Raw genomic sequence first — 72,089 nt, forward strand, 5'->3', positions numbered from 1 at the left:
TGCTTCTTCTTCGCCCTACTTTAATTTCTTCTTCCCCACTTCAAGATCCTGAGCTTGTAGTTAAACAAGTTGAAATGTATGTTATCTTCTTCATTTCTCCATCTCTGTCTGTCTCTGTATATATATATATATATTGCAAAAGAAAAAATAGAAAGTATAATATCTAGTCTGCATTTAGTACATGGAAAAGGGATTTAATTAGTTCAAAGAAAAGGGTGAGTATTTTATAGTTGTATTTAGTAAATGACAAAATGGGTTTTTGTCTTAGGGGATAAAAAAAAAAGCTTCCGATATCTTTTTTTTTTAAAAAAAAAAGCTTCCTATATTTATGGGTGAAAGATTACACATTTTTTGTTTTTTTTTTCTCTTGATACAAGAAAGATTTCACATTTTCATTTTGTAAGGAATATGAGCCTGTTTTCCTTTCCTTTTTTTCCTTTTTTACCTTTTTTAAATTTTTTTTTGCTTATATTAATTTCCTTCTACATAGTGAGGGTTAAGGACTATATTTATACAATTTTTTTTGTGTTTTTAATGATTTGATATATATTATGATATGTAATAGGGTTAGTAAGTATTCTGGACTACCAAATATTATGCAAAAAGTATCATTGATCCTAAACTCCTGAAATGTGTAAAATAGATCCTAAACTTTTAAATCCATAGTAGATTATACCATATCGTTAACTTATAGATAAGTGTCATTATTTTTCAATTGATGAGTTCCAGTTAAATAGTGACGTGGCAGTTGTCCATCTTGATGTGTCTCTTAGTGATTCCCTGATATTAATGTTGCCCTCATATTGTGGTAATGGGAGTTAAGATCCTTTATTGTTTGAATCATCTCTTTGTCAGTAATCATCATCAACCACCCACTAAATAAGTTTGCAAAGTCGATAGGACCTATTGAGGAAGGCTATGAATGAATCATCATCGTTATCATCATCATGTAAAAGTAGTAGGAGGAAGGTGAGACTATTGAGGCAAGAAGGAGTAGAGATGCACTATGAAGGTGAGGTAAGAGTGTGTTATTGTGGCCTCCTGGCACCTCGCTGGACTTCATGGACTGATAAAAATCCTGGAAGAAGGTTTTATGGGTGTCAAAACTATAACAAGGTACCCTTTTTTTGTATTGATTTGTATTTTTTTGCATTTAATGCTTTAATGAATAAGATTTGAACAACCATTTTTAGAAAGACGGATGTGGGTATTTCGTATGGCATGATGGTAATTTGGGGCATAGATCAAAGATGATAATTAACGAGCTTCTGGACCATATAGATAGGTTGTACGATGAAAGTAATGTGCTGAGAGGAAGAAAAGAGACAGAAGCTTTCATGGCAGAGCTTGATTCACTAGGTGCTATTGTGAAGAAGTTGAAGAGCAAACGTAAGACGGAAGAACTGGTTGGTAAAAATGAGAGAAGAAACTTCAAAATTGTTGTAACACTATTGATCTTATCATGGTTGTTATTTTTCCATTGTAAAATTGTGTAATAACAATTTGACTAATCAAATACTAATCAATTTGCTGCATGTTTAAAACAAACCTTTATGACCCCATAATGTCTCAGAAAAGAAGAGCCTTTAATTAGTAGTATTATAGTGCATATCACACAAGTTCACTCTTGTTTTAAAGAATTCTTTAAGCATTTCACTTATAGGAGTAGAAAAAGTAAAGAATGTGGTCAATTAATAATTCAGATTATTACCAAACTAACAAAGCTTGTCTTTCCTAATATGATATATACAAGTAACAAAGAGAAAAAAAAGCTTGTCCTAGTCGCCTACATCCTACATCCTAAAAAGATCTCAACAAAAAGTTAACTACTAATATGATACAAGTAACAAAGCCTATCCTGGCCACCCACATCTCAAATGATAAAGCTAATGTTTTTACATTCCATGGTCTCTACATCCCTATACAATAGTAAATATATGCATCAACTACAATTGTAATTATTAAGTAATGAACAGTAAGCATAGAACAACAAGAAGCAAAGAAAAGAAAGCTAGGCTACACATTAAAAAAACAAAAAATTGTTAAAGGCATGGAAATGGTCTAAAAGTTGACTTTATAAGATAGACAAGGAATGCTCACATTATAAACAATCCTCCCTATTATCTCATCTACTCTGATACTATAGCCAACCATATTCCTAGAATTAGAGCAAGTCCTGCTATGAGATTGTTGAGTGACTTAACTATGTTGTGTCTGAATCATTGTTTATTCTTGTTGAGTGGTCTCACCATGTATTTCAGTGCTTGATCCTTCTTGCTAAGTTGCTACATGTTTTTCTCTCTTTCTCCCTTTTATCTTACTTGTCGTTGGAGTTGCTTATAGAATAAGCAACTTAAGTAAACCAAATTGAACAATTGAAACAATATTTAACTACTAGAACAAATAGAGGAGATAACTTGTTTACATGAACTCTAATTGTGACCTTGTTGTTTGCACACACTACATATTATTAGAGTTCATCTTTTTTATAATTTATTAGTCACAGTTGGAGGGACAAGGTAGCTTCGACTGTCTTTCAATTCCTTTCACTAGTCTCCTTATGCTTTTTTCTACTCCTTGTCTTGTTTTGTTTGGCCTTTCTGGTAATTTTTCTATTAGGGGTGGCTCAATAGTTGATATCTATCAAACTTCCAAAACTTCTTTCCCTTTACAAGCTTATATTTGGTCTTATATGAAGCCCCATATGCTTCTTTATGGTAATTATGAGATATGTGAGTGCTAGGGTTGACATTTGCATGGAACATTACACAAATACCACACTAGCATGAGATTTTAGTCAGCTCCTATGCTTTACATGTACATTGCCTTTGCTTTAATAACACAGTGTGTTTATCAGGGCTATCACTAACCTCATACCTTATGCTCTAATAACCTATTATTTTCAAACAGTTGCAAATACTTGGGGCTATAGTTTCCCATCTATCTCTTAACAATTTTATCACTTTCAGCCTACTTATTTATCATCTTCAACCTAATGCCTTCACACATTCTAATGACAGGTAAATAATGATATTCATCTATCCAAACATTAAAGCTCTTACTAACATTGTTGTCTACCACCTAAGATTGACACCCAACTGCCAAATAGTCTTAACTAAACTCTTGATAGGATACCTTACCATTGCCTCTATAGCATGCTTACTAATGCATCTAACCTCCTTTAAGTTGTCATAGAAGCCCTCTTTCTATGTACTTCATGTTGTGCCTTGCACATAACCTTTGCTCGGCTTTGGGAGAACATTTCTTACTATGATGTTTAGTCCTTATGATGAAAAGAAGAATTAGCTATTAACATTTCACATAACATCTTATATATATATATATATATATCACCAACTTTTTCAAAATAAAAAATTAAAAATAAACCTTTTGTTTATCAAATATGATAGTTACCCTTAATTTATCACCAAGTACTAGGGAATTCCTAAGCCAACTGTAATAGGGAAAAGGGAATCATTTGTGTCAATTCCAATAATAGTAAGAAGGATCCCTTTTGCATTCCCCTTCAAAAAAGTGCCATCAAAACTAATAAATGACCTACAACCAACTCCCCACCTAACCTAATTCAAGAAAAAACATTATTCAAATATCTTTCTAGCATATGCTAGTCATAAATAGAAACATGTTAAAAGAAAGTTTACTGTAGGTGGATTCCAGCATATACACCCCCTTCTTCTTACGAAGCTTCTTTACTCAATTGTATACTTACATCACTCTCAGGTTCTAAATGTTTAAGTTCATAGCAATAAGCTTTCAATTTCCCAAACTCATCCTTGTAACTACCTTCTAACTCTTCCATGATGATCTTTTTAGCCCTTATACACTTGTACACACTAATACTCACTTTAGATCATGTTCAAGCATCTTCTTCATGTATGCCACTGTGAATGTGGGGTACTCCTGTACTTTATCTTTGAAAAAGTTAGCTATCTATCTAGTAGAAGCCCTATAGTTTGTAAACATCCTAACACACCTATAGTCCATATTGAAGAAAAGGGTATCCCACTTGACATTTGGCCCTTACTCTTCCATGCTCAAATTTTATGTAGTTCAAACTCACCCCAGCTTTGATGGAATATGTGTCTAATACCTTCCAAACTACTATTAGATTAGGAAAAGCCATTCCTACTAAAAAATGAGGCACACTTTGATTTGTTAGACCTATACTTTCCATCCAAAGGCCTATCATCCTCATGTGAGTCTAGCTATGGTCCACTACCTTCATCTTCCTCTTCGTAATCCTCATCACCATCGTTGACACCTTTATCTTCCTCTACAAGGTCATAGTAGTCACTATATTCACTCTCACCTTCACTACCATCTTTACTATTATATTCACTCTCACCTTCACTAACTTCATTAGCATATTCAATGCTCTTATAGGAAATAGAGTTATCATTGCCCTTTTCCTCCTCATCTACAAGCTTATTCTCTTTCCCATTATCATTTCTTATCCCAGCATAACAATTGTGAAGATATTGTTCTGTATTAATACCCCCATCATCATTCTTACTTATACCACTATCAAGTCCTTCAAACACATTCTGCACAAACTTTTCTAAATCTATCACCTCCTCATCCTACATTTTCTTACTCTCGCCACCCACTACTTGTTCTTTATTTTTCTCATTATTTATAATATATGCTCCTGTATCCCTAAACAATTTACGTGAATTTTGTATCTATATTTCCTTAGCATTTTCCATAACAGAGCATACCAGGGTCAAGATTTTATCCACTCCTATCACGCCCTCATCTCTTCACTTTCACTATATTCTTCTACCATGTCCTTCTCACCATTGTCACCATGCTCGACAGCGTCTATTACATTGTCATCATGATTTTCCTTATTAACAGAGTTAACAGTGTCGTCATGATCATTGTTGTTATCTGAAAAACCTAAAGTAATACAATATACATAAGGGTAATGAGGCAATCTCACTATGACTTAAACCACTTGAGTTCATAATACCAAAATCCACCGTCAAACTCACCTCTGGTTCACTTAAGAATGAAATTGCAAGGTCGAGTTAGTCATGCATTCCTCTCTAATTTACAAGATAGGGTTTACTTATTTCCTTTTTAGAAGAAACTATATCATTTTATTATGAAATTTAAGTCATAATGACCAATATACCCTTCAGGCCATCTTTGTAATTCACACATGGCACGCCACTTGGTAACTTTTGATTAAATAATCTTCTCCATAATGGTCAATGTTTCACAAGTTAACAATCAAGTGTAATTTGCTTTGGATTTAGAATACCATTCTGTACATTTCAGAAGTTTAGAGTCCAGGATGCTTTTGACATAATGCTTTAGGGTCCAGAATGATCATTAACCCTATATAATATGTGAATAAAATTTTATAAAAAGCATATACTATATAATAGTTTTTAAAAAAATGTGACATTTTATTAAAGGATTTCATACCTAACCGTCTTGAATATTTCTCTTTCCATTTTTTAATTAAATCTAATTGCAAACATTTATTGATCACTCTAAATATTTTCATATGTTTTTAGGAAATTTTAAGTTCAATTTGGATTCATCTAAATAATTTGAGAGAAATTGAGACTATTATTTGAAAAAATAAAAAAAAAAGTTCTTTTGAATATGAGAAGGGAGAATTGATAATATTTTGTTGAAGTGAATGTATTACTTGAGCTAAACTTTTATTAATAATATTATATTGTGTGTACGGTAATCTAAATTAAGACTCAAAGGGCTATGTGTAAATAAAGATTGAAGATGATGAAAAGGCAAGATTTATGCTACAGCATATCAGAATTACGCTACAGCATAATTCAATGATAGTGGCAGTGACAGTGGGATTTATGCTGTAGCATAACCTGATTATGCCACAGTATAATCATTAGTTATTGAAATGCATAGCTACATGAAAAATTGATATTTGTTTTTGCTCATCTCCAATAAGCCTAAATTGACTAGGGAAGAGTGAAAAATACTTATTTGTGAGGTTTTAAATGTTTTTGCTCATCTCCAATAACCCTAAATTGACTAGGAAAGAGTGAAAAATACTATAGATAAGGTGGAGGTGGAGAAGCTTGGGCTTCATAGGAGATTAGTGGCTTTGGTCTAAAATCACTCCGATTAAGCTTTTCTTCACCTTATTTTCTTCGTTTTGATGTATTCTCTATTTAATTTTGCAATTTCCAAACTTATGTGTGGTTGAATCTTTTAGACCTAGAGGAACTATGAACATATTGATGAATTAGACTTGTTTTTACTCATTAGTTATGCTTAATGTCGATTTTGGTTACTCCATCTTGTGCTTTAATGTCTATTTGGTGCTTGGCCAACAATAAATGTGATTTTGAGTGTTTGGATTTTTTCTTGACAAAGGAAAATCTCTTTTAGACAATTAGATTGAGTAATATGCGATTAAATTTTATCTAATTTGTAATTAGGATAGACATGTACTTAATTATCCCATATAATCATTGTAGAGTGTTCTTGGATTAGGTTGCCTCTTGAGTAATTGTGTTAGAAATAACATAATTAATTTAAGAGAAGGTTGTTAGTAGATTGAAAGACCCTAATAGCTATTAAAACTCTTGATTAACAAAATCGGCTTTGAAATTAATTAATTAGGTTAAAATGGAGTCTAAGACATTAATAGGGGATTAGTAACTCTAGGTTGTTTTTTACTTGCGTGGTTGTTAGATTTAAGCATTTTTTTAATCTTTATTAAATTCATTTTTAATTTTAGTTAATTAACTAGTTTTGATCAATTTTGCTTAAAGAAAACAAAAGTGGGAATTTTATTTCCTAGTCGTTATTTTTGTTGATTCCTCATGGGATCAGCCTTGATGCATTTGTATGTTACATATTGACTGGTAAACTTATGGTCATACATTTTTTTATGTGCATCATTTGTCTACATCAATCCAACAACAATGACAAACTTCGCTTTGTTTGATGCCTTAAGATAAAACTAAAGAATGAGATTAAAAAATATTATTTAATATTTGTTATATTTAACAATTATTATTCAATTACATTTATATTTTTCATTATTTATTTTAAATTAAAAATACGAGTATCATTTTCAAAATTCACATTACATAAAATTGATCTTGTAGAAGCGCTAATACTTTAAGGAGAAATCTAAGGTTTATTTCTTATGGAATAGGCAACCCCCATTAATAATTATTGGAGATATGATCCCAATTGGCATCATAATCATTGATGTCTCATTGATTGCACAATCAGCTTTGGCAAGAAAACTATCATAGGTAGAGACAACCAAACTTACATCATCACTAACTTAAGCAACCACCTTATAAACCCAAACTTGAAAATTTAAGATATGACATCATCCAAGAAGGAACTTTATAGATCATCTTCAAAACTTACATGAACATCAAGCTCAAGATAAACCTCCTTGTTAGTTCCCACAAAAGAATTAATGGTTGAGGAGCCATCATTCACATCGCTAGAAAACCTTGTATCAAAATTCAACATAAGACTGACATCATCATTCATGGCTTGCACATTCATAACTATGTCCAAGGAAATTCTAGGTTTGTGAGAGGGTATCTTCCCGATTTCTATTCAGTTTAAGGTTAGATGGCAATGAGGTTTTGATCTCTAGCAGGACCCATATATAGGTGGACCATTGCTACTTGTCTAGGTGCTTTGATGGCCTAATTGACATGGTTCATAGATCAACAGCAATCACCATTTCAAACAATTACATAACCCACCATGAAAAAGTTATACTTCTAGGACATTGCATTTTGTATGAGAAAGATCAAATAAGGGCATCGGGGAAGAATGCATAGGTAATCTCTCTCTCTTTCTATATATATATATATATATATTAATGTTGTTGGGATATTTGATCTATGTTAAGAAAATCAGAAGACAAGGCTATTAATTTATTGTATTGCTTAGTTCTAAAAGTAGAATGGGAAATGAATTGCAAATGCAAGTTAGAATACTTTTATTTAGTGAACAATGATTACAATTATTAGAAACATTATGCAATTAGAGGGAGCTTTAGTCCCACAATTTTCAATCAAGGTAATATATTTATTGCTCTAGATGATGGAGAACACAAAGAGGTGGGACATATATGTAACATCCATAAAATTTTGCTTTTGGAACTCTAGGAACTTATAGGGGTAATTTGGTAAAATTGATGAATTAAGTTGCTTAGGTTATCAAATTACTAATGGGCTTGTTGGACCTTGAGACAATATTAGGAAAGGGCTAGAATGATTTTAGGCTAACTAGGGGCTTAAGTGGTGAGCCAAGTGACATTGTGGCTTATTGTGCCACACATCATGATACATGCATATTGTGCTATGGTGCGTGACACTTTTTAGAAATGAATCATATGCAAACTGCATTTGATTTTTAAAGGTTGAAAGAGAAGGAAATGAGAGCAATAGCGAAAGTGAACTCTCAAGCTATTAGGGTTTCATATTTTGGCAACTGTAGAGGCTTTCTAAGCTAGTAAATCACTTGGGTAAGTTTCCTAACTCTCCTTCCTCTTCTCATTTTAAATTTTCAAAGGTTTTAGTATAGTTGAGTGATGATTTCATCTCCTCTTGGGTTTTAACTAAACCCATTAAGTTCTTTGAGACTTTAGGGAGTTAATTTAAGTTTCTATACTTAAGTTAAGTGATTTTATAGTGATTAAGATTTTTGGGTTAAGGTTTGGATGAACCTTAAGCCTAAAATGAGAGCTTGGGTGTAATGTGGGTTGTAAACTAGTATTATTAAAGTTTAGAAAGGTTAATGGAAGATGATTTGTGGTTGTTAGGGATTTGATTAATCCAACGATAGAAATGTAAGAGTGGAGTAGTGAAATACAGCCTAAAAGTGTATTTAATAAAGTTATAAATTGATTAATAGCACTTAATCTTGTAGATTAATTATTGATTGGACCCTTTTGAGCTAGTATAAGCTAGAAGAGTAATTAATTACAATGGGTAACCCTTTTATGATAAAAGGGTTCAAGTAATAGATGATTTAATCCATTTACTTGCTTGTTTGGATGATTATGGAATTTGCAAAATACTATTTTATTATTTTGATATATAAAGTATAATTATAAAAGCATGTTTTTTATTTTGAAAATTTATGTGAAGTAGAAATTTTATATAGAATCTTCTTATGAAAATATATGCATGTGCATTAGCAAAAGATGTTTTACATTTAGAAATGTTAACATGTGAAAATGCTTGTCTGGAATTTATGCATGTCTTGATAAGACACATGTATGACATGATCATTATTAAAAGGTATGAGTTCACCCTAAGGGAGTAGAGTTGTCTAAAATTCATATGGTATCTACTACTACCTTAAGTGGCCCCAATGCTCAATTCTACTTATTTGAAAGTTTTAGTATCACCATTAAGATAGATTAGGCATATGACACCTTGAGCATTCAAAAAAGGGAAAAATCTGTGGTCTAAATATGGGTAAAGCCACCTTTAGCCAAGCTGCCTCCTATAAAAGGTAAGTTTAGATCAATCTAGTCATATAGATTTAGTCCTTTTAAATTATTAGCCTATAGATTTAGTTGAAGGTAACACGAAGGATATAAGGAGATTATGATGGATCATGAATTGTTTGAATAAGGGTATGTCTTATGCTTCTTGACTTGTTACTTGTTCTTACTCACTTCACGTATCCAATACTTTCCTAGCATGCTTGTAAATAAGTTAGATTATTTGACTACTGAGACATTGTTCTCACCCTATGGTTACAATTTCACAGGTGAAGGCTCCTATAGGGGCAAAGGGAAGGAAGGCAAAGCTACTAAGGAGTAGGAGTTACCCTTGTATAGCTCTTCTGATTATGTGTAACAATATATATATATATATAGACCATTGCCAACTTAGGACATGCATTACTTTTGATTGCACTTGCATGAGATTATATTGTGAATTTTGGTGTATTTTAGCCTAGGCTGATGTGTATGTAATTAAATTATTGTGAGAAGCTAAAATACTAGTGTAAGTGAATATTATTGGAAGTATATGTGCTTGTGGATGGCCATTGTGATGTGGTGGTGAATTAACACTATTACCCCATGATTAATGTTAATTCAGGTTGTTGTGGCCATATTTTTTGAGTTATATGTATACTTATTTAATTGTTCAATTAGGAGCTTTGTGTTCTATATGAGTTGGTTTAAATAGTCCTTGGTCTATTGGCACTAAGTTTATGGTTTTGGACACCTTGTGTTTGTTTTGGACAGAAAATGTGGCTTTTTGCATCTAGGTGTCTAATTTGAAAATGGTGATTTTTTTTTTGTCTTGAAACCAATTCCAATAGTTAAGCAGCTCTTTAACCTATATATAGACACTTAATTGAATGTTAGACAATGAAACAGCACAATTTAGAATCTGGTTTCAAAATGTTGTCATGATAGTAGTTTATGTGCCATGGTGCACACATTTTGCGCCACAACAAATGACACATGTACCATGGCAGGGCATGCTGAATAGGTAGTTTGCTCTTTTATCTTGCAATGTAATTTCTTCACTACTACAAAAATAAGATTTGTTAGCATGCATTTTATAACAATTAAAATACATTGCTTATCAATTACTCCTCCCGTTAAAAAATGTAAGGTATTTTTAGTCTTTTGAGGTGTAATTATTACCTTTTTTTTAAAGTACCCCTATTGATAATGACTTTATATTTATTGTAGAGTATTTAATAAACGTAGAAATATAGGGTTAGTTTAACAACAGGTAACTATTTTATTGGGGGTGAGATTCAACTAAAAATGCCTTATATTTTTTAACGGAAGAATTATTTTTTATTTACAATTGTAGTAAAATAATAAGAGGTGGTATTTCTTTCATGAAATGTCACAATTTGTTTTTACTAAATAGTTTTGTGGCATTTCAAAAAGAAACGCTACCTAATAATTATGATAATATTACAAAAAATAATTTTATTTATTATAGTTATTATAATTATTATTATACTAATTAATACAACTGATATAATTTAATTTTTATTTTTATTAATGTTCTTATTTTAATTATTGATATAACTATTTCTATTGATTAGTAATCTAAAAAAATTTAATTCTATTTAATCAAGAATTATTTCTATTATAAATATAATAAATATTAAAATATTATTATTAATATTAATACCAATTATAATATAAATTAATTATTTAATTAATAATAATTATTAATATATCATAATAATTTAAAACTAAAAATATAAAATTACAAATATATTTTTTCTACAATTATTTACAATTTCTCTTCCGTCTAAACTGTAACTGTTTTTGAAGTCAAGATATGACTTTACTGCAAATATGATATTTAATAAATAATTTATTTAATTAATCTTATGTGGTGTTTCTCATGAGGAAACACCACCTAAGGATTTTAATTCATTTTTGCGTAATAATTAATTATTTTATTTTAAAATTATTTTTAATAAGTATTTTATAATAAGTGTAATATTTAATAAATATGTAATAGAAATACAACCTATTTATTTTCATTTACTTTATATAAAAAATATAATTTTAACAATTATTTTATAATAAATATTATATTTAATAAATATTTTCTTTAATTAATCTTTGGCGGTGTTTCCATGTGAGGAAACGCCACCTAAGGGTTTCTACTTATTTTATGTAAAATATATATTTTTAATACATATTTTATAATAAATAATATATTTAATAAAAAAATGAAAAAAATTAATTTTTTAGTCTTTCAATTTTTAACTCAATCTTTTCATTATGATTTACTGCATCTCAATTTCTTAACTTTTGACTCACTTATAACTTAATCTTTATTTTTAAATTTTTTTAAAAAATTATCTTTATCAAATAAAAGGGATGAAATAAATACTCATATCTTACTATAAAATACCCTCCTCTTACTTTTTGATATGTGATATAATCTAATATAAAAATAGTGAAGTAACAAAAGTTAAGGGATTGAATTATAAATGAGTTAAAAGTTGAGAGACTAAATCATAAGCAGGTCAAAAGTAGAGAAATTAAGTTACAAATGAGTTGAAAGTTGAAGGGTTAAAAGACTAATTTTTTTTCTAAATTTTATTTAGTTAATCTTGTGTGGCTTGTCCTTCATGAGGAAACGCCATTTAAAGGTCTTAATTTATTTTTATTTGATAGTCAATTATTTTATTTGAGAATTTATTTATTAGTAATTATTTTATAATAAATGTGATATTTAATAAATATTTTATTTCTTAACGATTCAATGCTATGCTTATACGAATAAACACTTTATTTATTAATCTTAGGTGGCTAATCGTTTTCATTTATTTTGCTTAATGATATATTTTTTGCAATAATTGTTTTATAATTAATATAATAATTAATGTTTTTTAAAATACATAATTATTAGATATTGTTTATTAAATATTAAATTTTAAATTTTAAAAAATTATTTAAATGAGAGAGGTGACATTTCTAGGGGATGAAAATGCCACCTCTCTCTTATAAATTAAATTATTTTTCAATTAATGACATTTGTAAGATATATAATTATCAAATGTTATTCATTAAATGTTAAATATCAAAAAAAATTTATTTAAATGAGAGAGGTGGTGTTTTCAGGTGATGGTAACTCCACCTTTCTTTTAAAATTAAATTTTTTATTATTAGCTTAATTTTTTTAAAAAAATTAGAGAGGTGACATTTTTTAATTATTTTTAAAATATTAGAGATAGTTTTTCAATTCTGTATTGTGACTCTTCTTGAAGATTTTAAGCCCCAATCTCCTCATCATAGTCACTCTCCCTTTAGTCGCTTGCTTTTTTCTCTTGCAACTCACGAGTTATTTTTTCTCTAATTGTTAAAGCCACTCTCATCATCTTCTCTAGCCAAAGTAGCTTGTATGAGTACGCCAATAATAGGTTCCTTTTTTTATTTTTCTTTTCTCTTATCTGCCTATCCATATATATATTTATATGGATTTTCATGATTTTGCTTTTATTTTTCTTCAGTTGATAATTTTTATTTCCACTCTTGAAGGTTTGTTCTTTTAATTTGTTAGCAGGCATATCTGTTGGTGAAATAATTCTCTGAGTATAAAGCTTTATTAAGATTTGGGAAATAGACAAGGGATCTTCAATCTTCATACTTTTAGTGATTTACAGCCTCATTTTGTCAAGTTTTAGATTTTCAAGAAGGTAATGGTGATAATCCCTATTAATCATTAAGGAAGAAACTTGTTTCTAATTTGAAATCTACCCCCTTTTTATGACCTTGCTAAATTTATCAAAGTTTTGTATAATATGAAATTGATTATTTATTTTTGTCAACTATATAAATAAATTTTATTGTATAAATTAATTGTATATTTACTAAAAAATTATGTATATGAATTTATGGATATATAAGAGATTATATTATGTATATTTATACACACATTAAAAAGTGATGCTTTCTATTATTAACAAAATAATAAAAGGAGATAGGTGGCATTTCCTACTCTCCTTCATTTGAATTTTTTAAAAAGTAAGTAAAGAGGTGGTATTTTCTGTAAGAAACGCCACCTCTCTTCCCTTATATTTTTTAAAAGCAAGTAGAGAGGTGTGTTTTCATTGCTACTAGCTTTTTGTGTCGTTTTATTAATTAATGAAATGTCTAATAAAATCTAAGATAGCATTAGATATTATAGCATTCTATAAATGCCACGAAACCAAAATTTTAAGCACCACCAAAGCCCATTTATGTAGTAATGCTTGTTTGTTCAATGCTTTCCTACCTTATTATTTTACTTTATTATTCGTTTGAGTTCAAAAAGGTTTTCTTAGGATGATAAAGTTTTAAATCTATCTCGTACAAGACTCTATTTTGATTGATAACATTTTGGCACTGTCAATTTAGAACTTCTTTAATTGGTGAGACAAGCTTAAGAGTACCTTGAGGAGTAACCTCCATTTGTGGAACAAAGGGTCTACTAGTCACAGCTAGAGTTGCACAGAGCTATTAATGCATTATGAAAAGATATGTCTCAAATCTCTTTTGGTGAAATCTATCAATTGGCCTTGTCTACTCCAGATAAGCTTTGGGAACAACAACAATTTTAAAAGTCCATGCTCAAAGGAAAACCAAAATTATAGTCAGCCTATATTAATATAAGGATTTTTATCCTAGTCACCATAATAGAGTATTGTATGGTGTGTTTTGATGGTATCAAGGCAGACTGTCACGGCCTTGGAATTCCCTAGTCCTTGAACCATTCTGGCCTTAGTGTGATCAACCTCTTGATCTTTGCTAAGTCAGTTGAACCCTCAGGATATAGGCAAATTAAGAAACTAGGAAACTCGAACACAAGAGAGAAGAGAGCTTGGATGAGAGAACTTAAGGGTTTAGAACTTTGATTATTTTCCTTGTTATTTACAAATGAGGGATTGTGGGGGTATTTATATGCCTCCTCCTTTCTCTAAAAAATTTTCACATTCTTAATGGACGGTGGAGATTAATCTAATCCTGTGATTTATATTTATCCTCTAGAGTGTTTCATAAAAATATCTACAATAAATATCTAGATATTTACAAAGATGTTTTCAGAGACTAATCTTCAAGTTATGTGTGAAATATTTTAGAACATCCTAAAATATTCTAGATATCTTCACATTTCTCTATAAGTTTCTAGAACCTTTCAAAAATTTATAGATTTCTCCAAATTATTCTAGATTGTTTTAGATGCTTCTAGAACATTCTAGAACATACTAGATTCTTCCTAAACGTCTTGGATTCTCTTGAAAATCTCTCCATCATCTTAGACGTCTTCAAAAGTATCGTAACCTTATGGTTTCTTCTCTTTTTGAACAGAGATTGTGACAAGACGCTATAATATACATACATACATACATACATACATGTATATAAATAAGTACGTTTCGTTACCATAATTGCGTTTTGTTTTTAATTCTCCTTAATTCCTTTAGTTTTATCCATCTCCAATGCTAGTCTTTATATAGTTTTAAAAAAACACACAAGGACTGTGAGCTAACACCGCTGGAATTAATTGTGTTGACATGAATTTAACTCTGTTAATCTTTTCGCTGACAGGCACTTAATCACGTTTTCATCTCTCACATTCTATTTAAACAGGATATGAAAGAAAGCTACTTTCCCCCTTTACATTTTATTTTCAATCATACTTGGTCAATTTATTTATAAGTTAATTTATTTTTACCATGATGTCGGCAAGGAATTTAATAGAGTTATTGTAACTCTATCAGTGCCAACTCATGGTCTTTGTGTGTATTTTAATACTATAGGAACTAATATTGTAGATGAATCAAACTAAAGGGTGCGAGAACAACAAAACAAAATCACAAGAATAACAAACAAAATACAATCAAAGCACAGGACTTCTTGTCTTTTCCCTTTTGTGCATGTAAATTTGCGCTTGAGTGTGTCTTTTTGTCTGGGTTTGGATTGAGAATGTGATGATAAATATGGAGAAATATTAAATTTCAGGTGACAAAACACTTTGGGACATCAGATAGTGAATGGAAGACATGGAATTGGAATTCAGAAGGAGACTGATGCTGAATGGCGCATTCTTCAGATCATCTGGGGAATAAGGAGCTGCTTCTGTTTACAATAGACTCTGAGTTTGGCCGCAGACCTTGGCAGCTTATGAGTTCTATCACCTCAGCAGCTGGCCCTCTTGCCTGCTCACTTGGCTCTTTCTGTTGACAAGGACTGGCTACCTAGGTTGCTAAATCACGTGTATCTCTTGTAATACGTATTAATATAAGCTAATTATTGACTTTAGCTTGTCTTCCTCTTTGTCTGAATGTTCAGTTCCTCAAATAGATCGGAAAGCGGAAGCGAAAGCCATGTTATACACGGGTTGTTCATGTTAGTTATATATATCTATGACATCTAATGAGTTGACACTAGACATACAAAATGTGTGTATTTGTAATTAGGTAATTAAATGCGAGCCATATTAAATAATAAGAGGTATCATTCATAACTTGTAAGTTTCTATAAATTTGATTGTGTATATAATGTAAAGGTGCATTTTTATCTATATCTAAAATGGCCTTGTAAGTTATGGCTCCCAGAATGGGGGAAAAAAAATGCATAGCACATTTTTGTCCCTATAGGGTAAAAAAAATTCTCAATATTAACCGTTAGGGAATTTAACGATACAGTAAAAAATATTCTATTTTAATTTCTTCAAAGACAAAGTTATTTTGACCAATAGTTTAAAGTATTGAGTGTTTCTTGAAAAATACTTTAACATTATGTTTAAAAGATTCTTTTAGAGGGGAATGGAATGAAATGAAATGGTTGAAAGGCCTAAGCTATTATTTGCGAGTTTTTTTTATTAGAAAAAAACAAATGGAATGGCAAGGAAGGGTTTCTCAAGCCCTCCTTTGCCATTTATAGCTCAATTTTTTTGTCTCCCCAAACTGGAAAATCAAGGATACAGTGGCATAATATAATTATTTTATTTATAAAATTACTCCCAGCCTCCTATCTTAATAAAAAAAGAAAAAAAATTAACCATTTAATCCTTGCAAGTTTGATCCAGTTGTAATTTAGTTTATCAACTTTAACTCCTTATAATTCAGCCCCTCAACTTTAACTCATTATAACTTAGCTTTTAACTTTACCTCTTGAGTTAGTCATTAAAGTTTCAACCTCTTAAATATTGGTCCCTATATTTAAAAAAATTATAAAGATTAAAAATATTTTAAAAATTTAAAATTTATAAAGATTAAAAGGGTTTACTAATTTAAAATATTAGCAATAAATTTTAAGAAAAATATAACTTTTGATCCATGTACTTTGCTCGTGTTTTACTATATGTCTTTACACTTTTTTTTTTGTGGTATAGATCCCTACACTTTTATTTTTTGGTGTTCTAGGTCATTAAATGAACAAAGTGTTAGGGACCTTGAAGGAACCTAGAATATTAAAAAATGAAAGTATAGAAACCTAGAATATAAAAAAAAATACAGACCTATAGCAAAATACGAGCAAAGTGCAAGGACTAGAAGTTATATTTTTTCTAAATTTCAAAATATTTTTAATGTTTATAATTTTATTTTTTTAAATAGAGGGACTAATATTTAAGAGGTTGAAACTTCAATGACTAAATTGTAAGAGGTAAAGTTCAAGGAATAATTTATAGCTGAGTCAAAACTTCAGAGATTGAGTCATAATGAATCAAAGTTCAGGAATTGAGTTACAATTAAGTTAAAACTATAAGGACCAAATGATTAATTTTTTCTAAAAAAATCTCATCTATTATTTTAATTCTCTAGCCATCTTTCTTGTCTCCTGCTAGGGTTACACATAAGCAACACCTCTATTCAATGCCTAGCCCAATGTGCAGTCGAGCATCAAGCTTGCTTGATTGACATGAAAATATTTTTACAAGTATTTTTTAAAAAATATATAAAAAAATTTTTCCTTGGAAAAATATTATTATTATTATTATTTAAATATATTCTTCATAAAACTAATATTAGAATCAAAAGTAATATTTTAAAAGTTCAAATGAACAGTGTTTTCCAATTATTGTTATATAATAATAAGTGAAAAATAAATTTTGACTTTTGAAAGTGATTTAAAAAAATTATAATGATAAAAAATGTCTAAAAGATTATAAAAATAATATAATCCATGATAACTTTTAACAAAAAAATAATTCTATAAGATAAATATTATTAACCAAAAATAAATAAAAAACTTGCATATATGTTCAGGCAAGGCAGGGTTTGACCCCTACTGATGCCCGACCCGATGTGCTTGAATGCTTTGAGAAGGGCTGGTTGATGGGCATTATAGCATAGTACATAGCCCTCCCTCCCTCTATTTCTCCCTCCCTCCCTCCCTCCTTTCAACACTACAACTCTACTGCATTTTTCTCTTTTACAACATGTATGTTTGCTTGAGTAGCCCTATTACTTGCTTTTTTTTTATTCTTAATTCTTGTGAATCTAGTTTGACTGTTAATTTTAATTATTATTATTTTTTGTTGGAAAAATATTAGAATTATTTAATGGACATTATTATTTTCTTAAAATTTACTCATATGAGTAATAATGGAAGAAAAAAGTTTTAATTCGTTTCAGTTCATCCATTTTATGATAACTCTCAAACAATGATCATATAAAATCATTCCTTCTTATCATAAAACTTTTAAATAATAAAAAATTTTGTTCTATTCCATTTCACTTAACTCCATTCCGTTCCATTCTATTAATGATCATTCATTTTTATTCCCTGAGTCTTCTTAATTATGTCTTCAGTAATATAAATCGACGTGGTTGCAAACTTCCAATTTCAATGCTCAAACCCAAATTTATCAAAATCTGTACGTACAAAGTTTCAAAGAATATTATATTATAGAAAAAATTACAAAATAAATCCCATATAAACAAATCAATTGCTTACAAGTCCTGTGAAATCATAAAAACTAAAACTTAACATGTGAAAGTATAAATTTGACTTGTTTATTAAACCCCTGAATACATGAGAGGTCATAGCCATTGTTAAAAAGAGGAAGGGAAGAAAAGCTGATTGATATATGCCAAAAAAAATGATGCAATAAAAAAAGAACACTATTATCTGATTCCTAGTATTAAAAATTGAGAGAACATCTGATCGTGGATCACTGTAAGCGTGAATAAAAATGGTCAACATTGGACATAAAAAGGAAGATAGGTGTCAACATGGAAGAGAACAATAACACCATCTCAATAGCAATTGTCATCTAAACATTTACCACTATAAACATGCACAAGGCACACTTCCGCTTGAGGAGCCATTTTATTGTAATTTCATCCTCATATAAGTAGAGTTGGTCTTAAGGGGGGGCCACTTCATTTATATATATTGGCGTTGTATGTGCTGTGTAATTAGATTTTATAATTTTCCATTTGTGTGGGTAATAACATAAGTTTCTTTTATTTGCATTTTTTTTATACCAGTGGGTTGTAAAAAATCTGAAAAATTCTCTATAGAATTTCTGGAATAAATTGAAATAAAATAGGTGTTTGAAAAGACCAAAATACCCGTTTGCAAAAGAAAGAAAAAAGGATTGACAATTGATATTAGTAAATTAATAAGTAAAGTTAGAGAATTAACAACTAATGATTTTGCATTTAGGATAAAATAATTGAACTAGTATGATTATTGACAAATCATATAATTTACAACCGATATTGATAAAATAACAAGTAAAAGTTAGATAATTAACAACTGATAGTAAATTAATAAGTAAAGTAAAAAAATTAACAACTAATGATAGTACTTTTTGGTCAAATTGAGTGAGCAAGTCTTATAAAGAATTCACAAGTCAAGTTAAGCAGTTAATTAACAAATCATGTTCCAATTAACAAGTAAACTTATTTTTATAAGTTTAGATACTTCTTATAATTATTTTAAATGGTATATTTGATATATGGTGTCTTGTATTTTTTTTCCACTTTTGTTTTGAAATACTTGCAATTATAATAAAATAACTTGTTTTACAAGTAAACTTATAAATAAATTATCATTGGTTGTATATTATCTTCACTTGAGGCTGGTTCTGCCCCTGCATATAAGACTCAGCAAACTAAAAATAAACTGTTGAAGGGGCAAAGACCAAACATAAATATCCCCCTTTTTCTATACGGCCATTGAAGACCAAAGTTTCACATGCAAATCAAAGCACGAGCTTTTTAATTAAATAAAATAAAACCAATAAAATGCAAAACTCGAAAGAACCAAATCCATACCAGAGAAATAAAATCAAAGGGAGAATGCAAGCATGGAACAAAAGCAAATTCAAAAATATACTTCTACAGGAAGTTCAATTGGAATGATGTAAATGCATTCAGGCCAAATTAAATCATACAAGCAAGAGGGTGAGCTCACAGTGCCACAGCATTAAATGGTCTACAGCCCTCATTAAAGATGAAGCCCTGCTTCTCCTCCACATTAACAGTGGGCTGAGGTAGATGATGAGAGACTGAGAATGTAATGTAATATATTCGGACTTGACTGAATCCAATTTCGGCATCCCATAAAACGCAGAACCTTTTCTCATAAAGGACAATGAATTGGATTCCATTACTGTTGCCACCAAACCAGAAGTAGAAGGGAAGGTCAACCACATAAAGTTCCTTTTTGTTCTGAATATCGTAGCAAGTCAATCGCTTCCCAGGACTATAGAGGTAAAGAATCCTCCCATGATCAAAAACAGTGAGGGCATCGAGTGGATAAGGAAAATCCTTCAGATAGACAGTCCAATTGTTATTCTTGCAATCTAGTTGAAACAAAGTGCCTTCTTCCTGCATATAGGCAAGAAGTGTGCCTGGGGATGAACAAATAGAGAATTTTGGGGAATAAATAGAAACACCAGGTCGGCTAATTTCTCTTATTCGTTCTTCACCTGCTTTGCTCTCATCGACATTCAACGCATAGCCCCAAGGACACGGGGAATACTGAAGTCGTATGTACGGGGATTCAGAAAAATATACAACCAGTGATCATCGACAACAGCAGAATTAGATAGAGTTAGAAATTTACCCATATTTAGAGTGAATGGTAGGGTAAAGCAAGTCCTCCAACCGTCTCCAGGATTACGGGTGTCTAGACAACGTATCTTGTCGGAACCATCTCGAGCTTCCAGATAAGATCGTTCAGGCGACATATTAATCCCGCCGATCACGTAAATGCACGAACCAATAGCTTCGCAGCCGGTAAATGCAGTTCAGACTGTCTACCTCTTCTAAAACTTGCGGCATTTCAACACCACCACCGCCGGTTCTTTCTTTGATCACATACCAATCGTTTCTTGCATCCGTGAAAAATGCATTGAGAGGATCTTCTTCTGGATTTGCTTTCATCGTGAGTACGTGAACATAAATCAACTTCTCCATGGTGCGTCTGCGATGATAATGAAGGACAATCGAGTGCTGCGGCTAGGGTTTTCAGATGAGTATAAATGGGCAGAGGAGGGGCGACGCGGTGAAAGATTATATGTTTACGTGATTACGTCCAACGTTTTACAGGTTTAATATATATATATATATATATATATAATCTAATTCTAATGTATATTAAAGGGTCACGGCATATTTTATATATATTATATACATATTATATATTATTTACGTGATATTATATATATATATATATATATATATAAGGGTCACACAGTATGGATAATACATATAGGGAAAATCTCAACAACGAACCTCAGAAGGGATTTAATTTTATAAAAGGACCAATAAACTCTATAATTGATCTGCAAAAATAATTTGAAAGAAAAATAACTTAATTACCCTTAATTTCAAAAGAAAAGAAATTGTTTCTGCTGAAAATCTTCCCCAACTTGACCAATAAAAAAAGAAAAAATATCACTGCTGGAAGAAATTTATATTAATCAATGATTATTTGTTATTATTAACAAATATTCATTCATGTTTTAATAACAACTTATTCTAAATTATTTTAATAACAATTTATTTTACATTAACAATAGTGTCTATTTAGGCTTTTTTTCATTTAGATTGACTCATAAATTTCCTCTCGCAGTCCTTCATCGCTATTTTTCCATTAAAAAAATTATATGTTACATGCATGCGCAACAATGGATGCCACCATGGGGTTCAACTTATATATACACATACACAAAAGACAAAATTTAGGTGAATTAGATCTCATGATCAATTTATCAAGATTAAAAGACTCAAAGCACTTCATATCAATAGTGAGATTTTAACTTATGGTTTGTGAGTTATGAATTAAATCTTTAGTAACTGGACCAATAATATTGACTTCATGGGTTCAACCTTGGATCCAAAGTAAATAATTGTTTGTTAATTAAAGTACTCTCTTCAGTTCCTATTATGAGGTACCTATAACCCTCTACTAGAATTAAGGAAAGGTGAGTAAGTCATAAACTTCGTTTGAAAATGGAATAAATTTTCAATTAGTTTTACCATATTTAAATGGGAATTTAAAAAAATTACATTGCATTTTTTCTGATTATAATTAATGACTTTAAATAGGAATAATATTAGAAAATTGTCATTAATACCACATCAAGTGACATGTAATAAATGCCACACCAATCTTTTATAGAAGGTTCTTACCTGTATATAAAGATAGAAGGAGCAAGTGTCCACAAGTTTTAAAATAAAAAATAAATGGTTTGCTTGAATTAATTATGAAATTGTGAGCGGGGGCGTAGGCTAGATCCCTTTTGGTAAAAAAAAAAAAAAAAATTGGCGTGGACAACTAATTAATAATGAGCAAGGTTTTTGTTTAATTTATAGATTAATGATGATAAATATATTCATCCCTAAGCCGAGTCCTTGTATAAAGGTCATCATCCTCTCTTACATTTTCATCGTTCTCTGCGACTTGATAATAATTCTCATCTCATCTGTTTCTTTCTCCTCTAAAAGCAAGAAACTTCACACACACACACACACACACACACACACACGGCATTTTCACTGTTCCTTATATTGGAGTTCTAGCTTCTTCTTTGCCTTAACTTTAATTTCTTCTTCTCCAATCTGTATAATTAGTGCATGGAAAAGGCAATATAATTAAGTTCAAAGAAAAGGGTGGGGAAAAGTATTTTATAGCTGTATTTAGTACATGACAAAAAGGGTTCCTTTAGGGAAAAAAGATTCCTATATATATGAGAGAAAGATCTCAATTTTTCATTTTGTACGGAATTAGCCTTTTTTTCTGTTTTTTTAATCTTTTTTAACCTTTTTTGGATTTGCTTAGATTAATTTCCCCCACTAAAATAAGGTTTGTATGTACCAATGCAACAATTTGTTTGTGCTGCTTCCGAAATAAGTGAGTGGTAAAGATTATACTTATACAAGGCTTTTTTATTGTTTTTTAATCTTTTTAGTGTTTTTTTAATCTGCTATTATGATATATATATTGTGTATAATTTTATGATCAAAAGCATATACTATATCATATTTTCTTAAAAAAAAATGTGTTACACTTTATTGAAGGATTGCATACCTTGTCATATTGAATATTTCTCATTCCATTTTTATAATCTAAGCTAATTGCAAATATTTGTCTGCAGGCAATAATATTTGTTTGATTCGTTAAGAGAAAACTGAAGAACAATGAGATATGAAAAAAAAAATTATTTAATAAAGTATTTGTTATACACTTAACCATAATTATTCAGTTACATTTATCTTTTTCATAGTTCATTCTGAATTAAAAATATTGAGTATCATTTTCAAAATTTACATTGCATATAATTGATATTTGATCTCACATAAGTGCCAATGTTTCAAGGAGAAATAATCTAAGGTTCATTTCTTGTGGAACTAGCAACCCCATTGATGATTGCTAGAGATGTGATCCCAATTGGCATCATAATCGCTAGCGTCTCGCCAATTGTGCCATCAGCAAGCACACTATCAGAGGCAAAGACAACCGAACATACGCTGTCACCAACCCGAGCAACCACCCTATGAACCTTAAACCTAGAACTTTAAGATACGGCGTCATCCTAGAAGAACCCTTACAAATCGTCTTCAAAAATGACATGAACATCAAGCTCAAGATGGGCCTTCTCATGAATTCCCACAAAACAATCGATAGCTGAGGAGACACCATCCACATCGCCAAAGGATCTTGTATAAACACAGCGTAAGAGCAACATCATTATTCATGTCTTGCATATTTGTTTGTCTGAGGAAATTTCAGGTTTGTGAGGGTATCTCCTTGCTAGTATCAATTCAATTTGAGGTCAAACAGTGATGAGGTTTCGATCCCCAGCGAGAACCATGTGTGGGTGGAACAATTACCTGTATAGGTGCTATGACAGGTTGATTGACTTGGTTCATTGATTGACGGCAATCACTATTTCGAACAATTACATGACCCACCACGAAAAAGTTATGCTTCTAGGACACAGCAATTCATATGAGAAAGATGGGAATATGCAGGTCATCGTTGCCTACAATCATTTCAAAGAAGGGCAAGGAGAAAGAATGCTCAGGTAATCTTTATATATATATATATATATATATTAATATTGGGATATTCAATTGTTAAGAAAGTGGAAAATGAAATGCAGATGCAAGTTCAGATACTTCCATGTGGTGAGCAATGATTAAAACCATTGGAAACATTATGCAATTGGAGGGAGCTCCAATCCCACCATTTTCAGCCAAGGCAACAGATTTCTTGCTCCAGATGATGGACAACACAAATAGGCGGGACATACACATACTTATATATGTAGATGTGTGCTTGAGTTTGTTTCTTTTTGGGTATGGATTGAGAAAATAGCTGCTGTAACATTCGGAAAATCTCACCTGGATTAATTAGGCTAAATTATTGTATCTTACTAAATTAATGTAGTGTGTGGTAAGAAGGGTCTAAAAAATATTTTGAATTGTAGTTTTAGCTATGAATTTGGGTCCAAAGCAAAGCTGAGTCACCTAGACCTTGAGAAGAGAGAAAATTGACGGAGATTAAGATTGTGCCACATGCCACAAAGTGCACCACATTCGCTGAAGCACATAAGTGGCAAATCACGAAGGAGGGACTTGTGCCATGCGTTGTAGCGCATGCTAAGCACGCATGCATGGCCAATTTTTCTAATAATAAACACAAGTCATCCTTGCAAAAAACATAAAAGAAAGTGAGTTTTAAAGGAGCGGGAAAAGGAGCTCGTGTTTTAGTCTACTAAGGCCTAGAGATTGAAGCTTGGAAGAGTGATTCAAGCTTTTCTACATTAAGATAAGCCACTACTAACCTCTTCTCTTCCTCTCTGCACCATTTTGAAAGTTAGGGTTAGTTTAGGATGATAATTTTTGCGCTTTTAGAGTTATGGGTTTGAACTCATTGATTTAAATGGAGTTAATGGAGTTGTTTAGGTTATTTAAACCTAGTATTAATGACCATATGGGTTTTGTTAGTTGTAGGGTAATAAATACCTAAAAATTAGCATTAAATGGGGTTGTTGAAAGTATTACTAGAATATCCTCTTCCTAAATATCCCATAATTAAAACCAAATCTCAAGTAATTAAGGAATGGGATTATAATATTTAACAAAATACTAAGTTTTCAATGGTTAGCAAAATGGGGACCCTAAATTTATAAAACTAAAATCATTTTTAGGTCTTGCAACTTGACAAATTAGAGTTCACAAATATGCAGAAGTATGGAATCATTACATAAGTGAGTACATTTGTTTAAGAATTTGAAACAAGAGAATTTCTAAAAAAATTTGAGGTATGCGCTACGGCTCGTTGAACATGCATCTCAGTGTGTTTGCCTTTGTGACATGTGCCACGACTTGTGGCACCATGCACCGTAGCACAATTGCATGAATTTTGATAGTAAATTCTACTGTCAATTTGACAGCATTAAGGCCAACTTCCGACGTGCTTCAAATCTCTGTTCGACATCTGAATGATACAAACTAAGTATTTACAAAAAGCTCTTTCCAAGCTTTAACTAATGGCATTAGTCTCAAACTTAAATTATTTCTAAAATAAAAATTAGACATTCTTTTTAAAACTTACACTTTCACAACAATTTTTGCAAAATCTAGTGTCCAAACTAAATACCAAAGGCCAATAGCCACCGATACTAATTTGACCACATATAAATCATTAAGACTAACTTGTACAATACACCATATCACATGAAATACTCCCAGATCAAATTTTCACTACTCAACCCCTTAAACTCAAAAACATAAAAAAGGAGAGTTTATCGCAATTTTCATCAAGTTCTCCAAATCATCTCATAATATTCTCTACTCTTACCTGCATTAATATTTTGGTCCTATCACAATAACACATATTCATCAACTCACTCCCTAGGGCCCAAAATACACTTATAATTTACAATTCACATAATGCAAGTAAGGAACAAATGAAAATTCTTATTTGGCAATTGAAATTATCATACACATATAATTACTCAAAATAAAGAGGTCTACTACAAAAGGATCGCGGTCCTAAGTCTCTGGGTGTTTTCCTCTGTCCACACATCTTGAGCTATTCCCTGTAATATTGAAGATAATGGAATGAATATAACTACTCAATAACCAAGGTCTGACTAATCCATACTAATGCAAATCAATTAGTTTAAATGCAAGTAGTAGTTAATGTCAACACTTTAGCCCATGTAAAACATTTGAAAATAGATATTCATAATTCTATTCACATAATAGCATTTACTTGAGAAACAATTTTTTTTAGCACTTTTCATATAAAGAAAGTTGGTCACATAAATAATTGACAAATACAATAGAAGAAATTAAGACTCAACTTGTGATATCATCATTAGGGACACAATATAGACAATAGGTGCCCTTACTCACTATATGCATGATCACACCACCTTTATATACTCCTTATTTCTCTAACATAAAACCATGGGTTATAACTCAATGGGATAGTCTATATTCCACGAATTCCCTAGCCTAAACACTTGTGAGGGGATTACCTGACCAAGGCGCACCCAACTTACTTATGGAATACGGTTTTCCTTATTTTTCACACTATAGGGTGTCATACACCCTAGACTAGTCTTCTTATTAAATCGGTAGATAACTAGCTAGGTTTGACTCTCTCATTAAACTAGTGGGACAGTCCCTTGTTAAACAAGTGGGACAATAAGAATATAATCAATCTAGGTAAACCATCACACAGATGGGGCCTTACCACATGAATTTTATCATTTACTCCTCTTCCTAGAAAAACTCCTACCTCTCAAGATCATTTGATGCACATTCATGCCATAATTCATACATATACAATTCATAGAACTTCACATTATCAATTTTCATTGAATTTTATCATTACATAAATCATTGGACTTTTTAAATACATTTTTATAGAACTTTAAATCAAATAAGTCATTGAACTCTAACTTCACAATCATTATACTTTCACACTTTCAAAATCATTGAACTCCACTATTTCAAACATCTTTGAACTTCTCGCAAATAAAGATTCATATTACTTCTCAATTCACAAAATCATTGAACTCCCATTAAACATAATACAAAAATCTACTATATTGTTCTCCAAGAAATTTTACATCACAAGGCATAAAACTCACAAATTTGATCTAGTGAATTTTCTAATAAATCAAGCCACACTTGAATTTTTTTTAATTTACACATTTTAATGATAAATCATAAATTCATAAACTAATAGACACACAAAAGTATAAGATAAAATTCTTCCTGTTACTTCAAACCTTTGAAAGGTCAAAAGTTTCACCCCTCAATTGCTCACTCTTAAAGTATTCAAGAAGCTTGAATGGTGCCAATGTTAGTTACTCTACAAGCATTTACCATACAAAATATCAATATTTATTTTTGAGCTATTTTTCACTAACACTTCATCATTTCTTAATACTCAAGATTTATTCTTGACTCATGTAAAAGTACCCATAAGGCTTCTTAGCTTTCTTTAACTCTCATTAATAATATTGAACTTTTAAATGGTCATTAATGAAACCACATTGTTCTTAACCACTAAATTTATGAGAATTTCAGACATTTAATGTCCTCCAACCACCAATCATTATAAAACCATAAATACCAAGTTTACTTAGCTCAACCTACTCCCATTAACTCTATTTAAGTTAATGGATTTAGATTCATAGCTTCTATCGACCGAAAATCACTATTATCAATCAAACTCTAACCTTTACCATAAGAAAATGAAAGAAGAAAGGAAGATTTAAGTAGAAGTTTATCTTTGATGTTTAGGAGTTCTAAAATACTCCTAATACTCTGCTTTCTCAAGTCCTAGCAAAGCTCCTTCATTCTCTTCATTTTTCTCTTCCTCTTCTCTATTTTTCTCAGACAGATACAAAACTAATATATTAAAATTTTGGCCATGTACCACAATGCACATTGCCTTCCGCCACGGTGCATGGCACAGAGGAGCTTGTTGGATTCAAATCTATCTCTTTGTGTTGTAGTATATAGCATAAAGAGTAAATCTTTACTTTTCTTCCTATTTCCTTGCCGGGGTGGCCCACCATCAATTTGAACCCGCTTTTAGGGTTAAAATCATAACAATTACACCAAGTTAAGTCCCTCTAGCTACACATTCTATTAATATACTTAATTAGTCTATTTGAGCTTAATTAACCTGATTTGAAATTGAGGATGTTACAATTAGATAGCCATTAATGGTGGTTTAATAATTTAATGAAACTAATGTGATTCAAAGAAAGTTAATAGACTTTATGGGTAAGCTTGAATATAAGGAATTGCAATTTTGTTAGTTGTGGAAGTGTTGAATAAATATTGAAAATTATGCTAATAGTAATATTAATGACAATTGGTATGATTAATTGTAGATTAATCATGTCTTGGTACCATTCAAGCTAAGTGAAGCTTTGGAAGTATTTGTTTTGAGAGGTGAACCTTTAACATCTCAAAGATTTGAGGTAATTGAGAAAAATTTAGATTTTATATTTGCTTGTTGATTGATTATATATATATTGGAAAGAATTGTTTGAAAACTAAATGATGCTCGTAAACTCATTTTCAATGCAAATTGTAGTAGTGACAAATTTTATGTGTGCATTAAATTGATGAAAATGATTATATCAGAATATGTGTTTATATGACTGTTGTGCGTGGTTGTGTAAGAGTATGTACATGTAGAAATGAACATATACAAAGGGAGTTTGTGAAATTGAGACATTGGATAAGTTGAGTGTGATTGTGGAAGGAGATAAATATGATAGTTAGAAACATGCATAATATGATTTTATGCTTAAAAATCCACATGCAATTAATATGTTGATAATGGGTATGCTATGTGTTAAGCATAGGTTGTGTTACATGATCATTTGAGATAAGAGTTCACCCTATGGAGAGGAGTAGAGAATTAAAATCCATATGATATGGCCACATTTGAAGCTCGACGGCTAGCCTTTATTAATTTGTCCTACTTGTTCTTCAAGGGATTGTCCCAATTGAAATCCACATGTTTGTAATTGAAATCTACATGGTTGTTATTTTTATGATCTTGTATATTATAATTTGGACCACATGGCTAGTATTATTGTGATCTTGCATTTCGTATAAGGGCACACGATTGATAATATTGCTAAGTTTTCCATGTCACATGTTTGTTAGTTCTGTAAGTAAATGAATTGCATGGTTGAGTATGCGAACATGTGTGAATTTAAATATTCCACTTGCATCATTGTAATTGAATAACATGCATTTGTATATGCTAGATTTACCTTGATTACTGGGTGGTTATACTCACTTTTCTCTTTTCAATATTTACAGGGCCTTACTTAAGTCAGGATCGAGGGAAAACACCAAAGGCTTAGGATCTATTAAATCTAACTGTAGGCCTCTTGTAAATTTAATTACGTTTATTTTATTGATAATTTTTCAACTAGGTTATCATATAATATTTGACTACTTTACTAACAGTGGATTCATTTTAAATGTGTATTTTGGTGCCCTGAGTCATACATGACATGTTTGTGCAGTCTGAATAAAACTGAAATGCTAGTACAAGTAGGAAATTGTGTAAAAAAATGGATAATTGAATCATGTGTTAATTTATAAGAATTAAGCTCCCCCTTTTGTTTGTGTGATTAAGGGATTGAACATTGAAATTTCAATTTAGGTGTTGTTGAAATATTGTGGTGTGTTGCACAAGTTCTTTATAGCTTATTGAGTGTGATCTAAGGGCTTTTATGAGTTTTTGGCACTTGAAAATGAAATTGGATACCCTAGACGTGTTTTGAGTTTGAAAGAAGTGAGTTTGCAAATGGGTGTCCAATTTTTTAATGAGAAAAGATGTGTGTACAAAACTAATGCTATTAGCTAATATTTTAAAAGATATACACCTAGTTCACCTTAATTGGATATTAGATGAAGAAATGGAGCGTGTCAAAAGTTCACTCCGAGAGCTATCATATGAAAGTATCTCTATTGTCATGATCCATGCAATGCATCACAGTGCATAACATAGCAAGGACATGCCATGGTGCGTTGGGCATATGCTGTGTTTGCACCTCTATGATTTTTAAAAAGTGATGTTTTTCAACCAAATTGCAAATGCTTTGATGCAAATTGGAGTCTCATGCTTTCATGAACTTGTTTTGCTCTTATTTTTGTTGGTGAAATGATTTTCAAAGCATTTTTATCAATTGAAAACTTAGAATCCCATTTATATAATATTACAAATTTTATAATCTAATTGAATTAGTATTGTGATTATCTTAGTTTCAGAATTAATTGTGGATTAGTAACGGAGACCTTACAATTGTTAATTCATGCTGTCTCAGTTTATTCAAACTGAAAAATAAGCTCAAAAATATTTAAAAACTATATATTCAAGTCATTCCTAATAACTTTGGCTTATTTGGATTGTGCTAAATAGTTAATTTTTTTTTAGTCTTTTAAGATAATTTCAATTTTTGCCTTAAAATTAATTATTGTTGTTATTATAAAAAGTATACAATATACTTTTTGAGTCATTTAGAAGACTTGAGTTTTTTTAGGGGAAAAAACTATGGGGATTAAAGTTTAAAAATTAAAATTAAAATACATTTTCAAAATTATTTTAAGATACTTTACAAATGAAAAATAATATAATTATAACAATATAGATCCTTTTTATTTTTCTTAATAAATATCTACAATAATATACTCAAATATACCTATGGTCTCTTGGTAGGATTAATAAATATTTAATACCCCTTCCGTTAAAAAATGTAAGGCATTTTTAACTGAATCTCATCCCCAATAAAGTAGTTATCTACTTTTAAACTAACCCTATCTTTTCATATTTATCTCTATTAAGCATCCTACAATAAATATAAAGTCATTACCAATAGGGGTACTTTTGAAAAAAAAGGTAATGATTATATCTCGAAAGACTAAAAATATCTTATATTTTTTAATATTCAACTCCTCAAAAAATATCTTACATTTTTTAATGGGGAGAGTATGTATTATTTATAAAAAGAGTTAAGGGTCATTTTTGTTCCTGAACTATACACCAAAGGTAAAAAATGCCCTTAAACTCAACAATGAGTCAATTTTATCCCCTAACTTTAAATATTCCCTCTGTCATCCCCTAACGTTAAAAACACTTAATGTCCATTAGTCATCAATAGATCCCACTATTTTTTTTAGTATTTTTTATTAGGTTAAGGGTTACTTTTGCCCCTCAACTCAAATATTTTATAATAAAATATATTTAAAAAATGTAATGTAGGGTTTACTAACAGTCAACTAGCAGCAAGAAAACAGCAAAATAATGATGAAAGAAATTTTTAAAGTTGAGAAATAGAATTGACTTATAATTAAATTAAGAGATATTTTATGACATTTTGTGTATAGTTCAGCGGCAAAATGACCATAAACCCTTATAAAAATAAAAAAATTATTTAAGTACTCATGTCAAGCCCAAAAAAATTCAGGAGTGTAATTTTCTTAAACTCAACTCTTCAATTTTCCGGACTTGTTGGAGCTTAGCTTGAATTACAATTTCTAATTGAGAATGTGATGATGATGATTATGGGGAATTGTTAAATTTCATGTGACAAAACACTTTGGGGCATCAGATAGTGAATGGAAGAGATGGAATTGGAAGTCAGAAGGAGATCTAATGTTGAATGGCACATTCTTCAGATTGTCAGGAGAAGGATGATCATCTTTTGTTTACAATAAGACTCCAAGTTTGGCCGCCAGACCTTCTCAGTTTGTGAGTTCTATCACTTTATTAGGTGGCAGACAAGGACTAGCTACCTAGGCTGCTTCATCATTGTGTAGATATCTTATGTGATGTACTAATATAAGCAATTTAACCGTAGCTTGTTTTGGGCATTGTCCAACTATATGGGTTGTTCATGTTGTTATATCTATCGCATCTAATTAATGAGATGACACTAGACATATAAAATGTGTGTGTTGTAATTAGGTAACTAAATCCGGGTCAAATATGAAGTAATAAGGTGCCACATCATTCATAACTTGTAACTTTCTGTAAATTTGATGTGTGTATTTATAATGGCTGATCTCGAGCAACAACTTGAGTCATGTTACATATCAAACTTTATGACTTAAAAAAGCAAGGCATTCGGTAATAAACTTTGCTACTATCACTCCAAATTTTAACATGAAGTTGTCTGATTTTACTCTTTTTAACAAATTGTAAGTACAAGTCCAAATAGTTGAGGCGGATCAAAATGGACTCCAAATCTAGAAGTTCTAAATTAAATATGGATAGTCCATATTTAATATTTTTATTTTCATTAAATTAAAAATTATAATAAATCTAATTACCAATCTAAACAGTTTAGATTTAACATAAGTGATCCAAATTAAATATTTAATTTTTTTATAATTGACCATCCAAACAGATATACTATGAACAGTGTATATTTAATACATAATCTGGACCATTAATATTAAATCTTAAATGTTCAGATCAGTAATCAGATTAATTAAAAAATTTATAATTTTATAATTTTTTATTTTAATAAAAAAATAAAATATTAAATCAAAACGGTCCAAATCTCAAACTAGTGCAGCGAAGGCTCCTCCCGACCAAGTCGGAACTGAATCCTTATATTGTTATGGCTACACTCTACCATCAGATTAACTATCAGCCACAGAATCACTCATTAAAACATCTTCATTTCCCCAACTCCACATTGTGCTAGGCAACGAACATAAATATTAACTTTTATAAATATATAATTATTTAACTTGCTCAGAGTCTTCTTATTTCTTTAACTAGCAATATATATAGACGTGGTTGCAAACTTCCAATTCCAATGATTAATGGCAATCCAACAACAAACTACATGGCCCTTGAAACAAAATCATTCCAAAATCTGCAACATACATTTTGTCCGGTGAACTAGTGCACGTCCACCATCAAACCAAAATTAACCCAAAAATTACTCAAGACTCTTAACGTGGGCAACTAGCTCACACCCGATTATTAGTAGTCAGATTGCGAAATAACATCATCGATTTTCAATATCATCTTAACGACTTGAGTCGCAAGCAAGATCTGCTGCTGCTTTCCGATTAAGGTTTCGAATACATTTTGTTCACACATGTCATTAGTCCCAATGTCATTGCAATCAATGCCCAAGTGAGGATTGGTCTCCTGCAAATTAAAGGCAGGATTAAGCATGGTGCTTCAGGCGCACACAAGAGACAAGTCTTAGCAACAGCAACGGCCACGCTAAGCATTCATTATAACAATGTTTCAAAAATCCAACTAGATCAAACTGTCAGCTGGCCTCATTAACGGCTTGGTTTATATCAAAAAACTTTCTTTTTTTTTTTTTTCGTTGAGCTAGAACCCAAAATAGTTCTCAAAAAACTGAGCGCATCAATAACAAATATAAACAAAGGCTAAAAAGTTTAAAAAAAAAATCCAAATATTGGACCCTTTAAAATGCCCCTTTCATTTTTTAGACCTTTTCACACACATAATATGATCCTAAGATGTTGACAACTATCATGTAAATATAGATACTTTTGAACCTATCCATACTTGGTTTAACTAAAATTCACCAAGAAGTAATAAAATTATAAATTACAATGTTGATGTTGAAATATAGTCATGTTATTTTATTGACAATTACACATTAAGAATTTATTTTATACATATAAGCATTTAATATCATTTTTATTTAATTTTTAAGGCATTGGTTTGACTGCTAGCCTAACTAGTTAAACCATGAAAATCAATACTCATTGGCCTTTTTTATTTGACGTCCAGCCCATCTTTTAAAACATTGTATAACTATTCATTTACCTTTATTTGCAGTGATTTTACGGCAGAAAGTGTCTCAATTGGTTGGAGACCACTATTTTCAGCAAGGGCCATAGGGATTGAATCCAAAGCGTCTGCAAATGCTCGGATAGCATACTGAACAGAAAATGAAAATGTCAGCAATTATAAGTGTTATGAATAATAACAGACAATAATGCCACTCCTCCACTCGTACCTGTTCTACTCCAGGGTATCTATCTGCTGCTGCCTCCACAGCAATAGAGCAAGAAATTTCAGCAGAGCCACCACCATAAACAATTGAATTATTGCGAATGAGATTTCTAGCCACACATAAGGCATCATGAAGGCTGCGCTTTGTCTCCTCTATGATCATTTTGTTGCCTACCAAAAACAAGAGAGTTCATTAATTTGTCATCGTTCACTAAAACTCCCTCCAATTCTTCAGACAAAACACTTTCTAGAAGCTTTGCTTGGTCTTTAATATATGAAACCTTACACAACTTGTTGAACCAAATGCCCACATATCTCGTTGGTTCATTTGGATGCCATGATTGAAAGATTTAAAGATAAAATTAATAATTTTAATTAAGGGTGATTCAGGATTTCTGTATAATTTTTTTTTTTAAAATAATACTCTTAATTAATTTTAACCACATTTTTTAATCCATGTGATTTAATTAAAAGTGTCTTATAAATAGAACCAGAGGGAGTAACATTTAATAACCAGTCTTCTTCAATAGTCTATCATGTAGAAGTACCACACTCAACCTGTGGTTGAAATTGCAATGCCATATAAACAAGTTCACAATCAATCCCTTAACAAAAAGATCCATAATTAAATTCCTAATCCTACTAAACAACAGAACTAGCAAATTATCTTTCTTCCAAACAAGTTACATAGTTACACATTAAACAAAGAAGCTAATGCAAAGCTGTAAGATAGAAATAGGACAATGTATGTCCTTACCTCCACGAATAAATATTGTCACAGCCCTTGAGTTTGCACAATGCTCGATGTACAGCATTCGGTCTTTTGTTGTACCAAATGCCTTTTCTCGAACCACACCAGCCTTGAAAATAAGATAGAATGACATATTAATATCACTTACTGTCATATGCCCACGGAAAACAAGTCTTTAACCTTTAGCAGCATACCTACCCAATAAAGTCTATACTCTACTGAAATATACAAATATTTTCAAAAAAAAAAATCAACGATTTTATAGGATAAATTGTCTCCACCATGTTCTAACATAACAACTCAGCCTTGCATGGCAACAATGAGAAACATCAGCTTGACAAACTCCACTTAGTCGATCATAAAAAGGGTTGGGAATAGGCTAGGCCTCTATCAGAAGCCTACACCCTTGCCTATTTCAAACCCAACCTAGCTTATTTACTAAGTAGACTCAGGCAGGTTCAGGCCTTTAATTAGGCATATTTAATGAAATAGGCCAAGCCTATTTTTTTTCAAGCAAGCCAGCCTATTTACATATATATATATATATATATATATTATATAATATATCACATACACATCAGTTTCACCATTTAATTTTTAATCAATATATTCTTTTTTATTGCTAGTTATGTTTTCGATCAAATTTGACTTATATATTGATTTTAATGTTATTACTTTATTATTGCATTGTATTGTAGTTAATAAGTTCTTTTAATTATTATATATTATAATTGATAAATCAAGTGTTGTATGCTAATAGTCCTATAGTATATTTGAATTCTAAACCTACTTAAAAGGCTTACTTTTAAGTAGGCTTTTAAATAGGCTTTCAGACCAAGCTAGGCTTTAGGTAAAGCTTATGCATGAGTCGTGAAAAAAGCCTTATACAAACTTGAAGTAAAATTCAAGCCTTTAACTTACCACACAAACTCAAGCCTATTTAGCCAAAGTTTAGCTTGGCTTAACTTATTTCCACCCTTATTCATAATGAAACATGATCTGAAAGCAGGAAGAGCAGAAATAATATTGGAAAGCATTGATTAACTGGTCTTAGCCCGCCAAAAAAAGAATTATACAAAGATTCATGAAATACCTTTCCCAACTTTTCAGGAGTCAACTCCTGGAACCTAGGCACAATTCTTCCACCTGCATATACAAATAGATCATCCCTTAACTCAAAAGCTTAGAGGCATGTCTTGGCAATTGTCATACATCACTATTCATATATAATCTACAGGTGTCATGTAAATGGAATTTTCAAAGCTGAGAAGTTTGAATGAAGCAAACCAGTAGCAATTGCTATCAGCTCCAACTCTACACCACCAACCCATCTGACAGCTGGCAAGTTTCTGTGCATTAAAAGGTGATTTGCTTCATCATCAAAGCCCCATTGGCAGATAACCAGGGTTGCTCCTGCATCCTATAAACCAACATGATGTTCCCTTTCAGTATATCAAAATATAACAAGTTTATTTATTAAAACAAGGGAAGTCCATTTTAAAGTTGAAACGTAATAAATCAACCCCAGGTAACATGAAGAGCAATCAAACTACAAACTAATAAAAGAAAGTAAAATAGTTGGTATAACAGGAGGAAGTTTTTCGTTAATAGAAAAAATCATGCAAGACTTGAAATCACACCTTGCATTTTTGAACCATGTCATCAAAATACTGTTGTTCTTGCTTCCGTAATGTCTGAAACTTCTCCACTGTATCAATATCAACCTTATGCTTAGTCTTTGGCTTTGGAGGCTCAAAGGGACAAGTCAAGATGGCAATTTTGGCATCTTGAATTAGCTTCGGCATTTGTGGATGGCTCATCTCCTTGTCCACAGTGATTCCATATATCAACTCGGTGTCTTCCAATTTTCCCCCAACTTTTCCTTCTACTTTAATTAGATCTAAGTTAACATCTTTTCTCTCTAAGTCAGCAACTGCAAGCACAGCTTTGACAGCAATCTCAGCCAAGCTACGTTTGCACCGATTCACACTGCAACGTTAAGATGAATAATCTTACTGTCACAAAAAATAAATATATAGATGTGACAGTGCAGGTGTTATATGAGTTCATCAATATAGTGGGCAGTGGGCAGGAGGGACCAGCCATCAAATTTTCTCCTTCCACATAAGTAGTGATACCTTTGAAATGCATTATAACAATCTGATCAAAAGTTTTCTTTTCAAGCACTACATGGAAAGCGGATCCTTATTATATAAAAACAAGTCATATTCAAGTCATAAATTCATCTTACAATTCCAACAATTTTATTATAATACTTCACGTGATCCCAAAACCAAAAATGGCCAATAAGCACCCAAAGGTCAAGGCTCCTATTTCAAAAGGGAACCCACAAGCCAGAAAGGTTGAAGTGTTCTATTCGTTTACATGCCATAGATGTCTTGAAACTCATTCACATTTAAGAAACTAATAAATATACATAGTTCTTTGCACAACTCAAATCTCTTCAACAATGCCAAAGCAAAATCAAAATATGGTAGTGGGTATTAAGTTCTAGAAGACTTGACATCATGATGAATGAAGAGAGACGAAAGGCAGCATGAATTTTAATAGAACAATAATGGCATGAAAGATCACAAACCACACTCATGATTAGAAATGCCAAAAATCAGTAAGGCATAATGACACATCAGAAAATATAATAACTGCACCGACATTTTGGAAGACAAAGTAGTCATGCAAGTTTGAATGAGAGGCTCTAAATTTGTCTCTGCAAATTCAAACTTGTGAGCTATACGTTCCAAATTTTCGACAGCGATTCTAGATGCCAATTCATAGCCCTCAGCAATCCTAATTGGATGAATTCCACGTTCTAACAGCCTCTCTGCTTGTTCAAGAAGTGCTCCAGCCATCACAACAACACCAGTGGTGCCATCACCAATTTCATAATCCTGGCTCCTAGATAGTTCAACCATCAACTTTGCAATTTGGTTGTCAACATCCATCTGCTCCAAGATTGTTGCACCATCATTAGCTGAAACCAAAAATTATTATTGGTAAGCAATGCAAGTTGTCATAGGCTGGTGGCAAGGAGAATTGAAGAAGTCACAGGCCACACATATGACAAGTTTTTACAGCTTGACATTTGAGCCAGAAAGCAACTACTTTGCGTTTAAAAAAAAAAAAAAGGCACAGATTTCTCATAATTCAATTCCAAAGTGAACTCAAGCCGGTTTGCAAAGTATGATCATCCGCCCCAATGCCTAGGAAGCAATCTCAAGGAATGAAGACCCTTAACTCAGGGTACAGTTGGTGATCAAAATTCTGTGTATCCTGTGGGCTGCTGCTTCGCTTTGATAATTGAAAACTAAAGCAACTCCCAGACTAAGCATATCATTTCTATAGTACAATACCTCACTGTGAATATCTACGAAGATCAGCGATCTATAAAACCCATATAAACTCAACCAAATCTATAAGAACTCAAGTATTCACTTTTACCCGGTATTCAATCAAAGCAATAGAAAATGCCCCCCTTTTTAACGATTTCAAAGTGAATCCAATCAAATGATATATAATGGCAGCAGTTCCCTTTAGAACAATTCATTGATCTCCAGAGTAAATCTGGAACGGAAATGAAAACCAAATGCCACCCAAACACAAACAGGGAGGGTATTGTTAAATATGACGAAGTGAAAAGGGAAGCTATAGCTTCAGTAAATACAAGCTATCAGGGGGACTACAGGAGGAAATTGAATAGAGAAAGAGAGGAACTAACTAATGGTTACGTCGCCATCGGGGCTCTGAAGCATCTTGTCCATGCCTTTGGGTCCGAGAGAGGTTCTGAGAATACGAGCAACAGCCTTGCCAGCAGAAATGTTGGTTTTCTGAGCATCGAGACCCCTTAACCTGGTCTTCTGCTCCTGCTCCTTCAGGATAATGAAGGGCCTTCCGAACTCGTCGAAGGCCAAAGCCATCTCTGGGAGACGATGATCCCTTCAACAGCTCTCTCAGCGACTAAAAGTCTAAATCATGCACTAAATCAGAATCAGAAATATGGAAAAAAGCAGTAGTCAGTAATATGGAGAGAGACGAAAATGTGTAGAAGCTTGGAGAAGTAACTCTGTTTCTGTGTTTCGCGCTGTGTTTTTGAAAGAGTAGCCCTAAATCTCTCCCCTTTTTCTTTTACCACCGTTCGGTTTTGAGATCATCAAAATTATGTTTTGGATAGAATTAAGTTTGTTCATATTATGTTTCGTGCATACAGGTTATTTTTATCATGATTTTAATTTTATTTTATACTTGTCATGATTTAAAATTTAAAAATGGTTCGGAAAACACTATTTTATTTAAGATACATTTAAATATTTGAAAAAATAATTATAAAGAAATAAATAAATATGATTGATTTTTTTTAAAAAAATTAATCTTTTAATCCTTTAACTTTTAACTCACTTGTAACTCAGTCTCTCAACTATGATTCGCGCTACGATTCAGTCCCTCAACTATAATTCGTGGCAACTCAATCTCTCAACTTTTGATTTACCTATAACTCAGTTCTTATTTTTTAATTTTTTTAAAAAAATTTTTATCAAATAAGAGAGATAAAAAATGCTCATATATTATTTTAAAATATCCTCCTCTTACTCATTAATGTGATATATAAGCTAACATGAAAAAAATAACAAAAGTTAAGGGATTAGTTTGTAAGTGATTCAAAAATTACAGAATTAAGTCATAGACGAGTCATAGTTGAGGGACTGAGTCACAGCAAGTCATAGTTAAGAGATTGAATTATAAGTGACTTAAAAGTTAGAGAATTAAAAAATTAATTTTTTTTTTTAATAAAAGCCCACACAAACACCATGCCAGATAACATATTGTGTCATATCAATGCATAAAAAATTTCCACAATCAAATGGTTGAATGTCAAAAATATGAACACCAAAATTGTCAGTAGAAGCCTAATGAGTAAATATTATTGACTTTGAATTTAGATATATTCTCACAAAATCATGATATTGATTAACTTTGTCCAAATATGCATTTAGTTTTGAAGTTTCTAACTATGATTTTAAAAATCATGTTATTCATAGTTAAAATCATAGTTATGATTTTATATGAATTTATTTTTCTACACTTTACTTGAGTTTTATTGTAGGTTTTTGCACCTTTTTTTTTATATTCTAAGTCTTTATATTTTTATTTTTTGATATTCTAAAGCCTTATAACACCGCTCATGAAAGGACCTAGGACACTCACAGAAAAAAATGTAGAAACTTAGAATATTGAAAAAAAAAGTACAATAATTTATAACAAAATTTAAACAAAATGCAAAGATCTAAAGTTATAATTTTTTTCTTTATTTATATGTTAAAATCAATTATAAATCTAAAAGTTATGATTTTTTTTGAAAAATATATATATAAACACACTTATACATAAGTTGTTATTACATGCTTTTTAACTATACTTTCATAAAACTTTATGGAAAAATATTGCTTTTGATCATTGCACTTTCTTAGATTTTGATATATGTTTCTGCATTTTATTTTTAATATTTTAAGTTTCTACATTTTCCTTTGTCTGTAACATTGGTTCCCACACTTTTAGATAAACATTGACATAGCACAAATAGTATTAATATTGCTGACATGTCAATTAACATTGTTAATTTTGTACTTGCATATTAAACTGATGTGAACATGGAATTTTCAATAAGAAAAAATAAAAAAAGTACATCAAATGAAATAAATAGGCAACTTAGACAATTTAAATAATTAGCAAAACATAGGCTTTTTTTCCTTTTTTTTTTAAAATTTTATGTCAATATTAGTTTGACATGTAAGCATAGATTTAACAGTGTTAATTAACATGTCAATATTATTAACATTGTTTATACCATGTTAATGTCCCTTTGAAAATATAAGGATCAATGTTGCATGCGTAGAAAAGTGTAGGAACCTAAATATCAAAAATAAAATATAGTGACTTATATTAAAACTTGAGCAAAGCATAGAAATTCAAAACCATATAAAATCTATTTATATAGGGAAAATATCATCTAAGAGCCTTTTGAAATGTCTACTTTGACATTATCAAAATATAATACACAAACATGCAACACATTATGATAACTAAGATTAATTAATTCCTTATATAATGTTATCATAACATAAAAGTTTAAAATCAAGTTTAAAAGAATTGAAATCTTCAAAAACTCTTTTTGAAAAGATATTTGAACTCAAACCAAAGCATAAAAGAAGTAAAACAAAGTTACGAAAGCATGGGAATAAATTATAGCACTTCTAAACATTGGAAGGATCAAAATGGTCGTCCCCCAAAATGTCTCATTTGCCACGACACATGTGTCATCTGTTGTGGCAGATGGCATAGAAAGGAAAGTCTTCTTGCTGTGCAGTGCGCTATAGTGCACCCCTATTGTCGTAATAGCAAACTACTATCATGACAGCGCTTGAAACCAACTTTTAAAGCGCATTGTTTGCAACACCCTCAAACTTATAAACTGATTTTTCACAAATTATTAAAACCCTTATCATGGTAGAAAAATTTTACCATGATGCATCTAAGACAATATATCACACGTCTTAAAATATCCCAAAAAGCAATTAGAACCATAAGGGACAGACATGACCCCCATGGCATGTTATTCAAATCAGTCATGAATTAAAAGGGACAGACATAATCCTCTTGGACATATAAATGCATTTAATAAAAAGGATTAGAGTTTACATGCTCCACAAAGAAGATATGTCCTAAGTTGGCACAAGATACATTGTATAATCCAAAATAAGAGGTAATGTAAAAGATGGTGTCTCATACACCATAATTACACCTCTGGTGCTTTCTCGGCCGGACTCGCTCCTGTAAAAATATTAACCACGGGGAATGAGACTTAAAAGTCCCAGTAACCAAAAATTAATATGTAATGATGCATGCGGATGTAACTAATCATGCGATTGCTAAGTGAGCACACAAAACATTTAACAGAACCATATTTTCAAACAAATCGAACAAGTATTTAATTTTGCATGACTGCACCTTATATCTTCCTTTCGCCATGCTCAGACGCCAAATCACCCGGCCAAAGTTGAGTTGGATCAAGCGAAACGCCACTCATTGGGTCCAATGAGGGCTTACCACGTGGTAATAATTAACCGAACAAAAATTTCCATTAACACCATATATTAAAATACCTTGACAAGTCATGCATCATTCAAATATCCAAACAGAAATATATTCGAATAATAATATCTCATCATGATAAATAAAAATAAATTTTTGACCCACTTGGCAATAATTTCAAACAAGTATATAACAGTATTTATTTTTAATAATTCATAATTTTTCCAAACAACAAAACCACACATAACCATTCACAAACACACCCATCACAACACATTAATAATGGTTACCTTGTATCTTGAATAACAAGTTCCCCTTCACAACTCCTCTTTCACTACTATCTTTGTCAATATAATCTACATAATTATTTCACAATACTATATATTAATTTTACATTAAAATTAATAAATAACTATAAATTAAAGAGTTAGAAAGTCTTAAATTTAAAATCCATATTGACACTAATTTAAGATTTATGCCTCATTTAACTTCTCAAATTCTTTTCTAAAATTCTCATACCCTAATAAACTATTTTTAAGCCTCAAATTATTTCTAGTATTACAATTTCATCCATCTATATTCTAAAAATTCTTTTAAAAATAAATTAAAAATTTTAGAATTATCTTGAAGCCTCAAATCACCTTTCTATAACCTCAAAAATATTTATTCATACTTAAATAAATATTTAATAATCAAAGGTTCATCCCTACATCTCAGATTCCACATAAATTCAACCATATAGAGCTAGATTTTAACTCAAAATGTCTTAAACATGAGTTTCAACCTCAAAAAAATATTCTATAATATTTATTATATCCCTAAGAGCTTTAACCTATATTTTTAATCCATTATATCATCAGATTAACTATCCTATAGAAAAATTCTAATCAGAATATTTACTCTATTCTACAAAATAATCATATCACTAGAAAGCTAATATTATTTAGAAAATAACTAAATAATAATTTTTTTTAAATGCTAATCTAAACAGAAAAGTTGGAACATACCTGAAGAAAAAGAAAATAATCTCCCCTTGCGAGAAAACGCAGAGCAACGTGAGAGGAAGAGAGAAAAATAATATAAAAATAGGATTGTAGTCCCAAAATTATATTAAAAAAACTATAGGTTTGAATTTAATTATTCAAACCTTTGGGCCATTACTTGCAATTTTCACAAATTGCATCTTAGACCCTTAGTTGCAATTTTCACAAATTATAACAAAAATTTCTTCATGCTTCCTCCACAATGCACCTCCTCTTTTTATACATGAGAAGGTGCCTTTCATTCCCACATCTAACCGATGTGGGACTAAACCCCCCTCTTTTTTTTTTACTTTCTTTTCTTTTCTTTTTTTTTTAACTCACACACACACATTAATTTTTTTTTTAAATCTTAAAATTATATCTTAACAAAATACTTCTTATATAATTTTAAAACTAAGTTTTTAATTCATAATTAAATGCCTAACCATATTATTATTTTCAAATAATCTCAAATAATAAAAACTTAAATTCCATAAATTTTTTTTTTATCTAAAAATTAGGATGTTACATTGTTTCGTTATCCAATGTTTGATTTGAGCAATTCAAGTATCCACATGTAGCTTTTTAAGCCACCTAACTATTAGCACTGGTTTCACAACCAAAGACTTCCCTAATTAAAAGTTAGACACGCATATAAAATTGTTATTTTTCCTTTCAAAACACACACAAGTGTGTCTAATTCCACCAACTAAGTGCCAATAACCCTAGGACTATTTGAACCAACTGAAATGGATCACAATTAACCTGATTGAACAATCATACAATAACAATGACATCTCAAATATAAGTTGGTCACTAAAACCCCAATTTCACATATATCAAGGGGTGACCATAATTACTATCCAATAATATGTGTTCATCAATACACATACATGCTTCACTATATTGTCACTTGCACTAGTATCTCATCCTTTAACAACAATTTCATTACAAATATATCATCCCAAGCCAGATACCCACATATACACATTATCATGCAAGTAAACCCAAAATTAATGTATTATCCTAAGTTGACATAATTATCATAAATTATTGGGTAAAGGTTTAAATTTGGCCAAAAATTATTTTTCGAGGAACATCTGGTAGCCTAAACTATTAGATGGTGTAAAATAAATCACAAACTTTTAAAAATAGAGTATCCAATAGCCTGCCGTTAACTTCAGCTAACAAAAATTATGTAAGGCCCACAATGACACGCGGCACGACACGGGCACGATATGTCAGCATGGTAAAGGTGTAAATTTAGCCACAAACTATTTTTCGAGAAGCGCTAGGTAACCTTTATTATAAAAAAATGGATCATCCAACACCTTTCCCTCAATTTTGACCAAACACTATTTGTTTTCATACTTATGAGGCTCACAAAGCATTAATCTCTCCATTTTCTTACCTTTATTCTCAATCTCAACTCGCGAAGAAGAGGGTCAAAGAGTTTTTATTTGAAGATATTCATGAAGACAATGCTAACAAAGTAAAAGAAATAATTCATAACTAAATTAAGATAGAATCAAGCTTTTTTCATGCATAGTAAAATTAAGCTTCTATTTCATTGGTATCGTCCTTGTAAATGTCTTCAGATAAAAACTCATTGAACCTCTTCTTCTAGAGCTTATATTGAGAATGAAGGCTAGAAGATTGGAGAGATTAATTCTTTATGGGCCTCATAAGTATGAAAATAAATGGTGTTTGGTTAAAATTGAGGGGAAGGTGTTGGATGATTCATTTTTTTATAATAAAGGCTACCCAGCACTCCTAGGAAAATAGTTCGTGACTAAATTTATATTTTTACCATGCTGATGTGTCACGCCAGTGTCGTGCCATGTGTCATTGTGGGTCCCATATAACATCCGTTAGCTTAAGTTAATGGTAGGCTACTGGATGCTTCGTTTTTAAAAGTTCATAATTTATTTTATACTATTTGATAATTTAGGCTACTAGATGCTCCTCAAAAAATAGTTTGTGATTAAATTTGCTACTTTACGCTAAATTATTCATTACAATAACAAAAGAGAGGGGAAAAGCTATACAAACTTAAGCTCTTCAATTCTCAATAATACATTCCTTCCCTTTGCTCCTATCGGAGCTTTTGCTTGTAAAATATAACCACGATAGTGAGTTAAGGACTTGATAACTAAATAATTTAATCTAACTACTTACGTATAAGAATAGTACGCAGGTATATAAAGTAGCAATAAAATAGGTGATTCAATTATCGAATATGCATATGTACATGATTTTATAGTTATAATAAATGGATTATCAACATACCACCTTATATCCTTTTTATTTTTTCCAATTGAATATGTGGGCTAATAATTTAATAGAACTAAGTCTATGTGATTGAACTAACTCAAGATTTCCATCCACATTACTCCCAATCTCCTAAATTTCACTTAAGATTTGTCCAAACCCTAACTAAAAATCTTAAATCACTACAAATTTCTCAATCTTTGGTTTAGAAGCTTGATTTAACTCTCTAAAGCCCTATCTAAGCCAATGAGTTCGGTCAAAACCTAAGGAAAATAGAAATCAAGCCTCAACCATACCCAAATCTACAAAAAATTCGCATAGAGGGGAAGGAGGGTGAATAGAAAGCTTACCCAAGTATAATTCTTGCTCAACACATCCTCAAAGAGCACAAAAGAGGATGCCCTAGCAGTCCTAAGCTCCTCCTCCATTGCCTCTCTCATTTTCAAACACACTCAACAATTTAATATATTTAAATTTTCATGCATCTGCCATAGACATGATGTGTTCTCCATGACAAATGGCATAGAAAGGCTCACACATTTTAGGCCTCTCATTTCGTACCTTAGTCCGCTTGAACTCCGACTTAGTCCTCTTTCAAGGCGACAAAAACACAAAAACCTCATTAGTCATCAAAAAATGTCACTAGCTCATGAATCACTTAATTTTATCAATTTACCCTTATCAAACACTTAAATTTTAAAATTAAAAATTAAGGATGTTACACCCTTGTAGTGTTATAATAAAGAAAGACCCTAAAAATCTAACTTTACCAGTTTATCCCACGGGATCTATTTGAAAATATATTTTAGATGAAAAGATATAATTTCCCCTATGATGTTTTACAAGTCTTGCTATGGTATAAACAATAAAACGTTCAACTATTAACAAGTTACCTTACATAATTAACAAATAAACATTTGTTCACAAACAAGTTGCAAAAACTAATTGTTCTCATTCAGCTCAATATTATGATGCTTGGGGATACTTGGATAGATAGTCCACCAATAGTGGTAGCCTTTTTCATGCTGACATTGTAATTTGTAAGAGTTCTCCCTGTTTTAATTGTGGTTCTTAGCGATTACAATGTGCATTAAAAATTGCAATCTCTCTTTCTTCCATCCAACTCAAGGTCAGTTAGAAAGTGGAAGTTCATTGTTAAAAAGAATGACTAAGATCTAACAATACTGGTTCATCAAATTTTAGTATAGTTGGCCGGACAGCTTTAAATTCTTTCTCTATTACGATATAGAACGAAAGCAATCCATACTTTAATTATCTTTAAACTATTACTTGAGCATGTTCACAACGTCCCTTAAAAAATTGAAATTTTTTTTACCAGCTTAAGGAAATTGTAATTGTTAAATAATGCCAATTCAGAGTCATTTTCATGAAGGAATTGGACAGAGTGTAACGTGTTATCAGCGACAGAGTTAAAACGATTTGATACCAATAGAACAGTAGCTTCACCCCATACTTTTACAAATCGTCCATGCGGCACCAGAAAGGAAGAAAATGGACAATTTCCAAAGTGTCGAAATTCGAAATTGATTTCATATAACCTTGGCAGAATGAGTCAAAATATAGTTTTTACCCAAAAATGGAAGAAAAATATCACAATATAGATGAACCTGTCCTAGATATTTTGAGATTCAAACTTGTATCAGCGTTTAACAAAATCCAGATGGACATTATGTACCCAAAAATCCAAATATGTGACTTCACAAGGACACATTTCTAACCTTGCACTAGTACTTATTAGTTTTACAACTCAATCCCAATGAATTCAACTTCCTACCTAGAAAAAGTACTTGCCGGGTATATTTATCATTCCCAACAAATGAAAAAATGTAGAACATCAAGCTCTAAGTTGAACACCAAAAATTGCAATTCAGCCAAACTTTTTCCTGTAAGATTGCTTTCTATCAAATCTGTACCATATGGACCTGGCAGCAACCATATTTACCATTTGTAACTATATGCTGCGGGAAAGCTATTGGAATGAGAATTTTTCCCATTTTCTCACTGAATGTACATATGTTACACCAACTCCTGCCAATATGAATACACCTGGAAAGAAAGAACAGTCAAACAGACTGTGGTTGAATATTTTCACCGAGAAACTCCAGTTATATGATCAAGTAGTTCATCTCTGGTTCAGTACATCCCCTTGAAAACTGGATTTGTCCGGCATATGCTTGCTCCATATTCCTCATACTCTGCCTTTGTATGGCAAGCCTGCACATGGGACCAGAAATTTCAGATCAAGAACAACAAAAGAAATATTCTTTTATCAAAACTGAAAAGCCATTATCAAAAAACTAAATGTTGGACATAGAGTCAAAAAATTGGGCGGGGCATGCTTATTTGGATCGGAATCAATTCGGGCTGAGCTCATTCATATTAGACTTGAAATATCCTACCATACCAAAAAAAAAAAAAAAACCCATGTAGGCTTTCAGGCTAACCCAAATGCCTTAATTGTTAAATATTATTTTCTTTTATTTTTTATCTAATTACAATTTTTATTTTAAAAATAATAATATTTTCAATTTTATTAATAATAAAAAAGGAATTTAGATATTTGGGCTAAGCCCATTTAGGTTCAAGCTTGGCCCAGATTTCTTTCAAAAAATCTTGAAGCTTCCAAGCCCAGCCCCAAGACTCTTTAGGCTTATTCATGTTGGTTAGTTAGGCTTGGCCCAAATTACCACCTCTAGTTGAACAAGTAGGCTTCACATGGTGTAGGGTTAAGAGGAGGGGTAACATGAAATTAAGAACTCTTTTATCACTAAAATAATGGAATGTACCAATGTCCAACATAATCGTCCTCTTTGTAGTTCCAATCAATTTTCATGTCTCCAAACCTAGCCACCACATCAAAATATTTTTCTTTTCATGTACTTTAACCCTTACTCATTTAACCCCACAGTTCATCATATTAAATATACTCAGCTTCTCAATATACTTTAACCTTTAAAGACATGACTCTCAAGAACAAGGCTAGTGTAGTCCAAAGAGACGAACCAAGAGACCGCACCTCAACAGCTCTAGCTGGTTGAGGTGCAGGCCTTCATCGAGGCACTGGCTTGGCAGCAGCACCATTGGTGCCTTGCAAGGGGATGCAAGGCACTCAACTCAACTTCCTTGCACACAGTAGATTTAGTTTACAAGACACACAACCCTAGAAGTTAAGTATCTCAAAACATGATAAGTAATTTACGTGTGGGCTAAAACCATAAAACCAATGAATTTTTGTTTCCCTCGTGCTTTTCTGACTTTAGTGTAGTTTGCATCTCTCTAATCAGATAATGCATGAATGCCAGCCAGACCACCCTGAAATATCTTGCTGGGTAACTGTTTTGTAAGAGTTTTATGCTGAATCCTTACAACTTAGGACCTGATGCCAGAAATAGTGAACAGTTTATGAGATTATTAGGCTTTAATATTTAATTTACATACCAAATGTTATCATAATAGTTTCATGTTTATTAATTTTCTATTTACCTAAGCATATTTTCAACATTTTCCTTCTTTTGACACCTTGCTTTACTCAGGCGAATGGTTTTCCAGCACTTCTCACTCCTAGAAGCCAGATGAGTCTAGCACCATAAGTGCACTTTTTGCCATTTACTACCTTGAACAAGGCAGCGTAATTCACCAAGTACCCAACAGGGCATTATACAGAGAATTCAATTGTCATTGAAACAGAAATTTAGATGTTATTGGAATGCCATGTCATGAGGACACAACATTTATGTATACTAGAGGATGGCTCAAAAATCAATTAGATGCAAGTACTTCATACCCCAAAAAACTCAGGTGTTGAAGCAAGCACTGAGCCTCCAAACCAAACTGCAAACCTCTGGATGGGATTGCTGAGAACATTGACCTCCACTGGTTGCGCCTGTGGATCAAAAATGAAATCCCAGACCAAAGTAGTAATAGATAGCGGTCAGGCTTTTCACGTATGTATCAAAGTAATCGCCTTGTATCTGTGTGAGAGAGATAGAGAGTAGGGGAGGGAGGGAGAATCATAAATTAAATGATGCATGAAAATTCTTACCTTTATCTCACCACCAAGACGTGCTTCAGATGCAAGAACACGAGCATCCACAATTTTCTTCAGATCACGTTGTAACCTCCTGTGGAAATCCTTGAACATGGTTGATCCTCCAGACAAAACTATATTCTGTAATAAAATAAAAACACAAGATTAAATGGTACAAAATCCAACAGTGAAAAGTCTTGTTGGTTAAACAGAATCAGAGAATAAACATTTGGGTTGGGATGACAGTCACACTAAAGTACTGAAACTGCACCTACAACAGAAACACACCCCATACTAACCATTGAGACTTAAAAAAACTTAATTTTAAGGTAAACACAAAAAGACTGTTCATGGAGACTTAAAAGCCAGAGAGAAATCGGGACAAAACATCAGAAATCATGTGTAAAACTTCACCTTGTATAATGCTCTTCTGGTGTCAATTGGCGCAGACTGAATGCACTTGTCAATTACAACTGGCAGAGGAGTGGTAAAATCACTGCTATATATCTCAGGATTAAAGAAAATCTGCAGACATCAGAGGCCAAGTTCATCAGTACAGAAGGCAAGATTCCAAAGCAGTAGTTTTATTCTTACCAATATTATGCTTCAAAACAAAAATTATGATAATCAAAAAGATGTATTGAAATCTACAATCTTATCAATCCAATAACATAAAAAGTACTATCTAATGAAATTTCTACTGACATTGAGGATCTACATCTCCGTCAATTCTTGAGTAAATGGAGGTATGAACCATAACTATCCATGGAAAAGGCATAATGGTAGAAGAGCAAATGCCCCTTCAAATTTTACATTTTTGCCCATATAACCACTCTAATTAAGGTAGATGTTAGTGAACATAAAATAAAACATTCCCAGGTTGAAAATCTTGCTTTGGTCTCAAAAATGCCCATTCTATTTCATGGCCTTTTCTTTTCATCAAAGATTTTGGATTCTTTAGTTTCTATACTTGTCATTTCATACTTAATTTTTATTGATTCCAAGTCCAAACACATGTTGTCAGCATCTGTCAAAATATTTATGGATAATCAAGGTTCCTTCTAAGGTAAAATGCTTTTGTTTTGACCTGCCTTACTAAATACAATTAATATAAAAATTTGCTATTGTGTTTTAAAAGTTAAAAGACATAATCACCTGTATCTACATTGGGACATGGCATGGCAGATTTGGAACAGATTGTTTTGTATTATTAATATGAACTTTTGTCCAGCTGATTTTCAAGTCTTTTGAACTGTTAATTTTACAGGTTGAGAGGAGAAAGCTGCTCAAAGTTCTTTGGCAGTTTGCCGGTTATAAAAGATCATAGTGACTTTGGTTAGAACCAAATGTCACATTTTCATGAGAATTTACACCGTGGCATCTTTAAAGGAGGATTGCTTACATGCTACCCTGGCTCCCTATGGATTTCAGCCAATGGTTTTTTTATGGGATCTCCAGTCAATCTTCAAAGCAATTGGAAAGCTCTTTCATTTTACGGGGTCTTTTTTTCTTCAGTTCGAGAAAAATGCTTGTCCTCTGTTATTTATTGTTCTCCTTCCCATCAACAAATCACTTTTATATTAAAAAATATATTGTTGTTCAAATATTTATAGGATAGATTCAACAAAAAGCAGATATGCCTCTAATCAAACTTTCCCTTGGACAGAAAGATCCCAAGTTATGGAAAATGTAAGAAAGAAACCATAGAACAAACCTCAGGACCCAGAAATCGTTCATAGCCAATATCACAGGAATATGGTGCCCCTGTTTTTGGTTTGATACCTCTCCATTGCTTGATATACTTGGCTGGTTCTTTGTCATGCTTATTAAACTCCTGAAAACATGAGAGATCACAGCCATTGTTAAAATTGGAAGGGAAGAAAAGCTGATTAACAATTCTTTATGTGAAAGCAAACTAAATTGATGCAAGAAAAATTGAACACTATTCCTCCCTGATGCCTAGCATAAAAAATGGAGAGAACAACTATTTGCACCACAAAACTCCTGAAATGACTATTGTTAAAGAAATCAAACCAGTCGGGGACTCAAGATGACCTTAACAATGTCAGAACAGGTATAGCAATACATTTCCTTCACTTTGCGGGCAACTTCAAAAGAGTCTTCGGGTGGCACATTCTCTCCTCTTTCCTACATGAAGCAATGCAAGAAGAGACAGTCTATAAATCAGAATTAGCAAACAGCAGAACCAAAATTGGGTGTCAATTATTATATTCTCGATTTAGTAATGCCAGTATAGCAATATACCACATAATAATCACTGAATAAGTTCTGCCATACAAATAGTAGTGAAGGGTAAAGTACTACAGTCTTATTCCTGGGCTCATATTAGGGAGATAAGAAATTTTCCATTCTTATCAAGCCCTCAAATCCCTCAAATCCAAACCCATTTACCCAAAATTAAAAAATCAAAATGAAATGACTAAGTTTTTCTCGTGTTGAATTTCATTTAAATAAAATTTGTTAATAAAAAGTCACAAGAAAGAATGTAATGTCTCAAACAATAATTAATATCATTAAAAAGCCATACATTGTTAGATGGCTGATATTTTTCTTACTTTTTATGATATATTCTACTGATTTATATATCTACACACACTTAAACACAGTTACTGCAAGTCTGGGGAAGATTGTCCCAACCCAGACCCTTAAAACACCCATATCAAACAGGCAAGTTTTACGATTATCCACAGGATGAGTATTTTACACACCCTAGGAAATAAATTTACAGAACACATCACTACTGAGGCGCCTAATCTACAAAACAGGTGTTTTTTTTTTCTTTTTTTTTTGTATTAATTATTACCAATTAAACACGTAATAGTCTCAGGTCATCCATGATTAGTGCTTAGATCATTAAATGTGATCGGGTTTCACTAGCTAGTCCAACAATAATTCATGAAAACCTTAAAGACTATGGAAACAATTTATAAGACATTCATATCTATGAACAAATACCAGCAAAACACGCTAGTTACTTTATAGCACACAGACTACCTACCCGCATCAGCTGCTGGACAAAAAGAGTAACATCTTTTCCTGCAATAGGAACCGATTTGATGCTACTCCCAATAACATAACCATCTGCTACAGGAACGACATGTGTAGCCCCATCTCCAATATCCACAACAACTCCTGTCATCTCACACTAAGAAGAAAGCTGAATAAGTAAAGGAAATGTTTGTCAAACAACAGATCAATAGAAAAGCATTCAAGTGGTTGGTATGGGATCTATAGAAATATTTCATCTTCTATATACTGATGAGTCAAGAATGACAAGCTTGCCTGATAAAAATCTCATCAAGTAAGTAATCTTCCACTCCTCAAAAAGATCAACAATGACAACGCAATTATTATTTTCATCATCAAGGAATTACATTACAAAGCAGAAAGTAGGGCTGGCCATTTTTATAACTAAAATTTATAATTTAAGAATGAAGCCTCAACTATCTTCTTAATTAAGAATTTCTTGATATAATATATTTGAGTTCCAAGTGAAAGCCCGCAAAAGCTACAAAATTCAGGGGGTTTATTACATGTCCTATCTTTCACGAAGCTGCTGTGATGCTACTACACTAACTAGCAAAGCTGTCAACGCTGCTGCCGGAAGGGACTTTCAGAAACCTCAACTAAGCGAGCATAGAGAGTCCCATCACTCATGGACTTGTTGTAAAGCTACTAAGCTAGCACAGCTGTCCATGCTGCGACCTTAAGACTTTGCAGAAACCTCATCAATTGAGCTTATCAAAAGTCAACATTCAATTCTGCGAATATACAGGGTCTGGAACACAAATACCAACCTTGGATGTTGTGTAGCCGGCAGCAAGAGCAAGCACGGAATTTACAGCTATGTAAAGTCCGGGTACATTAAATGTCTCGAACATGATTTCCCCAGTATACTCGCGACTCTCAGGTGCGGTCAATGGACTCTCGGTCAAGAGAAAATAATGATCCTCTGGATCACACCTCAAATAATTAAAAATGCACTGCTGCCAGAATCGCTCCATGGCATCCCAATTTTCAACCTGGCCGTGCTGAATAGGGTAACTAAGATTGTAAGTATTACTAGATCGAGACTTGGAGAGTGCCTCGTCCCCAATGAAGAAATCGAGATCAGCCATTACTCCCGCATTGTGCTGTGCGAGCCAATTGGCCTTGGAAGAACTTCTAGATTGATTAAGGAATGACTCGTTAACGGCGACTACCGTCGGAGCAATAAAACAAGGTTCAACGTTCCCGGCGAACCCCATCTTAGTATACCTGCAAAGAAAGATCACTTCCAATTTCAGGGGAGACCAAACCCTACACGACAAGAAGCATTAACCTAGCTTTATTGATCAATACGATCAGAAATCGAGCTACAGAAACTTGCATCTAAGCAATTGCCCCCGAAAAGAGGAAAATCAAATCGAAGCAATTCGACAAACACGTCGAACCCCTCCATTCCTACAAAGGCAAAGAAACTAAATTGAGACGGAGAAGGGGAAGAGAAGTTTACCCGGTGCCATTATCTATGACTACAGCTGGACGAGAGGCAGCGGGGTCCATGAGAAAAAGCAATAAGGTGGTGGTCTTGAATCTTGAAAGCGGCACTGACAAGAAAGGTGGATCTGCGATTGAGATCCCAGAGTGCGTAGGAGGCAGAGGATCATGGTCGTGAAGAGCGCTGTGACAAGCGCAATAAGGAAGAGAAAGAGGAAGAAGACGACGTGGCTGTTGACGACGGTAGTGATGGTGATGCAGACTTGGATCCCAAGTGAAAGCAGCGACTCAACAACGCACAGATAGGTAGCTGGAAGAAGTAGTTGGGGATTGCTGCTCCACCCATTTCAACGACGAACATATAAACTGAATCGAGGAGGTGCAGGTCCCATTAACTTCATCATCATTGTCTGCGATTCCTCCGATACTTTCCTTGGCAATCAAACAAACTACTCCCAACTACGGACTCTCCCTTGTGTTTCTCTCTCTAGTCTCTGTCTCTGTCTCTTTCTCTCCCTGCTTGGGTCGCTTTTCTTTTTAATACATGTGTGTGTGTAATATTCATTCTCTTTGAAGTGAGCGGCACGACAGTCGACACGATAGTTTACTCGTCGTTCGACTTTGACAATAAACATTACCGTATCGTACAGATGGAGGCATTGGTCGGGACCGTCTGATCTTGAAGTCACTCTTGGAATGGGAAAGAGAACCAAACACTGTGCGTTTCAGGAGCCTTTTAAATTAAAAACAAAAAAAAGGGGACCCGAACGCCAAGTCTTTCTCAAGTTACCGCACCGAACCCTACGTGGAGTCAATGATTGTTTTTGGTATTAAAAAAAAAATTAGGATATATTTGAATTAAAAAATTTATAATTAAGATTAAGATTTAATTAAAGTTAACAAATAAAAATTAAAAAAATTAACTAATATAATGTGATTTATGTTTGAATATCTTTTTTTTTCTGTCAGTAAAATTTATTTGGATAATTTGATTGAAAAGTCAGTTGAGATTTTTAATAACAAAAATAAATATAATTTTTTGATTAATTTATAAGTAAAATAATAATAAACTTAAAATTATAATTAATAAGTAAAAAATATTAAATATTCAATTATGAAAAGCTAAAATAAATTTATAAATTATAAAATATTCAATTAATATGATCTACAAATTGATCTCTAATTATATCACCAATAATTTTTTGTATATCTAAATTTGGGCATTTTTTATATAATTACAATATGTTTTGGTACAGAGTTACCAAGAAGGAGAGTTGTTCTAGTGAAGTTTAAGATATCTTATCATTACCATTATTATTATCATTAGTTAGGTCATGTATTTAAGTCTCGATTTATTTTATTTTATCAGCCTCATAAAATTACAATTGTGCTCTCATTATAATAGATTTTTTTCCCTCTTTCCTCTCTTCTTTCCTTTTCGATTATAAAAATGCTAGATATAAAAAGTGAAAAAGCCAAGAACCCTCTGCCATCAATGTCATTTTTTTCTCTCCTTCCTTCTCAGTTCTTAGTTGGTCATCAGCATAAGAGGGAGTTGCCCCTGTGAGTTCGCCATTCAAGCTCTTTCCTTCTCCGATTGAAAATGCTAGCGTCGACTGTGGATCTTCAGTCCTTATAGTTGTGTGTCTGTGTTCAGATCTTTTCTAGTCATCTTCTTCCTTATCTATCGCTGTGGGTTTGCATTGCATAGGTGCATCTAGACTTCTTCTCCCTATGTTCTAACTATGTGTTGCCAGAGTGCAATGGGCTATTCGTGGTATGTGGCGGCTTGAGTCACAAGTTCTTTTCTTTCCTGTTTCATTAGCTTATCCCTTTTCCTTCCTTTTTTTTTTGTTTCTATTAATTAAGGTAAGAAGCATTAAACTCTTCTCCTCACATCTTAAGGATGACCATTGAAGCTGAGGAAGCACAAATCTCGTCAGAGGAGGTGGAAATCATTGAAGCAGGGACACCCCCGATGAAGGGGAAGGGACGACAATATTGTGAATCAATGTGAGAAACACACACGGTTGGATTGAGTCTCGATGGCTATGATCTCTCATCAGATCTGACAGACTTGGGAGAGTGAAGGGCGAGCCAAAGCAACATGGATGACAGCAATGAAGAAGAGGACCATGGGCTCGGATAGATAGCAAATGATGAAGAAAGAGAATAAAAATTTAAAAAGCATTTAATGCTCCCAACGTTCATTCATTTGAACGCCTAACGCTGATGAAAAAGCTTGGTGGATGAGCTTCATTGAAAACATTGGTTTGGACCCTAACTATGGTTGAAAAATTTTTGTTATCCAAACATAATAAATTAGGCTTTTGACATCCTAACCTAAGTTGGGGACATCCCAACCTAAATTAGGATTCAATCTAAACAAGCACTTAATCATTTGGTTAGTGTAGTTTTGACCAAATTGTAACTCAATATTTAAATTTTGACTTGTTATAACTTAATTATTATAGTTTTAGCTCAGTTATGATTCAACCACTGAATTTTACCCCTCGCAACTTAATCTTTATAGTTTTAATCATTTAAATATTGACTCATATATTTTAAAAAATAAAATTATAAAGATAAAAAATATTTTAAACTTTTAATATTTATAATATTTATAAAGATTAAAAGAGTTTACTAAAAAGTGTTAGTAATAAATTTTAACATAATTATTTTATTTTTTAAGATACAAGAATCAATATTTAAATGATTAAAAATTTAAGGACTAAGTTACAAGAATCAAAATTTAGTAACTAAGTTACAACCGAGTGAAAACTTGAAGAAGTAGATTACAACTAGTCAAAATTTAGGAATTGAGTTAAAATTATAAAGACTAATGATTAATTTTTCTTTACAAAAAACTATTCTATTAATTATGGTTTGTTTAGAAGGTGGTTTTGGATATTTTACCCCCAAAAAAGGGAAAATGGCGCCTAAGGCCCTCAACTAGAAAAATTTGCAATTATGATCCAATGATTCTGAATTTATTTAGATGCAAATATATTTTATCAAGAAAATACCAATTTGCCCCTCTCAAACCAACTTTCTAATCTCTCTTCCTCCTCTCCTCCCTTCCCCCCGCACTCCTTTGTAACCTAGACTCTTCTCCATCTCTATTTCCTCTATGTTCGTTGATGCTCCCTCACTTGCCTCCTCTATTCTTTTATGGTTCATTTTCTCTTTCCTATATCTTTATCACCAAAACTTCATGCACACTTTGTATATTGGATATTGTTGGATTTTTAATGTAATTTAGGCCCTGTTTTATATATTCTAGAGTCTTTATTAGTGAATTTGCGTTTGCTTATTTTTATGAGAGAATGACAAATAAGGACCCTGTAAGGAAATAGGTTAATGAGTAAAATAGACCCTAAACTCTTGCTCAAAAAGTGCCATGGACCCTGAACTTTTAAAATGTACAAAATAAATTCTAAACTTTTAAATTCATAGAAAATTAAACTCTATCGTTATCTTTTTTTAACGTCATTACTATTCATTATTACTGTTCACTATGGGTATCAGTTAATTAGCGCCACAGACCTTAAACTATTACACGAGTAGCATTTTAGACTCTGAACTTTGAAATTTCAAGCAAATTACCCCCACCGTTTATGTATAGAATGTTGACTATTATGTAAATTAAATGAGCCTCAGCGTGATTCGCCACGTTGAATGCATTGTTAGTTATAGCAAACGACCCATAATTTTGTGAATGACATTTTTTCCCTTTTTTTGCAATGTTTTTCAAATAATTGATATCTCATACTTTCATATACTACATAACTTTGATTTAGTCATATTTTGAATAATTTTTATTTATTTAATAGTGAAAACTTGAGATCCCATTTGAAAAGAAGTTTTAAGTATTATAGGATTTTACAAATGATAGATGCAAAAACTGAAGATTTCATCAACGAATTTAAAATCTAAAGTAACTAGGGCCACAGTGAACAGTAACAACATTAAAAAAGGATAACAGTAGGGTTTAATTTATTACAAATTTAAAAGTTTAAAATTTATTTTACATATTTTAAGAGTTCAGGGTCTAGGATGATTTTTGAGTAAGAGTTCAAGGTTTATTTTACTCATTAAGCCTAAGGAAATTAATACCAAATAAAGACTTTTGAGTTGTAAATCATGATGTTTTAGTTGTAAATTTTTTACATTTTAATTATAAAAGGTCCTTAATATTTTTCAAGGGTCCTTATTTGTCATTCTCCCTATTTTTATTAGTTCCGAGTAGGTTTTACATGGTGTTGGGTGTTGGAAATATGGATTAAAAAGTTGATCATAAATACGATTATCTTTTTAAGATAGTATTGATTGGGGATTTTGGCGCTGAAAAATTCAATTTCTTGGTTTATACTAAATGAGTTTTCATTTGGAATCTAAACCTACCATTAATGTCTAATATTGCAAATCCAGCTTCCTTCGAACTATATATCTCCCCAATGCCTCAATTAAAAATTGCTATCAATTCTATGATGAAACAAACAAGCAAATTCAAGACCTTATGCGTCAAATCCAAGGAAAGGGAGGGAGAGAAGAAATGTAATGAGAGAAGGAAAAGGAAGATGAAGAGGAAGAGAGAGGAAGAGGAAAGGAGGAAAAAGAGATAAGAGTCAAACATTGGTTGGTTTTGGGAGGGGCAAATGGCTCTTTTTTCACTAAAAATATATTTGCATATAAGGCCTTTGAGCCTATAGAATAAATTCATAATGTATTGAGCCTTAATTGTAAATTTTTCTGGTCTAAGGACCCTAGGTATGATTCTCCTAAAAAATAAATGGCTTTGGATATGAGGTTATAGTTTAGAGATATTATGGGTGTGTTTAGGTAACCTTCTTTTGACATTTAGAAAGTGCTTTTTCACTTTTGAGATATGGGATGTTGTCTTAAAAAAAATAAAGAGATAAAAGTGCAACCTAAATGTACTTTGAGAATGTTTTTAAAAAGTGAATTTGGAAAATAAGGTGTGATTTCACCATGATATCTCAAGTATAATTTATTATTCTTTTAGTTAAAAAGTATTGTTAATTCATTAAAAATAAGGTAAAGGGGCAAAAATACTTATAAAGTGGCCACCCAGGGGCACTCAGTATTTTAAAGTGAGGAAAAAGGCATAAATACCCATAATGTTATATAAGTAGGTGTAAAAGTAACCAAGCCATTAACTTTAACCTAACGCAGTTAACTTTGACCATTAAATGCTGATTGTATATGTCACATGTCAACCTTTACTGATATGGACTAACAAAGGGGCAAAAATACCTATGAAGTTATCAGTTAAAAACAAAAATACCCATAATGTTATCGGAGTTGGTGTAAAAGTGACCAATTCATCAAACTCCTTAAATATTGACAATTTAGCTGACACATAAGCAAAAGTTAACCATTTTTTTTATTGATATAGATAAAAAATATTCCTATATGAAATTCTTTAAAGGTTAATCTAACATTGTATGAATATCATGTATGAAAATGTAATTTTGATTGAATATCAAATTAAATTGCTTGTTTTCTTGCAACAGCGGCGAAAACCATGAAAATTTTAAACTTATCATAAATGAAATTATTTAAAGTTGTGACAATGTTCTTAAGGTAAGGCAGTATTGGGATGTGCTCAATCTCAATCTTCGATTGTGTAAAACCTATCTCACTATGTTGAATATCAAGTTTTGCAGACAAAAAAATGAATGGAAAGGGAGGGAGGAAGGGGGCAAGATACATGGTGATGGAAAGAAACCATATGGCATGAATTTTGACGAATTAGTCACTATTGCACCTATTAAAGTAACATTTTGAGTATTCATATGATGATCAATTAACATCCATAAAAATTCATTTGGAAATATTTTTTATCCATATCAGCAAAAAAATGGTTAGCATTTGCTTAAGTATAAGATAAATAGTCAACATTTAAATGGTTTAATAGATTAGTCACTTTTGCAACAACTCTGATAATGTTATAGGTATTTTTGCTCTTAGTTGGCAAATATAATAAACTTTCAATTTTAGTTTTATTTAAATAAAAAAATTTAAAATTTGCATTATATTCTTTATCATAGTTAATAAGTTTAAATATAGATAATATTGAAAAAGCATAGTTAATACCTCATAGTGTACCTTATGTTAAGGATAAAAAAAATACTTTAAGGTATCCTATAACAAAGATTGAATACAGTAGTTGTAATTATAATGACAAAATACCACATTATCTTAAATCTTGTTGGCCGGGAGGGACAAATACCTTAAACCCTAAATGCACCACCAATAAGACCATCATGAATAGTAAAATTAGAAATATTGGTGGCGGGTTGAGCTACCTTGTGGTATGTAATGCTTCTTACTTTAACCACATGATTAGCTACATACTTCACCATAATTAAACACTACCATGGTATTTAAAACTAAAGTGTCAATTTAAAAGACTTACCGTGATGGAGGAGATTGACAACAGGTAAAGGAGACCATAAAAAAGGCTAAATATAAAATCTTTAGAAAATGGGATCCTACAAACCATTTAAATCTCAAACTAAGTTCAAAAGGTCATTTAATCCTTGTAAATCATAGAAGAAAACATTTGGCAAGCATGGGGTTAAATGGGTTTTAGAATAAATCAAGATAGAATCAAAATAGTAATTTTCATCTAAATAGGCCAATAAACCACGGCTAGCAACCATAAGCTGTTGCCAATAAACACACAAAGGCAAGTAAGTAGTGGTCAAAGCATCATTTGTTGCGGCTTATATGTCATGACAGTAACTATTCATGATAACAACTAGATCCCAACTTCCAGTGCGCATGACTTTTTATTTGCACCTCCAATTAAGGTTATTGAAGTACTCACATGTCAACAATTTCATAATCTAACTAATGGCTTTAGTTTTACATCAATCTAATATCATACAAAGAAGTTAAACACCTAGGGCCAAATTTACTAAATTTCACATTAAACAAACAACCAAGTGTCCAAAACTCATGCCACAAGCCATTAGCCCATATAAAGATTTAAACCATACTTAATAAGTCTTAATACACTTTCTCAAGCATTCACATGCATCATATTTACCATAAATCAATACTTAATCATCCAACCACTATAATTCACATAAAAAGGGGGTGGAAATACAATTTTTTACAATCAAGCCATATAATCATCCAAATCATGCAAAACACATTTAACTTATCAAAATACACTTGCTGAAAATGTAACATCCTAATATTCATATAAGAAATAAATTGTCAAAATTAAGGTTTAATTAAGGATTTAAAAATAGGATTGATATTATTTTAAGGTTTAATTTAGGAATAATTTTATATTTAAGGTTAATCACATATTTTGGCATTTAATCATGGATTAAATTTGGTCTAGAATCATACAAGAGTGTTAATTAAGATCTAAAATAAATATTGGGCTAAATTGACCTAAAATTATGGGCTTAAGTGAGAATTGGGCATTCTAATGTTGTCCACTCATAAATGAGTAACACCTAGGGCTCAACCACTTATAGACATTGACTGTGCGAAAGAATAAAATTATATCAATCCCTATTTCATGTGTTAGATCAGAATGTGTGAGAGGGAGAGGAAGAACAGAGAGAGCTGCAACTTTGGTCTATTAAGGCTTGAATTTTTGGCGGGTTAGAGCTAGATTTGAGCTTTGCAACTCCTTGTGGTTAAGTTTCTAGCCATCCCCTTTACCATTTTTGGAAATAATTTTCTAATTAGAGTTTTTCCTTTAGGATAATTAATCCAAAAGTATGATGAACAAATATGATTGTTGAGGCTGTTGGAAGTATAATAAGTGTTATAAGTTGGATTTTGAATTTGAAGATTTTAGGTTGAACCCTAGGTGTATATTGTTGAATTTGTGTTAGATTTGAATTTTTAGGTATTAGACATAATGGCTTGTGACATTGTGTTTAGTTTAAATTTTGATGATGATAAATATAGATAAGTTAATTATACTTATACCTAATTATTTTCATATATATTTAGTAGTTAACCATGATTATAGAACAAGTACTTTAAAGTATTTTTATTTATATTATTCCATATTACATGAGATTCAAAAAAATAATTTGTGTGCATCAAAGTTATTTTATACTATTATATCTTTTTTATCTTAAATTCTATATCCAAAAGTGTTCATAGCATTATCTTCCATAACTTGGATATATGTATATTGACACTTGGACTAAATATTTTATTTATGGTATATCATTTAAAGTTATCCAAATTAAAGATGAGAGTGAGCATGAAGAGGAAGAAATCAAAATCATCATTATCATGCATGCCACACTCAAGATAGGAGAACATAAAAAGAAGGATGATCCAAGAAGAGCTTAAGAAGAATGAAGACATTCACACAAGCTTGAATACACCTTGAAAGCCTTGAACTTGATAGGTATAATATCATTAGGCTAGAAGTCTTTATGTTAAACTCATTGATTTAGATATGAAATATTAGCTCAAGATATTTTAAATCAAAATTTTCATTTTAACTTTTAAGAGAAAGAGTGAGATATAATTTTCTATAATCATGATTTTTCATCTTTGATCATATATATTTTACAACGTTTGAAATGTTTTGATTACTAACTCTATAAAGTTTTTAAAATTATTCTATTTACTTAAAATGGAGTTAAGTTGAAAAAGTCATAAACACTTGAAGTCTAAGCTTTGAAATAACAATTGTGTAGAAAATAAGTTTTGACCTTTAGTCATATTTATTATCATATCTCTCACTATATAGATCATTTTAATGTAAAACATATTTCATTTAAAAATTGACTCCAATAGCTTTTTAATGATAGTTTATTTATTCAAAATAAAGTTTTATTTAGAATTTGAATGTTGAGATATTAATTCTGCATAGCATTTAGACTTGACTTTCATTCACTCTTTTGATCATATCTCAAAAGTTACATTTAATTTATGTATGAAACTTATTTCATTGAAAATTAGACTTCAAGAGATTTTCAATGATATATAATTTGTCAGATTTGGAGTTGTATTGAGTTAGGGCCTTTTGAAATTATGTGCAGTGATACCCTTCAAAACACACGTGATGCATATTGAGTCTCACACGTGATTTGTCCTGAAATAGCTTCACCCTCCAAATCACGCATGAAATACCTTGTATACAAGCATGAAACATCACCCAGAAGCCTTGTTTCTCACTTAATAGTCTTTGTGGTCCAAATCATGTGTGAAATACCATGTACACACGCATGATAGAGCCTTGTTTTTCATTCAATAAGCTTTTATGGTCCAAAACACATGTGAAGTACTTTCAAAACATGCGTGATTTGTCACATTTGCTTGTGAAAAACTCCAAAACCATGAATAAGCCTTGGTTCCTCATAAGATTTGTCAGCAACAGCTATAATCACTGTGTAATATTTCTAAAGGATCACATAATGTCTCTAACACTTATTTCACTTCATGGGCTATAAATATAACACTCCAAACTTATCTTAATAGGAGATTAACTTAAAAAATCATCAAGATATAAAATTCATGTTCATATTACTCTTATTAGATGAAAATAATTATTCTTGAGTCAATATCATTTATATCTTCATCATTTGAGTATTAGAGTTTCATTGTACTCATCATTACTCTTAGAGAGAGTTCACTTGAGTGATTTACATACTCAAAACCATTGTAAAGGTGAGGGAGAGATTTTTCTTGTAATCAAAAGAGGGTATTCTCTTGGGAAAAGAAGCTTACTAGTAAAGTGAGTTGCTATAAAAGCTTACAAGTGCCCAAACCAAACTTATAGATGTACTAAGGTGGCAAGCACCCACTTAAGCCTGTGTTATAGTGAAGAAATCTCAAGTAGTTGTTTGGGAATTGAATGCAGGCTCAAATGGTGGAGTTAAATCAGGATAAATCATTGTTTGCAATCTCTCTCTCCTTTAACTCTTTATATTTTCAGCAACATTAGTTAATGCTATGTTTTAGTATATGAAATTGAATTTGATATCTCTATATGCTCTTACTTGAACTTTCACTAAGAAATTGATTTTACACATATTGAGCTTGTGAAGATTATATTAGCATTCTCACAATAAAAGTTTGATACTTGAATTTCTTACACTTTCCATTACACATAGTTTTGAGAAAAGGCTTTGAAAGAATTAAAAAATTCTTTAAGCACCTAATTCACCCCCTATTGGGTGTGTTGCCATATTTAACATTTTGATGATTTTCTGATGATTAGATATTATTTGGGTGTAGTCTTTAACTTTATAATTAGAGTTGTTTGTTGATTTCAAGCTTGAAATTAATTTTTTGTAACGTGGGAAATTTGTGTAGATTGTGTTGGTAAAGAGTGTGGTGGAAGAAGTGTTGTAAAGGAAAACTTGTTGCCCGAATCATAAGATAACCATTATTAATTTGTGATGGGGTGTGTATGTGATTGATTATGCATAGTTTTATTGTGTTTAGTATATTAAATTTGTGTTTGGAAAGTATATTATAGTGTTTAAAAAATTAATTGTCAAGTGAGATGAAATTTATATAAATATTATGTTGGGTATAATTATTGTTTGGAAGCATGAAATTTTTCATATATGTTTTCTTGTTTTGGAATTGTTTGTAATTTGCATGACTTGTTAGATTTTTGAAATATATGTTGTTGGAGATTTTGTTTGAAGATTATCCATTGCATGATGTGTTCTCATTAGACCCAATAAATGGTTAATAACGTGGACTAACTCACCTTTGGCTTGGGTCACTTGGTTTTAAGCATGATATATGTAGAACTCCAAGTAGATAAGAGCAGTTACCCTTACTAATCCACCATAATATTCCAAAATCAAGATAGATGACAAGATTTGTAAAATTAAATAAATGGGGATCTCAAGTTTTCATAATTTAAAATACTTTTATACACTTCTATCATTTACTAATTAGAGTTTAAGACATATACGGAAGCATGAGATTCAAAGCAAGTCAATACATTTGCAAAATAATTGAAAATAGTGAAAACAATACAATAGAAGATAGACATGCTGTGGCACATTGTTCTCTGTGCCATGTGCTGTAACTCATTACACGAATTTTAATCGCTATTTTACTATCCAATGATAACACTTGGGGCAAACTTTCAACATAGCCTAAATCTCCATCCAATATTTGATTGAGGTGATCTAGGTATTTAAAAAGAGATTTCTTATAACTCTAATTAATGACATAAATTTCACAACTAAATTATTTTCCTATCAAAAGTTGGAGACCTTTTACAAATATCACTCCTTTTTCACAATAACACACAACTAGGGTACATAAACCATAATACATGTTCTTAAAACTTACATCAATCTTTAAACCACACTTGAGAGACTATTATGGACTTGTGCAACACACCACCATCCAACAATCACACATAAATCAAAATTTCTATGCTCAACCCCTTGATTGGTAAAACATGAAAGGGAGCCAATTTGCATAAATCCATCAAATATTCATCAAAATCAACCAAATACAACTTACCCTGCTTGCACTAGTATTTGGATTGACACTACTATCAAATAACATCAAAATTAATAAAAACTAAATTTTATAATAAAGTACAACCTAGGTTGTCTCCCTAAGAGTTAGTGGGTCAACTGTTTGAATTAGGATTATGAAAAAGTAAATAATGGCGGGATTTTTTATGATGAAATTAATTTTAAAAATGAAATTAAATAATTATACAATTAAAGCAAATTCAACTGAGAAAATTATCAAGCACAAGCAATGCAATCAATCACAACTCAATCACCTAAACTTAATCTTCCTCATCCATAAAATAAATTAATTTTATTTAACTTTATTATTTTAGTTTTATTATATATTTTCTAAATTATTATTCAGGAATTAAATAAGAAATTAAGTTATGAATTAATTAAAATCTCCCTCAATTCACAACCTAACAATTGTTTCTATATTAACCACATTAGAAACAAAGCATGAATAATTACCTAAGCTAGCCAAATTACTTTTATATTACTCTATCAATCGATTATAACAAGCAAAACCTTAAATAAAATTTATAACTCAAAAATCATACAATAAAACTACTCTAATCAGCAATAGAAATTAAAGCGTCATAAAATTTAAAGCTAAAGAGAAGAAGAATAAATTAGAATAAAGTTAAAATAAATTCTTTCATGAATATTAAAGGCTCTGATTAAAATTTAGGATCATAATTTGTGATTAATCACACTAAAAAAATTAGCTCTCCATATAACTAAAAATTAAACAGCACTATGGATGAGAAGCCATCAAGAATTGTGAACAAAAGAAGATGAAGAATGATTGCCCCTCGCATGCATGCCTTTATTACTCTTCAATCTTCTCCTGCGTCACAACTTTTTTATTTCTCCTTATAAAAGTCGTGCTCCTGCATGCATTCATTTATATATAAAAGGTGATGTGTCTCCTATGATGTGTCTCTTCCAAAAAAAACTTAATAATTTATTAAAAAGACAAAATTACCCTTAGTGACCCTAACTAAAAATTACATTAAAGAACCCAAAATAAACATAAATAAAATTTATAAGATTTGATTCTTGAGTTAATTTTCAAGTATTCCCATATTCTTCATTCCTAAATTATTTTCATCAAAATCTTTCAAATTGGATCTAGAAGATTTGCATAAATAAAATAAAAAAATGTGCAAAAATATTAAAGATATCATTTATATTTAAAACTCAAGATTTAGTTAGTTAAAATCTCAAAATTGAAGATTGGCTAATAAAATAAAATAATATCCAATTAAACTCAATTAGCCTCAAATCAATATTTAAAAGTTTAAATCAAAAGGATAAAAATATATCAAATTATTATTTATCATCAGCCTTATCAAACTTTACAACCCCATCATAAACAAACCTATGGCACAAAATACATTTAAACCATTAACACCATAGTGCAAATAATCAAAATAATCACATGAGATCCTAGTTGGCAAAATTAACAATGTTCAAATACACATAATTTAAACTAGGAGGCCTACAAGTAAGATTTACTCAAAATCCTATGCCTTTGATTGTTTTTCATAATCTCAATCTGATGAGCTAGACACTGTAATATAGAAGAATAAAGGGTGAATACAACCATTCAGTAACCAAAGTCAATCTAGCCTATACAATTGCAATATCAATTAATTATATATGCAAATGAAAATAATCTCACGATCATCATATGCACATATTTCAAATATAGTCTTAGCCACAAAAATAACAACCATATAACTAGGCACGCAACACATGCCATCAAATTTGTTTCAAAACAATGCACATCTTGGGGTTGCAATAATAACAACCATGTGCCCCTAATGAAGACACTCTAGACTATGTAAGGTTTTCTTTACTAAACCACAATTATCTCTAGAATCGAGGTAATAAGGGACTAAATCCTTTAAAGGATTACTGAGTTTGTAAAATATCACATAACTGAGAACAATTCTCAAATCATTTATAATGGGATCCCAAATTTCAACATTTTCAATTTCTAACAAATACTAAATATGCTCAAATCAGAGTTTTAAAATAATGTGGAAGTTTGAAAATTATTAAGGATCCAAACCATTAAGTTTCAAAACTCAAAACTATATTTTATGTAGAAAATGACCCATGTGCCTTGGTTTAAGACTTATGCGCTATGACTCACCCTTCCTCATACCATGCATTATGGTATGAGGTGCCATGTGCCACAGCATATTGCATAAATTTGCCAACAACAGTTGCTATCATTTCACAATAATGGGAACAAACTTTCGACGCATCCTAAATCTCTGTCTGATGTTCGATTAAGGTGGTTTTGGGGTCTACATGGAGCTTTCTCCTAACTCTAGCTAATGGCATAAGTTTCATACTCAAATTCATTTTTCACAAAAAGTTAGACATCAAAATCCATTTTACCACTTTTCACAAAAATCTCACATCAATGGTGTCCCAACTCAATTATAAGTGCTAAAAGCCTACACCAACCATCTGACCATACTCAATGGACTCTAGCAGACCCGTGCAACACGCCATACTCGATTAAAAATATGTATATCACAAAATTACCACTCAATCCCAAATCTTCACAAAACATAAGGGGGAGGAAATTCATGCACAAATTTATCATTTTCATTTCAAATCATTCAAAATACATGTGTTTCTACTTGCACAAGTATTTTAACCCTATCTATGGGTTAAAAACCAAAACTTATTAACCTAAAGCACAAAATACACAAGTTGTATGCTACTATAATATAAGTAGTACAAAAATAATATGTGATTATTAGTTGATAATTATATTAACATTTATAAACATAAAACAACAAGGAGAGGCATACAAAAGGATTACTCTACAAATCTTAAGCCTTTGTCTGTTTTTCCAGACTTGAATCTGATGAGATAGGCCCTGAAAACATTAAGAATTAAAGGATGAGTACAACCACTCAGTAACCAAGTTTTACCTAATCTATATAGTTGCATATTAATTGTAAACATATGTAAATAAGTAAACATAAATACAACATGTGAGAAACTTGGCCACGATTCACAATACTAACAGCTATATGATTAGGTCTAAAAATACATATATCCATTTTAAATCATAGTGCACAATACGGGGTTGTAATACTACCAACCATAGGCCCTTAACACATATCGGACCACAATACTAATAACCATGTGGTTGGATTTATATGCATGATCGTTTGCTAACCTTATATCCTCCTATTACCTTCGACGTGAAACTGGTGACTATCATGTGGCGACATTCTTCATAGACTAATCTAGCCTTCTACTTATGAGGAGCTATCAGGCCAAGTTTAACTCACTTACTTATATAATTCGGTTTCTCCCAATACTAATAACTATGGGGTGTTGTATCCCTAATATAGCCTCCTCATGAACTAGTAAAGATTAGTTAGGTTCCAATCCCTCATAAAACAAGTGAGACAGTCCTGAATCAACTATGAGACAATGGCTACCTCTTGATTCCAATGGTCATGCCAAGGCAATTTCAATTCCAACGATTATTGCCAATACCATATGAATTTAACCATTTACTCCTCTCCTTAGGCGAACTTCCACCAATGATCATGCTATACATGTATAACACTTATTCATGCAATTTAACCATCAACCACATAACAGGGATTTACATATCCATAATGATATACTCAATCACTCCACATGCCAAATACCATATTATCATCAATTTCATAATGACAAACTTATATAAGATTCTCCATTTTTTTAAAATCATTTTTCACCAATTCATGAATTCATCACCATTTTAAACATGCCCAAATTGCATCAAAATTTAGAATTATAAATCACATAACAATTCAACTATTTCAATAAACAAACAATTAATATTCAACTGTATAAATTAAGTTTTCCCCGATTACTTCAAACCTTTGAGAGGTCAGAGGTTTAGCCCTCTAAATACCAACTTCTAAAGTTTCTCACAAGCTTGAATAGTGCCAATAACAATGATCTACATTCACATTACAAAGATATCATCATAATCTCACCCTTAAGGATTGTATTAACATTAATTCCACATTCCTCTATTCTACCAATCCCATAAATCTCTACCTATCCATACCCAATAAGTTCATTAAGTTCCATTAAAATGCACATTATCATAAAAAAATATTCAAACCACCATTAATGGTCCATCAATACTCCCACCATATTAATGGCAATTTTCACATAACAATAACTCACTTCAACTAACTCTGGATAAAATCATCAATATAGAATTTATCTACCACAAAAAACTCCCAATATATCCATTTTAACTAATGGGTTTGAACCCATAGCTCCTATAGACCAAAAATAACTTTCCAACTCTAACATTTATAAATGTGGAAGAGAAAGGAAGATGAGAGCATAGTTTACTTACCTCAGGTGTTTCAGAGTTTCAAACTATTCTCAAAAGTCCTAATGCATGTGCCTTAGTAAAGTTTAAATATGTTTTTCATTTTCTTCCTCTCTTCTCTTTTAAATTTTTAAACAGACACAAACCAGATCTATCAAATTTTTGGGCGTGTGCCACACCCTCCACCATAACGCATGGCACAGAAAGGCTCATTGTATTTAAATCCGTATCTATGCTCCACAGCAGATTAACCACATGTCGTGGCATATGGCACAACGTTGACCTTCTTTCTTTTTCCTTAAATGGGTGGCCTGCCATTGATCTGGATCTACTTGTGGTTCTAGGGCTAAAATTACAATTTATTACACCAATTAGGTCCCTTTGGGCTCTGGCCACACGCCTCATTAATTCACTAATCATACTTATTAAGCTAATAAATCATGATTAAATTTATTCAAATATTATAGACTACAAAAATAACACCATATAATCAAAAATATAAATGCATGATCAATGTCAACCCTATACCATCCTAATACCCTCGACATAAAACTACTGGCTATTCAATATCTATGTCCATAACTTAGACAAACCTAGCCTTCCACTCATAAAGAGCTATTGGGCCAGGATGAACCTACTCACTTGTGATCTATAGTTTTTCCTAATATTAACAATCATAGGGTGTCATACCCCTAAGCTAGCCTCCTCATAAACTGTGGAGATAGTTAAGTTTGAATCTCTCAAAGAACAAGTAGGATAGTCCCTAATCAATCATAGAATAATAGCTACCTCCTAATTTTAATGATTAGTATTAAGGCAAGCATCCAATTCTACTGGTAAGCTGTAATTACCATGTAGATTTACTAAGCTACTCCTTTCTCTATCGGCAAACTCCCAACTTAATGATCATGCTATGCATACCTCGACATGTAATATACACATATATTTAGTCACATCACATTATATCTTACACATCACAATTTGACTTTATAACATCCTAAAAAACTAATCAAGATTTAGTTAAGTAAAAGAGAGTAATTAAATAAATTAATGTGGTATGTGAACAAAGAGGTCAAAAAAATATATTTGATTGTAATTTCAGCTTTAAATGTAGGTTTGAAGTGAAGTTGAGTCATTTGGGCATCAAAAGGTAAGAAATAGAGTCCTCTGTGCCACATGCTGCAGTGTGAGGGACATCCGCCACAACGCATGGCAAAAATTCTACTTAAACCAGTTCTTGTCTATTCAAAAAAATCAAAAGAGAGAAGAGGAAGGAATGAAGAGCACACCCATTGCTCTGTTAAGGCATGAACTTAAAGACCATTAGAGACATTTTGGAGCTTCTTAATGCGCATGGTAAGTACATTATACCTTTCACATCCCTTTCTCTTCTATTTTCTCTAGTTGAGAAGCTAGGGTTTGAGTATTAATAGTAATGTTTGGTTCATATGAGCTATAGGTCCGAACCTATTGAATAAAATAAATATAATGGGAGTAGTTTAAAGTGTTTAAACCTTATATCTATGATTTTATGAGTTATTAGTTGTTGAGTGTAGAATCTCACTCATTATTATCCCATTAATTCCAATCTCAATCAATGAAAAGATTAGCTTAAGGAAAATGACAAGTTTGCCAAGTTCACAAATGGGTTATAAAGATGGGATCCTAAATTTTTAATATTTAAAACATCCAAAAAAACTTTACAATGGAAAATTAGAGTTTGATTGATATGTGGAAGCATGAGTTCACAAAAAGAGTTAGTGCATTTCCTCAGAAATGAAAAGTAATGAGTCTATGCAGAAACAGAGGCGTACATTGCAGCTCGTGAGCCTTTGTGTCATACGCCACGGCACATTGCACGTTTCATGACAACAAAATTTTATTCTCAATTTGATAGCATCCAGGGCAAATTCTAACACACCTCATTTCTCCGTCTGATGTTCGATTGACGCGATCTAAATGTCTGTAGAAAGCTTTCTCCTAGATCTAGCTAATGGCTTTAGTTTCATAATCAAATTATCCCTTAATAAAAAGTTTGACACTCATTTTAAAATTTTCTCTTTTTCACCATTTACACAAAATCTAAGTGTCCAAAACACATACCAAAAGCCACAAACACCACTCAAACCACATTTAATAGACTAAAATAGACTTGTGCAATACATCACATCACATACAATACTTATAAAATGCATTTTCATTGCTTAACCCCTTAATCTCAAAACATAAGGGAGAGCTTTACTCACATAAATCAACCAATAATCATCATAATTCATATTCATACACAATTCTTACTTGCACTAGTATTTTGACCCTACTATAGATATCACATTTCACATACATATGCCCTAAGGCCCAAAATACACTTTATAATTTAAAAAACATGTAGTGCAAGTAAGTCATAAATGGATTAATCCTAGTTGGCAATATTATGCAATATATACACATAAATACTTAAAAAGTAAAAGAGGCCTACTAATAGGATCTTAA

At 31.6% G+C, this 72,089-nt stretch overlaps 3 protein-coding genes and 1 pseudogene across 3 annotated transcripts; 1 reads left to right on the top strand and 3 right to left on the bottom strand.

The window, feature by feature from the left end:
- Nucleotides 1-4,226: 4,226 nt before the first annotated feature.
- Nucleotides 4,227-7,545, bottom strand: LOC129308974 (acidic leucine-rich nuclear phosphoprotein 32-related protein-like). The gene is made up of 4 exons (XM_054950329.1): nucleotides 7,402-7,545; nucleotides 5,288-5,291; nucleotides 4,819-4,920; nucleotides 4,227-4,504 (listed from the first exon to the last, which is right to left on the bottom strand). Exons 1-4 carry the CDS (start codon nucleotides 7,543-7,545, stop codon nucleotides 4,227-4,229), a joined length of 528 nt encoding a protein of 175 aa, XP_054806304.1.
- A 15,276-nt stretch (nucleotides 7,546-22,821) lies between these two features.
- Nucleotides 22,822-31,801, top strand: LOC129308975 (probable pectate lyase 22; annotated as a pseudogene).
- A 1,008-nt stretch (nucleotides 31,802-32,809) lies between these two features.
- Nucleotides 32,810-38,897, bottom strand: LOC129307887 (T-complex protein 1 subunit epsilon-like). Its single transcript, XM_054948827.1, has 9 exons — nucleotides 38,503-38,897; nucleotides 37,440-37,758; nucleotides 36,407-36,755; nucleotides 36,054-36,186; nucleotides 35,860-35,912; nucleotides 34,773-34,875; nucleotides 34,020-34,186; nucleotides 33,827-33,940; nucleotides 32,810-33,169 (listed from the first exon to the last, which is right to left on the bottom strand). The coding sequence occupies exons 1-9, from the start codon at nucleotides 38,699-38,701 to the stop codon at nucleotides 32,999-33,001; spliced, it is 1,608 nt and encodes a 535-aa protein (XP_054804802.1). The 5' UTR covers nucleotides 38,702-38,897; the 3' UTR covers nucleotides 32,810-32,998.
- A 7,885-nt stretch (nucleotides 38,898-46,782) lies between these two features.
- Nucleotides 46,783-54,247, bottom strand: LOC129309105 (actin-related protein 3). Its single transcript, XM_054950484.1, has 9 exons — nucleotides 53,728-54,247; nucleotides 53,030-53,489; nucleotides 52,231-52,377; nucleotides 51,267-51,359; nucleotides 50,926-51,045; nucleotides 49,626-49,736; nucleotides 49,227-49,352; nucleotides 48,969-49,067; nucleotides 46,783-47,398 (listed from the first exon to the last, which is right to left on the bottom strand). Exons 1-9 carry the CDS (start codon nucleotides 53,775-53,777, stop codon nucleotides 47,318-47,320), a joined length of 1,287 nt encoding a protein of 428 aa, XP_054806459.1. The 5' UTR covers nucleotides 53,778-54,247; the 3' UTR covers nucleotides 46,783-47,317.
- Nucleotides 54,248-72,089: the final 17,842 nt, after the last annotated feature.

This window comes from Prosopis cineraria, unplaced genomic scaffold (genome assembly GCF_029017545.1).
Source record: "Prosopis cineraria cultivar Desert tree isolate PC_DT_omini unplaced genomic scaffold, ASM2901754v1 PC4, whole genome shotgun sequence".
NCBI lineage: Eukaryota > Viridiplantae > Streptophyta > Magnoliopsida > Fabales > Fabaceae > Prosopis > Prosopis cineraria.

Excerpts from the sequence above, each read along its gene's own strand:
- LOC129308974 (XM_054950329.1), bottom strand. The coding sequence starts at position 7,545 with ATGAATGTGCAAGCCATGAATGATGATGTCAGTCTTATGTTGAATTTT. Across the intron at positions 4,505-4,818 it reads TGTCGAGCATGGTGACAATG|AACAATATCTTCACAATTGT; the intron begins GTGAGAAGGACA and ends GTATTAATACAG.
- LOC129307887 (XM_054948827.1), bottom strand. The coding sequence starts at position 38,701 with ATGGCTTTGGCCTTCGACGAGTTCGGAAGGCCCTTCATTATCCTGAAG. Across the intron at positions 36,187-36,406 it reads ACATGGTTCAAAAATGCAAG|GATGCAGGAGCAACCCTGGT; the intron begins GTGTGATTTCAA and ends GTTGGTTTATAG. Across the intron at positions 34,876-35,859 it reads CTCCTGAAAAGTTGGGAAAG|GCTGGTGTGGTTCGAGAAAA; the intron begins GTATTTCATGAA and ends CTTATTTTCAAG.
- LOC129309105 (XM_054950484.1), bottom strand. The coding sequence starts at position 53,777 with ATGGACCCCGCTGCCTCTCGTCCAGCTGTAGTCATAGATAATGGCACC. Across the intron at positions 53,490-53,727 it reads GTCATAGATAATGGCACCGG|GTATACTAAGATGGGGTTCG; the intron begins GTAAACTTCTCT and ends CTTTCTTTGCAG. Across the intron at positions 51,046-51,266 it reads CCTGTTCTGACATTGTTAAG|GAGTTTAATAAGCATGACAA; the intron begins GTCATCTTGAGT and ends TCATGTTTTCAG.